This window comes from Ahaetulla prasina, chromosome 5 (assembly GCF_028640845.1).
Source record: "Ahaetulla prasina isolate Xishuangbanna chromosome 5, ASM2864084v1, whole genome shotgun sequence".
NCBI classification, from domain to species: Eukaryota; Metazoa; Chordata; class Lepidosauria; order Squamata; family Colubridae; genus Ahaetulla; species Ahaetulla prasina.
Window position 1 is genome coordinate 58,903,123 of NC_080543.1, and position 72,089 is coordinate 58,975,211.

Genomic DNA, 72,089 nt, shown 5'->3' on the forward strand with positions numbered 1-72,089 from the left:
AAATGTGGGGGGTGGAAAAATCTGCTGCATAGCATGCCCCGTGGAATGCCTCTAGGCTCCATGATCTCCCCACTCCTACTTAAAAATCTTCATGAAAACACTTGGTGAGGTTAATGAATAGCATAGAGTGAGTCATCATTACTATACTGATAATACTTGCATATCTGCATATCTTCACTCCAGACTGACCAAGTAATGCTGGGACATTCTGCCCAATGACCTGGAATTTGTAGGTATGCATATAAGGAAGACAGAATAGCTTTGGGTTTGGTGATTTTCTACCTTCTACTGCCCTAGCAAACTAAGTGCATGCTTCCTTGTCTCTAGGCTCCTGCTTGAACAAGTGGTAGGTATTACCAGGATAACAAGACCTAAGTTTAACTCACAGAATCATCTATTGTAATGTCCTTCCTGTTAAAGACTACTTCAGCTTTAATTGCAATAATACTAGAGCAACTAATAGATTTAAACTTAATGTCAACCGCTTTAATCTAGATTGCAGAAAATATGACTTCTGTAACAGAATCATCAGTGCTTGGAATACTTTACCTGACTCTGTGGTCTCTTCCCATAATCCTAAAAGCTTTAACCAAAAACTTCCTACTATTGACCTCACCCCATTCCTAAGAGGACCATAAGGGGCGTGCATAAGCGCACAAACGTGCCTACCGTTCCTGTCCTATTGTTTTTCTTTTCTTCTTCCTATATATATATATGCTTATACCTCCTTATATTTACTCATATATGTGTTTATATATTATATAATCTTTTTGTATGATACCTACATATATTGTTGTGACAAAATAAATAAAATAAATAAATAAAAAATAAAATAAATAAATTTTTTCACCAATTTAGGTTGTGCATCAGTTGGAGCCCTTTGTGGATAAACAATTACTGTTCATGGTAATTTATGCTTAGGTGAACTCCCATCTGGATCATTGCACTGTATCTATACAGGGCTACTTTTGAATTTTGAAAGCTACAGTTCATCCAGAATGTGGTGCCATCAACAATCACACCTGTGGTAAAGGTGTTACATATAATACCTTTGTTTTGTGAACTGCACTGACTTGCAATACACTTCTGGCAAGATGGCTTCCCAAATAAATTAAGATAGACAAAATTTGTTAGTATAGTTAATCCTTTAATTCTTAGGAACCAACCTATTGTTCCATATATGTTTTTCTGGAAATAGAGTAAGTGAAATTCACTTCTGAGTAAGCAAGTAGAGGAACTTCCTGTTCAGCTGCTGCCCTTACTTATTTCTGCATAGTCATGCATGGTGAAAGGTGTAGGTAACAGAGATCTTGGTTTAGTTTGGTAGTCTTTTTTTAACCTCTACCCTCTTGAACTTTGCCTGCATCAGATTTGAGACAGAGTCTTCAAAGTCATTCCCAGAATTAGGCTATAAAACATTCTCCATACCTGATGTAAACCTAAGGAAATAAACATAATGAATTCATCATCTGCATTTCTTGTTTGGCTGGACTTATATAAAGACTATTCCTTTAGGGCAGAGCATGTGTTGAGGGAGGGAGTAAAATGTCTGTGTGATGCTATGCAAGCCACAGAGACAAGTCATCTTTTGACAGGTACGTTCTTTTTATCGTAATTCAACTTCCACCCAGTGAACACCCAAGAGAATTGACTGCAGGGTGTGCTGTAAATCCCACAAATGGCAGATTTACTACAGTAATAATTATTTATGTAGTGGATTTCCTACATGTTCCAAACACTTCCTATTAGGAACCTGCTACAGATTTAGTCAAATCCTCCATCAAACTCAACCATTCTGGAGCCCATTCTATGATTCCATAAGTGGAACAGAATCCTTACAAATTTCTTGAATTAAGAATCTAATAGTACTTTATGAGCAATTTTCCACTTTCAGCAAAAGGGCACTCTTTACAGGTGCAAATTTCATGTTTTGCTTTTTGAGAATTTATTGAAAAGGGAGAAGCGTTCGCTTGATGGCTAGCAGGTCTAGCACATCTAATCAGGTTCAAGGTTCTCCAATGTCAGTAAATTTTGAATCAGTTATAGAAGCATAATTTATTTCTGTCTCAACACAGCTCCCCACACACACTAATTTTACTTTAAAAACGAAATATGAAGTAGCTTTGCACTATGATTTCTGCCTATATCCTTCTATAGGGAAGGTGGCATCCCCGCAGATAGAGACACATTTCATCCTATTCTTTTTAATAAGTTGAAGCAAGTTCTTATGCCTAGGCAAATGGGAATGTAAATCTAAACAGAACCAGGCCTTAATCAGGTAAATTCTGTTCAATCCAAGGGCAAATGGCTATTTCCTGAAACATTAAATCAACTCAAAACAAAAACTTGGGGTTGAAAGATATCTGCATATGTTTCAACAAATCTTTAGCAACTCCATAGTATGGGCAGCATTTTTATCCCATAAGCCAAAAGGTGTCCCATTATTTTATCTCCTTTCCTGCCTGTTAGGATAAGAAAGACAATAATTCTGTTTTTATACAGAAGCTGCTGAAGAAGAAAGGGAAAAATGTTTCTCTCTTTTTCCTATTTCGTAAAGGAATAGCTACTGCTTGGACAATTTGATAACTTTGTCCATTGAATCTGAACTGATGATCTTCAATGACTAGAATATCTCTATGTTTGAATGAAGCAGACCACATTAAAATAATGCTATTTGAGGAACCAATTGTCTTCAGTTGTTTCTGCCTGTCTGGTAGGTTGATTGCACCAATGGAACAATCAAGCAGAGTGGGTTTGCTCCAGCTCCCATCACTTAAGAGTTATCATCTTGTGGGACCCAGAAGATGTGCCTTCTCCATCACAGCACCTGTCCCCCCTCCAACCCAGAGATTCTCCCAGGCTTTGGCTCAGAGTGAAGGCTAACTCTCTGATGGGTGGATTTTCACTATTTTTTCTGGGACCGTTCATGATTCTTTCTTCTATTTTGTATTTTCTTTAATACCTAATTATAAACTGCCCAGAGCTTAGATTTGGGCATGAATGGGTGAATAAATTAATTAATGCTTCAATTATCCAAAAAAAACCTCCTCAAAGATGACAACATATACCAAGGGAATTTGGCACACTGAATGCAATTCAACTTATTTCTGAATAAACATTACATAGGTTTTGTAAGCCTTCACACTGCCCTTCTCAGACTTTTCAGTTTTTAGTAAGGAATAAGAACTAAAGATGCCTGTGTGAACATTTAAAAATAGGAACTTGTTGTTCTGTTGCCTTTATAATAAATTATCCCATATCTCTTGGGGCGGAGTGCATATTTTCTTTACATTAATTACAATGAGAGGTTTCCTTATACACGTCACTGATGTTTGAGAATAAAGCTGCCTCTGTGGAAACAAAATGAAACATTTCCTAAGCATGGTTCTCTTTCCCTATTTCAAATGAGTTGCACGTGCCTGGGATTTCTTCACTTCTGATTAAGTCATTACTCAGGACATTAATAAAGGTAATTTAGCGATTCAAATGTTTTTCAAATTTAATATACAAAAGTTTCATTAACTTCTGAGGCTGAAACAGCTGCTTTAAATGTGTCTACTACAAGAAGTCTGATGTCCTCATGAACCACAATATGGCACAGTGCCCACCAGTGGTGGGTTTCTACCGGTTCATCCTAGTTCAGGCGAACTGGTAGTGGCGGCGGTGGGAGGCTCCATCCACCCGCTTGGACGTTATCATGGAAGGTTCTGCGCATGCGCAGAAGTGCTGCGTGTGAGTGAAGCAAGCGCACATGTGCTCACAGTTCCAAACCAGTAGCGAAGGTAAGTGGAACCCACTACTGGCACCCACCACCTTTCAACCAATTGCCAGGGATGCTCCTGATTGTAGGAAAGCCAAGCATAATCTAGATCAGGGGTCTCCACCCTTGGTCCCTTTAAGACTTGTGGACTTCAACTCCCAGAGTCCCTCAGCCAGCAAAGCTGGCTGCGGAACTCTGGGAATTGAAGTCCACAAGTCTTAAAGGGACCAAGGTTGGAGTCCCCTGATCTAGAAAGCCTGTACAAGTTTCATCATATGAAAAAAAATCAGGATGGGATTGTTTTGAGTTTTTTTCACACTTTTTTTTTTATTTGAATTTATATCCCGCCCTTCTCCGAAGACTCAGGGCGGCTTACATTCTTCCCACTTCAGGATTCCACAGTCTCATCCCAAGTTTCCCTCTTTAATGTTTCCTTCCTTCCATTCTCAATTACTCTCTCATGCCTTTCCTACAGTCAGCTCTAAGTTCTTTTACTTATGCTGAGGGCTGAGGCATTTCAAGAAAAAAAGCAGATAAAATGTGGGTAAGTGGAGAAAAAACAAAAAGACAGAGGCAGGAGCTATGGTCAGATGGCATACATTTATGTGGTTAACTATGACTCTCCCAAGTTACTTAAGTTTCCCTGTTCACATAGCATCCTGAATTAGCCAGAGGTAAGTTTATGCAATTACTGAAATATAATTAGTTAGCTAATGATTCAAAGCACTGAATAAACTCAGACTGTAAAAGTGCTGAATGAAAATGAATAAAAATGAACAGTACATGTGGTTGAATAAGATAGGTATATTTCAGGACAAATTTGACGGGGGGCGGGGGGCGGTGGTTGGAAAGATATGGGCTTCTGCTTGAGAACCATAATTCACATTCAGAGCAAATTCTATTTCTTTTCTTATCTCTTTGTGTATTTTAGTGTATGAAGTACATGGCTTTGAATTGATAAAATCCATTGCAACAGAAATGTTGAGGTCTCATAATGCCACAGAACAATAATTTTGTAATGGCACCCATGATGCTTTCACAATGTTTTAAAATGTGCTCTCTTAGAACCCTGGAGAATTAAGGTTGATGGGTAAGGTTCTGCATTATATTGAGTTTAAATTTGTTCAATCATAACCAATATAAAAATGGTAACCTCACAGTAAGAATTATCTATTGCCAGTACAAGCTTTTGGTTAATACAATAATTCATGATAGTGACATACAGAAAAATATTTTTCATATAGTCTTGCAACAATGTCAGGTAAATAATGATGTTTTTAAAACTTTGGATTGTTTATACTTTCTTGCTATATTGAATGTATTTATAATTTTTTCCTATGTGGAAATATGTCAGTATTATCTTGCAATTTTTTGTTTCTAGGTCCTTTATTAATATTCCTTTGTTACTTCTTTCAGTTTGAAAAAAGGTTTATCCCCCTTTGGTCACTTAATAGGTCACTACTGCAAAGATGCTCCTTATCTGTGACCTTTCAGTTGGGCTAGTTCTGAACACTTAGACTGGTGCTCTTTGAAAAATCATTAAAGGTATGTAAAAATAAATAGCCCAGGAAAAAAGTTCTGGGGTCAGAGGAAAGGCAAGAGTAAAGCAGCTGAGACCAATCAGTAATTCAACTCTATCCTAAATTTGTGTTACAAGTGAATGGCACTAGGTCAGTGGTCTCCAACCTTGGCAACTTTAAGCCTGGCAGACTTCAACTCCCAGAATTCCCCAGCCAGCTGGCCAGTGGTGGGTTTCAAAATTTTTTACTACCGGTTCTGTGGGTGTGGCTTGGTGGGCATGGCATGGCTTGATGGGCGTGGCTTGGTGGGCATGGCAGGGGAAGGATACTGTAAAATCTCCATTCCCACCCCACTCCAGAGGAAGGATACTGTAAAATCTCCATTCCCACCCCAAACCAGGGGAAAGGTTACTGCAAAATCCCCATTTCTTCCCGATCAGCTTGGACTTGGGAGGCAGAGAATAGATGGGGGTGGGGCCAGTCAGAATTTTTACAACCGGTTCTCCGAACTAGTCAAAATTTTCACTACCGGTTCTCCAGAACTGGTCAGAACCGGCTGAAACACACCTCTGCAGCTGGAGGAGTTGAAGTCAAGGTTGGAGACCCCTGAACTAGGTAGTAGGCAATATCCCCCCCTTCCCCAATCAAGATCCTGAAAGCAATAAAAGCAAAGTAAAATTCAATAATGCAGTCATGGGTGGCAGAACTAGGAGCCCACAGCAAAACATGGTTCTTCTTTCTCATTTTAAATATTTTTTAAAAATACAAGTCTAGCATCTTTTAAAGAAACAAGCAGGCAGACTGTGTATATGAAGCCCTTATAAGTGTTGGTCAAGTGTAATTCAGGCAGCTGCCTCTGTGGTGGGTAAGTGTCCAGTTTTTCCTGGAGCCCCAGGCAAAGTGACGGGGGGGGCAATGAGAATGGGGCAGTGCTCACGCCTGACTAAGTCATCAGACACATTGTCAGTGAAGCTGCTGTATTGTAAGAACACTAATATTGTGATTAAGAGGAGGAAAAACATTACCTTAAAACTGGAAGGCTAAGTATGACATTAAGTTGCCCATTTATGAGTTCTGGGTGAGATTAAGGCAACATCAAGAGGATGTGATATAGCAGGGCTGTCAAACTCGCATCCCAGATGCATCATACACTGGCCATGCCCATGCCTGGTTTAGTGAAGGGGAAAAAAGTCCCGATACCCCACGCGATACCACCGTGATACCGCAAGTTTGACACCGCTGAGATATAGGAAAGCTGCTCCTACTAGATCATGTTACTGCTGGTTGGAAACACAACATACTGCTATATGTCAATAAAATATTTAAAAGCTAAAACAAAGTATGTATTACAGCAAAACGTAGAGTTGTACTAGGGTTATCCCTTTTTTCTTTAGTAAGAATTCTTGTTTTTAGAAAAGTTAATTTGAAATTTTAGCCCATATTTCATTTAAAACAAGGGTTGAATTTGCTGCAATTAATACAAGCATATAGCCCTGTTGACAAATAAGTAGGCAGCCCTAAGTTGTGTCAGGAATCAGGCAGTACAGCTTGCAATCACCTATTTCTAGCCACCTACGTGTGTAGCTCTCGGGCCTTTCCTGGCAAACAAGTCCTTTTGCTTGATTAAGCTGAGTCCACCATTGCTAAAGCAGGTGGATCTGGCTGCTGATAATATTATCTTTAGGTAAATGACTTTGATTGCCAACCTATGGCTATGTTTTTAAGGCTCAGCATTTTAGTCATCAGGTAGTTAATCGTTTGTTTTTAAAGTGAGAACTGTTCCTTATTACTTTTCACCGGGAAACATGAAACAGTTTACGAGTGTTCAAGCTTATCTTGAAATGCTATCTGATTTCAGTCTGAATTTTGAAAAAAAGCAAGGAAAATTGATTGTTTTCCTTTTTAAGGAAAGATCTTTATTTCTGCAATGCTATACTATGTACTTTTTTAAAAAAAATTATAAGCAGCCACATTATATCACATAGATTAAGTTAAACTTTCGAGAGCCTATGGGTTTACAATCAAGGTCATTTTGAGGATTCATTTTTTTTAATGTCTTTGATTTTTCTAATGGCTTACACATCCTCTAAAAATCAAAGAGGACTTGCATGTCTGTATGTTGACATTGTGTTGATACTATCATACATCTAGCAGAGTCAGATGGGTAAAGTGGTTGCTGCCCCTGACTTGTTCTTTGCTTTTTTCATGTGAATAAAACTTTATTTCTTAATAAATCTAATTGTATTTCAGATATAATGTATGTCAATTACATTCATTGATAGTTCAAACAAAACGATGTTATATATTCAAGACAATTCTATTATGAACACTTTTCTTTTAATGGATCATCCTACTACTTAAGTGCTTGGTATTATTTCAGCCTTCTGCTAGAAAATTGCAAATAAACTGTAAATCTGGATGAAAGAATAAGATGCAGGATATTCCTTAGAAACTGAGTGGTGCTATATTTAACTAACATGGTAAGTTCTTTCTCTTCATAACAGAATTTGAAGTCACTAATATTTTAAAAATTCTTGATAGAAATTTAACAGTCAGGAAGGATATATATTACTCTGGAGTAGTATTTAGCCAAACATCCATTTCAGTTGAGTGATTGGAAAAAAAGTCAACTAGATTACAGAAGACAATTTTTCATCTGGGTTACTACCACATTGGTATTTAATGCTACACAGTATACTTAATCCCAAAAACGACTGAAATAGTCTTGGAAACCATGCTGTGTGTGCTTTAAGAACCAGATATGCTGGAATACATGTATTTTATCTGCTTGAAATGTCCAGGGAATTAAGGAAATTAAGACTGTCTAATAATTCTGGTGTACAGTAATTCTGGTGTAAATCAGTATTTAGAAGTGCATTGGAACGTGAAATGTGCATTTCAACCACATGTTCTTCCTCATAAAATCCCTTCAGTGTCTCTTTATTGTATATATTTAGTGATGGTTAACCTTTTTGGTGCCAAGTGCCCAAAGTGTGCACATGCATGTGGAAATGCACACGTGTATGCCCGAACCCCCAAAATGCAATGTGAGTGCCCCCATGCATGCAAGTGTGCCTCGCTCCCCCTGCACATGTACCTTGACCCCTGCATATGCACCCCAGTCCCCTATGCCCTGTTTTGGGCGTGGAAAGTCTCCTGCACCAACTGCAGCCCCCTGCATGCACCCTGGCCCCCGCACATGCGCTCGTGCATCCCCTGCATGGGCCCCACCCCCCCGCACATGTGTAGCAGAGACCCAAAGACCAATTGGCCAGTGGGAGGTATGTGTGCATGCACAGTGGAGCTAGGGTGGGGTGATGGCTGGCATGACCACAAAGAATCTTTTCTGATCAGTACAGGTAGTCCTTGACTTATGACCACAATTGAGCCCAAATTTTTTGTTGCTAAATGAGGCATTTATGAAGTGAATTTTGCCCCATTTACAACCTTTCTTGCCACGTGAATCACTGCAGCTGTTGGTGACACGGAATTTAATTGAATTAGCGTTTCCATTGACTTTGCTTGACAGAAGGTCGCAAAAGGGGATCACATGATCCGGGACACTGCAACTGTCATAAATGTGAGTCAGTTGCCAAAAGTCTGAACTTTGATCACATGACCATGGGGATGCTGCAATAGTTGTAAGTATGAAAAACAGTCATAAGTCCCTATTTTCAGTGCCATCGTAACTTTAAACGGTCACTAACTGAACTGTTGTAAGTTGAAGACTACCTGTATCTCCATTTTGTGGTATTGCATGAATAAGTCTCTTTATTTTAGGCCTTTCCTGAATCTGCTACAAATCGATATAAATAAATGTCTTCATTTTTCAGAAATTTAAGAATGGGGAAAAATCCCTTCACTATCTACTTATCATGCATACCAGAACATATGTGCTACAGATTGGACAATGTAGGCTTCATAACTCAATTGTTTGAATAAATAGACTCTGGTCTGGTAACAGCATTTGTTTCCAGTACTTAAAGAGAACAGAAATCTTTTAGCTACCGCCTTTATTTTCTAACTGAGAGAGAACCCACCAACCTTCACAACTGAATTTTACCCTAGCTAATGATCAGCTTCTTCAGAATCCGGTGGGAGTGAAATAGCCAATGTTATAACTACCAAGATTGAAAGATACTGTATTTGAATCCCAAACCAAGACAGTATTTTCTATTTACCTCACATCACATCAAAAAGACTGAGAGACACAGCTGGGGCCAGCCATATCATTAGACCAGGTAGTGACTGCAGTTAATTAATTAATGTTCTTTCTGCAAGACATTCTGGGACCAGATGCAGGATCTAGTGAGTCTATTACCCAAAGATGCATTGAACCACTGGTTCCACCATCAGCTTTGAAATGAGCTTTAATTGCCTCTTTGGATCACTTCTGTCCATGGTTTAGGAAAACACAATCACTCAACCTCTGCCTTGATCTGAAAATTATCTAGGGACCTTTTAATGTTTAGTATTTGTTACACAAGGCTCTTTCCTTTGCCTAACAAATAACTTGCACTGTTTTTTCCTCCAAATTCACCATTTCCCTGTTAATATGAATGAATATTCATATGCTAATCTAAAGAACCACAAATTTATTGTTAAGTGTAATAAGAAAAACCATAATGAGAAACACAATCGGCTCTAAAGTACTCAGGCAAATGGTCTGTGGGTGACCACAATTATGCTTCTGTGTTGCTTGAAATAACTTGTCCAGTCATGCTTATATATATTTGTATGAGTGCAAAAGCTAAAATATAGTGAAAATACTTGAGGCAGAGACTGCATTAATCAAACACTTTATTGATGTCACATTAACCTTTACCAAAATATTAATATAAAATCCAAAGAACAGAACCTTTCTTACTATACATTGAAATTAACTATTTTTCAGAAATATAGACCATAGACCACCCCAGGTTCCATTGTAATTGGCAATCTGGTCTCAGAGAACAATTCAGAGCCATTCAAGTTAAATATTATTTATATACAACACACACACTCTTTTTTTTTTTTTAATTCAATTTCACTAAAAAACAATATTTAAACCATTTCAGTATCCTGACTTGCTTTCCACTTTTTTCCACAGAAAAAGACATTTATCTAATGAAAACTTCAAACCTGGTCTGAAAAGAAATATATACTAAATCGCCTCATCAAAGACCTCCTTTTTTATTGAACTGAGTGCCTCTCTGGCACTTCATGAAAATATGCTGTATAACCACCACTATATTTATTATACACATTTATGTGGATATTCTGATGTACTAATTTATTTTAACAGATTTGGGGGTGGGGTTTAAATTTTTTGTGAGTTTTTCCTTCAACTTTCTTTTAACATTTAAATGAAAAGGCAGAATATATTAAATAAAGTAAATAATTTACCTAAATGTTTGTTAATACCATTTTAAAAGAATCATTAATTTTTTATATTTTAAGTAAAAATGCATTAATTACATATCCACAAGGATCTGAGAATCTGAACACATGCAATTGTAAGCATATTTTATATTTAGATTGCAAAAGAAATATCACATTAAAACATTTCCAAACACCTCATGACTTAAATTTAAAGAGATTATTTAATAATTTAATTTTATAATTAGTGTGAATGTCTCCTTAGAGCATGCTTTACCTAAAATGTTCTGATATCATGACTTAATATCTTGTAATTTATAATTTTGCTATTCATTGATAAATTGGAATTGTATCAGTAAGAACCAGGCGTGCTGATAAATTTGGGCTTACATGATAAGTAGGGCAGCTCCACAATTAACATAACATAACATAACATAACATCAGAGTTGGAAGGGACCTTGGAGGCCTTCTAGTCCAACCCCCTGCCCAGGCAGGAAACCCTACACCATCTCAGTCAGATGGTTATCCAACATTTTCTTAAAAATTTCCAGTGTTGGAGCATTCACAACTTCTGAAGGCAAGTCGTTCCACTTATTAATTGTTCTAACTGTCAGGAAATTTCTCCTTAGTTCTAAGTTGCTTCTTTCTTTGATCAGTTTCCACCCATTGCTTCTTGTTCTACCCTCAGGTGCTTTGGAGAACAGCCCGACTCCTCTTCTTTGTGGCAGCCCCTGAGATATTGGAACACTGCTATCATGTCTCCCCTAGTCCTTCTTTTTGTTAAACTAGACATACCCAGTTCCTGCAACCGTTCTTCATATGTTTTATCCTCCAGTCCCCTAATCATCTTTGGTGCTCTTCTCTGCACTCTTTCTAGAGTCTCAACATCTTTTTTACATCGTGGCGACCAAAACTGGATGCAATATTCCAAGTGTGGCCTTACCAAGGCATTATAAAGTGGTACTAGCACTTCACGTGATCTTGATTCTATCCCTCTGTTTATGCAGCCCAGAACTGTGTTGGCTTTTTTAACAGCTGCTGCACACTGCTGGCTCATATCTAGATGGTTATCCACTAGGACTCCAAGATCCCTCTCACAGGTACTACTATTGAGCAAGGTACCACATATACGGTACTGGTGCATTTTGTTTTTGGCCTAAATGTAGAACCTTACTTTTTTCACTGTTGAATTTCATTTTGTTAGATAGCGCCCAATGTTCAAGTCTGTCAAGATCTTTCTGTAACTTGAGCCTATCTTCTGGAGTGTTAGCTATTCCTGCCAGCTTGGTGTCATCTGCAAATTTGTTGAGTTCCCCATCTATCCCTCGCCCAAGTCATTGATGAAGATGTTGAAGAGTACTGGGCCTAAAACAGAGCCTTGGGGTACTCCACTGCATACTTCCCTCCATGTGGATGTAGTTCCGTTGAGGACTACACGTTGAGTGCGGTTGGTCAGCCAGTTACGAATCCATCTGGTGGTGGTGCTGTCTAACCCACATTTTCTACTTTATCTAGTAGTAGGTTATGGTCTACTTTATCAAATGCTTTACTGAAGTCCAAGTAAATTATATCAACAGCATTCCTCTGGTCTACTAATTTTGTCATTTTGTCAAAGAATGCGATAAGATTAGTCTGGCATGATCTGTTTTGACAAACCCATGTTGGCTTTTGGTTATTACTTTGTTTGCTTCTAGGTGTTCGGTGATTCGTTGCTTGATTATCTTTTCCAGAATCTTCCCGGTATTGAGGTCAGACTGATAGGTCTGTAGTTTCCTGGATCTGTTTTTCCTTTTTGAAGATGGGAACTACATCAGCTCTTTTCCAGTCCTCTGGCAGCTCCCTGTGCTCCAGGATCTTTGAAAGATATAGTTCAGTGGTTCTGAGATCCGTCTGCCAGTTCCTTCAGAACCTTGGGGTGTAATCCATCCGGTCCTGGTGATTTGAACTCGTCTAGGGTAGACAGGTGTTCACTTACCATTTTCTTCCCTATTTTAACTTGTGTTTCTAATCTGTTTTTTGTAGTGCTGTTTTTGATAGGTTGGATTGTTTTTTCCTTTTGTGTAAAGACAGATGCAAAATATGAGTTAAGTAGATCTGCTTTCTCCCTGTTGTTTGTCATCTTCTTGCCACTTTCTCCCAGCAATGGGCCAATTGTTTCCTTGACTTTTTTCTTGTTTTTAACATGTTGGAAGAAGCTTTTTTTGTTATTTTTTACTTTTGTCGCTAGCCTTTGTTCATTGTGAGCCTTAGCTTTCCTCACTTCATCTTTACAGGCTCGGGCTATTTGCTGATATTCTGCCTTAGTTATTTGCCCCTCTTTCCACTTTTTATATTTGTCCTTTTTGTCTTTCAATTTGTCAGATAGTTCTTTATGCATCCATGCTGGTTTCTTTTGTGATCTACTATTGAAACAACAAACTACAGGTTTAAAATCATCCATCTACTTTGTATGATTAGCCAATGGTATTTGCTAGAATAAGCATAAATGTGCATTTAAATGGGAAAGCACACCCTGATTTTTAATTAACCAAGCTTTTACAACTCTGTTACTGAAGTTGTATTTTCTGCAGTCCAGTTTGGATCGGTTTACCATGGGTTTGTATCTATTGTATGTTCTTGTATTGTTTTGGTTGAAGCTGAAGTATTCATTGCCTAGTAGGATATTGTAGCAGATTATTTTATGTATTTTGCTTAGATCAGACCGAAGATGATAAAGTTCTAAGTTGTCTAAGCCCAAAATTTCGAGGCTGGTGGCATAAGGTATTTTGTTGCGAGCAGAGGAGTGCTTTCTTTTTTGAAATATCTCTGGACTCGTTCAATTGTATTAATGTCTGATATGCAGTGTGGGTTCCAGACACTGCATCCCTTTATCTTCTAGGCCACAAGAAAATTATAAGCAAGGACAATAGCAACAGGGAAAAGGAGGAATAGTAAGACAAGAAAGCTCTCAGTGCTGCCTTTTTTATACAGCACTATGTAGATGAAAAACACACATTGGAATATTACTTTCACCCAGAAAACTAGTATATCAAGAATAAGGTTATATACAATGCTTCTTAGTATGAACATTAAAAAGGGATAGTCTGTTTTTGAATCCAGCCCCTGCTTTATCGCACATTAACTGTCCATGCATATAAAGATAATATTTCTTTTCAGTTGACCCCATCTACTTCTTAGTGACATAGGGTTGCTTTTGGTCATTTTACTCAAACTGATTTAATAATAGAAGGGTGGTTCTTCCATTATTAAACATAAAGGTTTTGACCAGGAGAGAAAGTGGTTTATTCTTTTACCAGGCCCAGGCTTGACTAGAACAGGAGCAAAGGCATTGTCTTTCATCTAGGACAGGGCTCTCCAACCTTGGAAACTTTAAGCCTGGTGGACTTCAACTCCCAGAATCCCCAGCTGGCTAGGGAATTCTGGGAGTTGAAGACTGCCAGGCTTAAAGTTCCCAAGTTTGGAGAGCCCTGATCTAGGACATTGGGGCTTGCAATGTTGACAGTTGGCTAGGCTAGAACTGTTCCTCTCAAGTAGCTTTTCTATAGACATAATGTATCAAATGTTAGTAGCTCAGATTTTAATCAAATTATCCTTTTACTGTCTCAAAACTCTTTTTTTATTATTCTCCTGCCTGGAGAGCGTGTAAGTGTGTCACACAAGACTTCTGTCTACATTACAATTCTCAGTGAGGAGAAACAGAAATTTAGTTATTGTTGTAAACCTGAGACAGTTCATTCACCTCTTAGAAATTTGGCTGATTGCTCTTTTCCTGAGGGTTGAGAACGCCCAAGATAAAGTCATCTTATTAAGTATCATCATTGGTCATCTTTCATAGGAATCACCTTCTTATTAGCCTGTTAAAAGACACTAAATGGAATTCAGTCCACATAGGATTGTTTATTATGGCCCACATATTGGATGATGCATTTTAAAAGGTTGTGCAGATCAGCAGTGATTTTCTAAACAGCAGTAATTAAAACTGAAGAATGGCATAGTCAGTTTAATCACATACAATGGCCATGAAGTCAGCAACTGAACTAAATAACAATCTTCACCAACCTGTTGCCTACAGGTAATTTGAACTGGTAACTCCAAAATCCTTCTGAGCAACCTTTACATACTTCAGCTGGAGAAAGCAATTTTATGACATCATTGAAAGCAGAATTTTGAGACTGTTAAAGTAAAAAAAAAGATGAGTTTTCTGAGCTACACTTTTTAAGTACTAGAATTACTTATAAATAAGGTATGCTAATCAACAATTAACTTGGCTTCAATAGAATATTGTATTCAGGGCAAATTAGTAGTTACTTAATAGACTTTTGCAAAAATTTCCCATATAACATCATAGTTGCAGGATTATCATAAACATTATTGTACTATTCTCAAAATTCCATATCTCAATAAATATTTTAGGTGGGCCCTATTTTCAGACCAAATGAATATAGAACTATGGCTAATAAATAACTTATACTTTAGCACGTATTAAAGCTAAGAAATTTTCATACATAGCTTTGAAATTAAATGTAATTATGCAAAAAGAAAGGTTTAAGCATATATATGTATGCGTAATATACCCACACCCATATCTTCTCTCCTTGATGAGAACTGCATTTTTGAATTGTCACTGTAAATTTCTGAAAGATGTCTTTCAATTGTTTTGTCTTTTTTAAAGATTATTTTCAGAAATGCTTTGGAGAGGGAAGACTTTTGCCAATCAGAAGTGAATTTATATTTTTATAAATATTTATAAATATAATAAATTATTTAGAAACTAATATCTCAAACATAGTTTCCTGCAGTGAATGCAACTAAGATGGTTTATAATAAATAATAAAATGCTTTACTCTAAAAGTACAAGAAAGTATCAATAAATTTCTAATTGCTCCAGTAAACAAAAATTAAAATAAATTATTTTGTTTGCTTCAGCAATTTTATGACTCACTCAATCACTCAAATTATGATTCTGGGTGGCTGATATAAGATCAAAGCCACAAAACAAAATAATTGATAAACGTAATAACTGCAGGAAATACAGTGCAATATAATACAACCAAGATCAACCCATAATCATGTTACCATCCCCAAAACCATATCAGAACAAACTCATTTAACCTCTGAGTTAGCCCAATGCTCCAAGGAAAACTGGGTTTTTAACCATAGAGAAGGCTAGAAAGTTGGGGACATATAAATCTCAAAAGGACAAGTATGTGCTCTTCATAAACACAGGCACTGTGATAGAGAAAGCATATTTCTAGAGTTTGATTAGGTAGCATAGCATTGCATCATGGAGGTGACACAAAGCATGCTCATTCTATTGGATTTTATGGGATCAGCCAAAACAGAGATAGAAGGTCATACAAATACACTGGCCTTGTGCCCTTAAAGGCTTTATAGATGTACCTAGCACTTTGAATTGCACCCATAAGCCTATGCATGTTAAATGTTTAATTGGTGTTTGAGGTGGGGATATTTACCTAATCCAAAAACAAGTGAATACAAAAGATCTTGCAGGCATAAACTCCATAGATATGTTATTATGGAGAAGCTGTTTTCTTACCTCAGCTGAGTAAAGTGCCCCTAAAGACAACCATAATGAATAGTCTGGGGCAGCGGTCACCAACGGGTGGTCTCTGGACCACTGGTGGTCCGCGAGAAAATTTGGGTGGTTCACAGAAAAAATATTTGCATTTTTTATATTGCACTAAATCAGGGTCCTCAAACTATGGCCCTGGGCCGGATATGTGCAATGAACATTTGTGTTGCTGCAGTGTCTCCCCCTTCAGGGTCTTTTTGTGTGGGTCAGAGGGGGGCAGAAATTCCGACTTGGGGTCTGCTTCAACCTTCTGGTGTGGGGCTTTGGGTGAAGGTTGGAGGGAAGCGCCACTGGTGGCAAAGAGCCGGAGGGCCTTGTTCCAGTGGGACTGCATCATGGCCTGGAACTGGCTGCCATCTCAGCCCGCTGAGCCTCCAGGCACCGGTACTGGCCTTGTACTCTTGCAGGTCTTCCATCTGCTTGGAAAGCCTATGCTCATAGTCCTCAGTGAGGTGCTTCTACTGGTCCTCCTTCTTGGTCAGATCCAATTTGAACTGGTAACTCAAAATCCTTCTGAGCAACCTTTACATACTTCAGCTGGAGAAAGCAATTTTATGACTCACTCAATCACTCAAATTATGATTCTGGGTGGCTGATATAAGATCAAAGCCACAAAACAAAATAATTGATAAACGAATAACTGCAGGAAATACAGTGCAATATAATACAACCAAGATCAACCCATAATCATGTTACCATCCCCAAAACCATATCAGAACAAACTCATTTAACCTCTGAGTTAGCCCAATGCTCCAAGGAAAACTGGGTTTTTAACCATAGAGAAGGCTAGAAAGTTGGGGACATATAAATCTCAAAAGGACAAGTATGTGCTCTTCATAAACACAGGCACTGTGATAGAGAAAGCATATTTCTAGAGTTTGATTAGGTAGCATAGCATTGCATCATGGAGGTGACACAAAGCATGCTCATTCTATTGGATTTTATGGGATCAGCCAAAACAGAGATAGAAGGTCATACAAATACACTGGCCTTGTGCCCTTAAAGGCTTTATAGATGTACCTAGCACTTTGAATTGCACCCATAAGCCTATGCATGTTAAATGTTTAATTGGTGTTTGAGGTGGGGATATTTACCTAATCCAAAAACAAATGAATACAAAAGATCTTGCAGGCATAAACTCCATAGATATGTTATTATGGAGAAGCTGTTTTCTTACTCAGCTGAGTAAAGTGCCCCTAAAGACAACCATAATGAATAGTCTGGGGCAGCGGTCACCAACGGGTGGTCTGTGGACCACTGGTGGTCCGCGAGAAAATTTGGGTGGTTCACAGAAAAAATATTTGCATTTTTTATATTGCACTAAATCACGGTCCTCAAACTATGGCCCTGGGCGGATATGTGCAATGAACATTTGTGTTGCTGCAGTGTCTCCCTTCAGGGTCTTTTGTGTGGGTCAGAGGGGCAGAAATTCCGACTTGAGGTCTGCTTCAACCTTCTGGTGTGGGGCTTTGGGTGAAGGTTGGAGGAAGCGCCACTGGTGGCAAGAGCCGGAGGGCCTTGTTCCAGTGGGACTGCATCATGGCCTGGAACTGGCTGCCATCTCAGCCCGCTGAGCCTCCAGGCACCGGTACTGGCCTTGTGCCCTTAAAGGCTTTATAGATGTACCTAGCACTTTGAATTGCACCCATAAGCCTATGCATGTTAAATGTTTAATTGGTGTTTGAGGTGGGGATATTTACCTAATCCAAAAACAAATGAATACAAAAGATCTTGCAGGCATAAACTCCATAGATATGTTATTATGGAGAAGCTGTTTTCTTACTCAGCTGAGTAAAGTGCCCCTAAAGACAACCATAATGAATAGTCTGGGGCAGCGGTCACCAACGGGTGGTCTGTGGACCACTGGTGGTCCGCGAGAAAATTTGGGTGGTTCACAGAAAAAATATTTGCATTTTTTATATTGCACTAAATCACGGTCCTCAAACTATGGCCCTGGGCCGGATATGTGCAATGAACATTTGTGTTGCTGCAGTGTCTCCCCCTTCAGGGTCTTTTTGTGTGGGTCAGAGGGGGGCAGAAATTCCGACTTGAGGTCCGCTTCAACCTTCTGGTGTGGGGCTTTGGGTGAAGGTTGGAAGGAAGCGCCACTGGTGGCAAAGAGCCGGAGGGCCTTGTTCCAGTGGGACTGCATCATGGCCTGGAACTGGCTGCCATCTCAGCCCGCTGAGCCTCCAGGCACCGGTACTGGCCTTGTGCCCTTAAAGGCTTTATAGATGTACCTAGCACTTTGAATTGCACCCATAAGCCTATGCATGTTAAATGTTTAATTGGTGTTTGAGGTGGGGATATTTACCTAATCCAAAAACAAATGAATACAAAAGATCTTGCAGGCATAAACTCCATAGATATGTTATTATGGAGAAGCTGTTTTCTTACTCAGCTGAGTAAAGTGCCCCTAAAGACAACCATAATGAATAGTCTGGGGCAGCGGTCACTAACGGTGGTCTCTGGACCACTGGTGGTCCGAGAAAATTTGGGTGGTTCACAGAAAAAATATTTGCATTTTTTATATTGCACTAAATCACGGTCCTCAAACTATGGCCCTGGGCCGGATATGTGCAATGAACATTTGTGTTGCTGCAGTGTCTCCCCCTTCAGGGTCTTTTTGTGTGGGTCAGAGGGGGGCAGAAATTCCGACTTGGGGTCTGCTTCAACCTTCTGGTGTGGGGCTTTGGGTGAAGGTTGGAGGGAAGCGCCACTGGTGGCAAAGAGCCGGAGGGCCTTGTTCCAGTGGGACTGCATCATGGCCTGGAACTGGCTGCCATCTCAGCCCGCTGAGCCTCCAGGCACCGGTACTGGCCTTGTGCCCTTAAAGGCTTTATAGATGTACCTAGCACTTTGAATTGCACCCATAAGCCTATGCATGTTAAATGTTTAATTGGTGTTTGAGGTGGGGATATTTACCTAATCCAAAAACAAATGAATACAAAAGATCTTGCAGGCATAAACTCCATAGATATGTTATTATGGAGAAGCTGTTTTCTTACTCAGCTGAGTAAAGTGCCCCTAAAGACAACCATAATGAATAGTCTGGGGCAGCGGTCACTAACGGTGGTCTCTGGACCACTGGTGGTCCGAAAAATATTTGCATTTTTTATATTGCACTAAATCACGGTCCTCAAACTATGGCCCTGGGCCGGATATGTGCAATGAACATTTGTGTTGCTGCAGTGTCTCCCCCTTCAGGGTCTTTTTGTGTGGGTCAGAGGGGGGCAGAAATTCCGACTTGGGGTCTGCTTCAACCTTCTGGTGTGGGGCTTTGGGTGAAGGTTGGAGGAAGCGCCACTGGTGGCAAAGAGCCGGAGGGCCTTGTTCCAGTGGGACTGCATCATGGCCTGGAACTGGCTGCCATCTCAGCCCGCTGAGCCTCCAGGCACCGGTACTGGCCTTGTGCCCTTAAAGGCTTTATAGATGTACCTAGCACTTTGAATTGCACCCATAAGCCTATGCATGTTAAATGTTTAATTGGTGTTTGAGGTGGGGATATTTACCTAATCCAAAAACAAATGAATACAAAAGATCTTGCAGGCATAAACTCCATAGATATGTTATTATGGAGAAGCTGTTTTCTTACTCAGCTGAGTAAAGTGCCCCTAAAGACAACCATAATGAATAGTCTGGGGCAGCGGTCACTAACGGTGGTCTCTGGACCACTGGTGGTCCAAAAATTTCCCATATAACATCATAGTTGCAGGATTATCATAAACATTATTGTACTATTCTCAAAATTCCATATCTCAATAAATATTTTAGGTGGGCCCTATTTTCAGACCAAATGAATATAGAACTATGGCTAATAAATAACTTATACTTTAGCACGTATTAAAGCTAAGAAATTTTCATACATAGCTTTGAAATTAAATGTAATTATGCAAAAAGAAAGGTTTAAGCATATATATGTATGCGTAATATACCCACACCCATATCTTCTCTCCTTGATGAGAACTGCATTTTTGAATTGTCACTGTAAATTTCTGAAAGATGTCTTTCAATTGTTTTGTCTTTTTTAAAGATTATTTTCAGAAATGCTTTGGAGAGGGAAGACTTTTGCCAATCAGAAGTGAATTTATATTTATAAATATAATAAATTATTTAGAAACTAATATCTCAAACATAGTTTCCTGCAGTGAATGCAACTAAGATGGTTTATAATAAATAATAAAATGCTTTACTCTAAAAGTACAAGAAAGTATCAATAAATTTCTAATTGCTCCAGTAAACAAAAATTAAAATAAATTATTTTGTTTGCTTCAGCAATTTTATGGCTCACTCAGTCACTCAAATTATGATTCTGGGTGGCTGATATAAGATCAAAGCCACAAAACAAAATAATTGATAAACGTAATAACTGCAGGAAATACAGTGCAATATAATACAACCAAGATCAACCCATAATCATGTTACCATCCCCAAAACCATATCAGAACAAACTCATTTAACCTCTGAGTTAGCCCAATGCTCCAAGGAAAACTGGGTTTTTAACCATAGAGAAGGCTAGAAAGTTGGGGACATATAAATCTCAAAAGGACAAGTATGTGCTCTTCATAAACACAGGCACTGTGATAGAGAAAGCATATTTCTAGAGTTTGATTAGGTAGCATAGCATTGCATCATGGAGGTGACACAAAGCATGCTCATTCTATTGGATTTTATGGGATCAGCCAAAACAGAGATAGAAGGTCATACAAATACACTGGCCTTGTGCCCTTAAAGGCTTTATAGATGTAAGACTTTTGCCAATCAGAAGTGAATTTATATTTATAAATATTTATAAATATAATAAATTATTTAGAAACTAATATCTCAAACATAGTTTCCTGCAGTGAATGCAACTAAGATGGTTTATAATAAATAATAAAATGCTTTACTCTAAAAGTACAAGAAAGTATCAATAAATTTCTAATTGCTCCAGTAAACAAAAATTAAAATAAATTATTTTGTTTGCTTCAGCAATTTTATGACTCACTCAATCACTCAAATTATGATTCTGGGTGGCTGATATAAGATCAAAGCCACAAAACAAAATAATTGATAAACGTAATAACTGCAGGAAATACAGTGCAATATAATACAACCAAGATCAACCCATAATCATGTTACCATCCCCAAAACCATATCAGAACAAACTCATTTAACCTCTGAGTTAGCCCAATGCTCCAAGGAAAACTGGGTTTTTAACCATAGAGAAGGCTAGAAAGTTGGGGACATATAAATCTCAAAAGGACAAGTATGTGCTCTTCATAAACACAGGCACTGTGATAGAGAAAGCATATTTCTAGAGTTTGATTAGGTAGCATAGCATTGCATCATGGAGGTGACACAAAGCATGCTCATTCTATTGGATTTTATGGGATCAGCCAAAACAGAGATAGAAGGTCATACAAATACACTGGCCTTGTGCCCTTAAAGGCTTTATAGATGTACCTAGCACTTTGAATTGCACCCATAAGCCTATGCATGTTAAATGTTTAATTGGTGTTTGAGGTGGGGATATTTACCTAATCCAAAAACAAGTGAATACAAAAGATCTTGCAGGCATAAACTCCATAGATATGTTATTATGGAGAAGCTGTTTTCTTACCTCAGCTGAGTAAAGTGCCCCTAAAGACAACCATAATGAATAGTCTGGGGCAGCGGTCACCAACGGGTGGTGTCTGGACCACTGGTGGTCCGAGAAAATTTGGGTGGTTCACAGAAAAATATTTGCATTTTTTATATTGCACTAAATCAGGGTCCTCAAACTATGGCCCTGGGCCGGATATGTGCAATGAACATTTGTGTTGCTGCAGTGTCTCCCCCTTCAGGGTCTTTTTGTGTGGGTCAGAGGGGGGCAGAAATTCCGACTTGAGGTCCGCTTCAACCTTCTGGTGTGGGGCTTTGGGTGAAGGTTGGAAGGAAGCGCCACTGGTGGCAAAGAGCCGGAGGGCCTTGTTCCAGTGGGACTGCATCATGGCCTGGAACTGGCTGCCATCTCAGCCCGCTGAGCCTCCAGGCACCGGTACTGGCCTTGTACTCTTGCAGGTCTTCCATCTGCTTGGAAAGCCTATGCTCATAGTCCTCAGTGAGGTGCTTCTACTGGTCCTCCTTCTTGGTCAGATCCAATTTGAACTGAGCTGTTTTGCCAAGTCTTTCTCATAGTGGTTGCTTAGCTCCAACAACTGCTTCCTGTTGTGGCCCTAAGGAGGCCAGGCAGGGAGACGAGGAGTGGCGGGCAGGGGAGGGGCAAATAGAGGCCAGTGAGGCATGATGTGAGTGACATCGAGTTGGCCATGCCCACCCAGTCACATGACCACAGTCACGCCCACCCAGCCGGTCATTAGGCAGATCATATTAGTGATCCGCAGGATTTAAAATTATGAATTTAGTGGTCCCTAAGTTCCGAAAGGTTGGTGACCCCTGGTCTGGGGTATACAAAAACTCTGGTTCCAAGTGTTTGGAGATTTAAGCCATGAGTGCCATTATTTATGCTTGGAAATGGAACACTAACTTGTGCATTATGGAAGAAGTGTGTAGCTTCTACTGCAGATTATCAGTTACTTCTTCTACTCAAGCTGCTACTTTACAGACAAATCTGATGCAATAATAAAGAGAGGCAGGTTTCTTCCCCTAATCTGATACAGAATGGAATATGTTTTAGACCTAGACTTTACATTGTTTCATCATTCATGGGGGTGGGGGAAGGAATGGACAAAGCTACATTGGTTTTCAAACATCATCAAGTGGCAAAGAAATCCGAGCTCGGTAATTTAATGTAGAGTTTCTTACAAGAAGAGAGGGTGGTACTCTAGCACTACCTTACTGTCCAAGTATATTAGCAGAACTTTTAGTTTGAGTTGTCTTATGAAAGTACTCTGATTATTATTTAATATCTTTATTCTGACTGTAACGATATATTTCTCTTCTGTCTTTTGTATTTTTATTTGTTGATTAAATAAATAAGGCAAGTGCAAATCAATTTAAAACCAATAAGTCTTTTGGAAGTTCATAGAACTTTATAGATATCCACTAATCAGGAACATGATAGAGATATTATACTAATAATGAGTTCATTATATTCAAGGTACATGAAACAGAATCATGTATTTGCATATTTCATTGATCCTGTGATAAAAAGGATTATCTGGGGATTAGTTTGTGCTCAAAGGTGTCCTGAAGTTTAAAAGGTCAAAAAAGAAAATGCCTTCATTTAACTGGTTTTTATGATGTTTTCAAACTAGTATTTGTAAGGAAGGAAGAACTGGGGAAGATGTCCACTGAGCTTCTGTGAACCAGTTTATATAACTGAGTATCAATACAAAAAAAAAAAAATCCCTTCTCAGACCAGACAATCTCATACAAGGGTGAATAATGGAGACCTTCTTGGTGTGCTATGTAGTAAGAAAGGTTTTCATGAAGGACACAATTTGAGGCAGCAGCAACAGTGGTGGGCAAGTTGCCGAAATGGGAATAGTGTGTATTCATTTTTATACGTTGACTGTTGTAAGGCATCATTCAGTTCCAGGAATTGTAGATTGTAAAAATGATATGTGCTTTTGTGGTTTGGCACTCAGTCAGAGGTTCAACTCAGGCACTACAGCAAGCTGCCAACATCTGCAAATTATTACATGTTAAGAGAAGAAGGGCCTCTGGCTATAATGCTGACGTCATTAACTGGTTGCACCTACTGCTGAGTAACAGGGTGGAAATTTAGAGCTGGAGTACAGCCAAAACAGGTCACTGGGTTTGCTACCAAAGAAGCTTTTGTTATAATAACTGTGCTATTAACTGTGCTAAAAAACAAGTGAGGAGCACACTTTACAGTCTCATGCTGGAGTTGAATCCTAGCTATCATCCAGGGAATTGATCAGACTGAACGGGAAAACAGCAAGTTGCAATCCTACATATATTTATTTTAAAAAGTCATCCACCCTGAGCATTGTATAAATCCTGAATAAACATATACAGGATTGCTCTGTGAAGAAGAGAGCAGCAAGTGTTCAGCTACTGCATGGAACTGTGGCTTAACTATTGTTTGATGTGCTTTCTTGTCAAGAATAAGAACATTTTCTTTATGGAAGACACTTTCAGGAAGTTCTCTTTGTAATGTGTATTGAGGCAACAAGACACCGGTTTACCACAAAGTCTCATGATTGGCAAACCCTGGGCAGATGTTTGCTCAAGGAACGTTCCCTTAGCCAACACCTGTCTCTTAAGTAAGTTTAAAGGCATCTGATAACTAAGCTAGTGCTGCGAGGCAGCTACAAATATAGGTGGGAAAGAATCATTTGACAATAAGTCATAGAAAAGCAGCTAAATCCACTGGCTTTGGTTTATTTACTTTTGCTTTTTATTAATAAACTTTATTAGAATTTTGAAAACAATAAAAACTATCAAGAATTATTATTTAGAATGAAAAAGAAAAAAGAGAGTAAAGACAAAATCAAAATTCAAAGAAAAATGTAAATAAACAACTTTCAATTTTTTTACAGAAATATAAGTATAAATTTAAATTTATATCGTATTTTTTGGAGTGTAAAACACACTTCTTTCCACCCTAAAAGAGGTTGATAATTTGGGTGCATCTTATACTCTGAATGTAGCTTTTTCAAAGCTTTTTTTCAGCCCTAATGATCTTCCCCTCTTTGCCTGCTCCCTCTGACTCTCAGCTGTGCTTAGAAGCTTTTTTTCAGCCCTAACGAAGTGCTAGCGAGTGAAGCAATCTCTGTGCTATGCCTCCTTTTCTCATTGCTTCTCTCTCCAAAGATCAGCTGTGCTTTAGAAGCTGTTGTAGCAATAGATATGAAAACCAAGTCCACACTGGACTAACTAGATACACGTATTACAGAGGTGGGTTTCACATAATATTACCACCAGTTTGCCATGCACTAAAAATGTGAGTGTGCACTTTGCTCACATGCACAGCTTGTATGCATGCGCGTGGCTTAGAAAACATGGCTAAATAGGATGACATAGCGCCAGGGCAGGTGGGCAGGCCCACCCATGGGTTGCCACTACTGGTTCGTCCAAACCAGTCTGAATACCACCACTGACATATTAATTTAACTATGTATTTTGAGTGACTTAGTTTTCTGTGTTTCTTAAGTATTTTGGGATGAGAAACCAATCTGAAATTTTGAAAAGATGTTATGATGAAGTAATTGCCACAGTAACCATGACCGATGGGGAAATGAGGTAGCATTCCTTCCCATCTGTGACTTAGTTAAGGAGCGCATATACCAATATTGGGTTGCAGTCTTCCACCATTTTATTTTTTACACATTACCTAAGGGAAATCTCTTCAGTGTCCAGAGACAAGCTGAGAGAGGAGGGGGAGGGAGGGAGGGGAGGGGAGGCGAGGGGGAGGGGGAGAGAAAGGAAAGAAAGTTTACCACTCAATGTTGCTAGTTTCATAAAATATACTAAGTCACAACTATATTAAGCACAGTACCTAGTTGATGTAGAAAATATGGGGATGGTTAGGGTGGGCAAAGGTTCCCCTTTCTTTATTTTGAGGATTTAAATGTGATTGAATATAGCAACAGGTATTTCATTGGATATTGCAATATAATACCGTACGTTTCAGTGAGATAATCTGCATCCAGTACCATAATGATCAATCTGTGCTTCAACAGTATTGTGTGCTGGTCTCTGAATTAAATAACCTCATGAGGAAAATTGTGACAGAGCAACTATCATAGGTAGTATCTGCTGAATGAACTCCATATGTTTTTATTTTATTGTTTTAATCTCCCCTCATTTCTGTCACTGCAGATGAGTTTAAAACCAGCAATGAAATACCTAGAGAAGCTTTATTGTCATTGGAGATCTCTAGAACTGGTCCCAACTGTGCATCAAAAGGAACAGTTATCTCCCTGGTACACTGTAAGGACAGGGGAGGATTAGCTGACAGGGTGGGGTTAGTTTATGCAAGACTAGATCTAATTAACTAACTCCTCAGGATTGAGTAGGCCATTGACCTCTTTTGGTGTTTACATAAAATGCTGCCACACCATCACCCATTGACCCAGTTAGGCATGTCATAGAAATATATATTATATATATTTATATAAATATAAATTAATTAAATATATGTTTGATTTTATAAGGGCGGCACCTCAAATATCCAAGACTAACTCATGTGACTGCATAGTAGCTAAGCTTATATATGTCAAACTATACCAAAAACACACTGACAATATAATCTATCCTTGAAGAATGTCCAAATAAGCACCTTTTCTCTTCTTGGCTCTGTTGTTTCCGTTCAATGGAACTTTAAGGCCTAACTAACTTATATGGTAACTCTTAGCAATCAAATTCATTAAATTGATACATAAAGATTTTCTAGGGGAAAAAAACATTCAAGTCTTCAGACTCTGACGACAACTCTACTACCACTTTCAATAGATAATTAAGATCGCTAGTAGACTGGATGACAAGTTAGCAAGAGCATCTGTTTTCCTCAGCCTAGAAATCAGTATGGTGTAAGCTTTATCAAGTTGTTCATCAAGTTAGACATGATGAACAACTAGTATTCTAATTCCTCATTTTGGAAAGTCAGAGTTTTTGAGTCAGTGAGGCCATAATGGACCAAGAAAACCTAGAGGCACTAAACAAATGGCATCTTAGAGTCCTTCCTCTTGGATTAACCTTGTGTCATAGTTTAGCTTTCCAGATTCAACTGGAGATACCAATTGATTAAAAATGTTAGATTGAATAAAATTGAATTGAATACAATACAATTCTTTATTGGCCAAGTGTGATTGGACACACAAGGAATTTGTCTTTGCATATGCTCTCAATGTACATAAAAAGAAAAGATACATTTGTTAAGAATCATAAGGTACGACACTTAATGATGATCATAGGCAGTGGTGGGTTGTTACCGATTTGACCTGGATTGGGAGAACCGGTAGTGGTGGTGGTGGGAGGCTCTGACCACCTGCCCGGACACTTCTGCACATGCAAAGAAGCATCACATGGGAATCCTCCATGAGCGAACCAGTAGCAACGGGTTTTGAAACCCGCTCCTGGTCATAGAGTACAAATAAGCAATCAAATCATATTAGGAAACAATCAATATAAATCATAAGGATACAGCAACAAGTTACAGTCATACAGTCATAAGTGGGACAAGATGGGTAACAGGAATGAGAATAGCAATAATAATGCAGGCTTAATGAATAGTTTGACAGTGTTGAGTAATTATTTGTTTAGCAGAGTGATGGCGTTCGGGGGAAAAACTGTATTTCTTGTGTCTAGTTGTTCTGGTGTGCAATGCTCTATAGTGTCATTTTTAGGGTAGGAGTTGAAACAGTTTATGTCCAGGATGCAAGGGGTCTGTAAATATTTTCACAGCCCTCTTTTTGATTCGTGCAGTATACAGGTCCTCAATGGAAGATAGCTTGGTAGTAATTGTTTTTTCTGCAGTTCTAATTATCCTCTGAAGTCTGTGGAGGTGCAGATGACAGACTCAATAATTCCTCTGTAGAACTGTATCAGCAGCTCCTTGGGCAGTTTGAGCTTCCTGAGTTGGTGCAGAAAGAACATTCTTTGTTGTGCTTTTTTAATGACTTTTTGATGTTAGGTGTCCGTTTTAGGTCTTGAGATAACTGTGTTGTCAAGTATTGTAAGCGGTGGTAGTATGGAGGAGTTTCTCCTAAAGTCTACCACCATTTCTACAGTTTTGAGTGTGTTCAGTTCCAGACTGTTCCGGTAGCACCACGAGGCTAGTTGTTTAACCTCCCGTCTGTATGCAGATTCATTGTAGTCTCGAATGAGCCCCATCACTGTTGTATCATTTGCAAACTTCAGTAGTTTAACAGATGGATTGTTTGAGATGCAGTCATTGGTATCTAGAGAGAAGAGAAGTAGAAAGAGCACACATCTTTGTGGGGCCCCTGTGCTAATTGTACAGATATTTGATGTGATTCTTCTTAGCTTTACCTGCTGCTTCCTGTCTGTCAGGAAACTTATGATCCACTTACAAATGTGTTCAGGTACCGCTAGCTGGTTTAGTTTAGTTAGAAGAATGTCTGGAATGATGGTATTGAATGCTGAACTAAAGTCTACAAAGAGGACCCTTGCATAGATCTTTGGCGATTCAAGATGTTGTGGGATGTAGTGCAGAGCCATATTAACAGCATCATCTGTCAATCTATTTGCTTGGTATGCAAATTGTAGGGGGTCTAACAGCACATCTGAATAAAATAAACCTCAATTACCATTAACTGAGAGAAGATTGAGAGATAGTTATGGAGTGTTTCTGAGAAGTCAAAGTAATTATTTTATAGCAAAGGAATTTACTATACCTTTCCTCACGGCATTTTAAAGCCAAGTTTAAGCATGCATGAAAATAAGATAAAAATAACCATGATGGGATCTTCCCCTTCCATTCCCATCATGTTCAGATTGAATTTTAATTTTAATAATTATAATATAAAAATATTTACAGGAAATATAATCTTGGGCTAGGCAAAACCTACCACCTAGTGAATTACCGTACATCTTATTAGGAGATTCTAAGAGCATGAGTTCCATGCATGTCTGTGCCTAGAAGAAGGAAATGATCTCAGATAAGCAGTGTTTCAAATAAAGAGTAGCAAACCAAAGTAGAAGAGAGAGTAAATGTCTAATTGTCTATCTTCACATTTCTGCCCCCTTAAAGTTAGTAGGCCAGGAGGTCCTAAAGAATCAGGATCATTGACTTGCTCTTCCAACAATTGAGCTTAATTGAGTGAGTCAATTGACCCATTTTTAGTGTACTGGCAACATATTAATCCCCCCCAATACAGTTAAACATACAGGAAACAGTAACTACAAGTATTCAATATTGCTTGTGGACAACTTTTTGCTCTGATCACCTCTGTCCCCAAGTTCTTCACCAAGTTGCTAATAATAACCTGCAGTCTCTTTAGGCTTAGAGCTTGGGCAAATATACAGGTGCCCAAACCAGTGGTGGGATTCAGCCATTTTGGGAGAACTGGTTGTTAAATTGCTGGCTGGTCCCTCCCCTTCCCTTCCAGGACTTCCCACGTGCCCCATTTTGGCTCCCAGGAGGCTGCAGGGAGACCTACCAGGCCCAAAAATGGACGCAGGGGGTGGCCCATTTTTGCTCCCAGAGGGGTGTAGGAGGCCGAGTGCTGCCTGTCACACCCCCTGGCCATGCCCATCATGGCCATGGCCACCCAGCTGGTCCTTGGGGCAGAGAACCAGTTGTTAAATTATTTGAATCCCGCCACTGCCCCAAACCACTGCGCCCCCCCCCCCCATTCCATTTGGTGATTACCAATAATCAGTGGTCTGGTTCCTTTCAGGATGAGATGGGAAAAATATGAATCTCTATAAGCTTAACACATTTATCAACCAACAAGCCAAAACAAGCAAGCAAAATCCACAATCAACTTTCCACACTTGGGAGAAGATAAAAAGTCTCTGTCCATAAATGTAATGTAGCCTTGCCCAATGTTGTCCTTGGTCCTCCAAAATCATCATGCAACATCCAGGCATTGATAGGTTGTTCACTTTGGATTATATCATCCCAGGGCCTTGGTCCCCAGTGTAGCACCCAGGAGTGTTATTATCTTGGTAAGATAGTTCTTTCCTGTGCCTTTAAAAGTATTAGTTATGATCTTTCCAGTTATATTTCTAGAGCCCACATAGACTCTAGGCTGTTGTTTTTTTTAACTTAATAACTTTAAGAGATATGGACTTCAACTTCCAGAATTCTGGGAGTTAAAATCCACACATCTTAAATTTGCCAAATTTGAAAAACACTGTTCTCCAGCCAAAAATGGTAATGATTGTAGTTTAGTTCTCTGTTTCAAAGTGCCCACCTACTCAGATTAGTTGAGGTACGTTAAGCTAACAGGGATATCCTGGAAAGAACTCAGGGTAGTGCCAAGAAACTTCATCAATCTTCCTTTGGTAAGTGGATATTTTGTAATTGGCCAGTACTGTACCAAAAAAGTACCTGTTTTGTAAAAGTAATAAATACACAAAACTCCAAATATTGGCCAAAATAAATTGAGAATCCTGGACAGGGATCATGATGGCCTGTTTTCAGATTCCCTATATAGTTTATTGGGTGATTCTGGGTCACTCACTGTCCTATCCTAAACCTTAATTTCTCATTCAGGAGTATTGTATACTAACAGCAGTTATTTGAATGAAAATGAAAATCAAAATGCAGTTATAGAGTTTTTATACAACTTAATTTGTCCCCCTTTCATATATTTCTCTCATTGTAACTGCACAGATTTTAAGCTTTCCAAGACCAAATATTTCCAGTTTTCTGAGGTTCATAAAATGTTGTGTGTGTACCACAAGGTGCATTTAGAAACAGAAGCAAAACCTCTTGAGCTTTTCATAACTAGCTCACTATGTTTAAATATAGGAAGAATGATGTGTGGGAGTAGTTGTATTCTGGGTGTGGTTTTTCAACTTTCCAGCCAATTTAAACTGACCTTGAAACCACCTTCTCATGATATTAAAAGAACTAAACTGGATCATCCCCAAACAGGGTGTTTTGGCCATAAATGGGTTAGGAAGAGGGTGGAGATTTCCGAGGCCTCAAGTGAATTCAATAAAAGTCAAGCATAATAACAGTGACTTGAATCTTAGGTTTTAGTTGAGTCATTTTTACTAGTATTTATTTTCACTCTTAGAAAAGAAGACTGAGAGACAAAAAGGATAATAAGAAATGAGTTTTTATGCTGCTCTCAGTTGGGAGTAGACAATATTCACTTCAAATATTTACTCAACCTTCCCAAATTTCACACCATCCACAAATGTGGCAGTAACCTCTTCCTAAATTCCCAACCAGCTCCACTGGTTTTGTTCTGTAAATACCATGCAACATAAACCCCAAGATTTTTAAAGATCTAATTCCAGCTGTTTCTTGGTGTTTATACTTTGAATATAATATTTGGAAAGGATTGGATATTAAATTCTTTGAAGCTAAAGGTGTAATGATAAAGGGGTGTCTCAAATTTTATACTCAAAGGTTTTCATGCAGTATCATAAAATCTTGTTACACCAGTATCACAAAACATGCCATAATACAGAACAAATCTTTGAACAAGCTCTCAGTCAACAAGAATTTTGTAGTTGTTGTTAGTTGTGAAGTTGTGTCCGACCCATTGCGACCCCATGGACAACATTCCTCCAAGCCTTCCTGTCCTCTACCATCCTCTGGAGTCCATTTAAGCTCACACCTAATGCTTCAGTGACTCCATCTAGCCACCTCGTTCTCTGTCGTCCCATTCTTCTTTTGCCCTCAATCTTTCCCGCATTAGGCTCTTCTCCAGTGAGTCCTTCCTTCTCATTAGGTGGCCAAAGTATTTGAGTTTCATCTTCAGGATTTGGTCTTCTAAAGAGCAGTCAGGGTTGATCTCGTCTAGGGCTGACCGGTTTGATTGCTTTGCAGTCCAGGGCAACAAGAATTGATATTCCTTTAATTTGAACATCCTTCACCAGATCCAACATTGCATCAGCAGTCAATGATACTCAACTCTTTGTATGCTCAGCTTCATGGCAAAAGGATGCAACATATGAACACTTAAGCTTCTGCAGTCAAAAGGGGGGCAAATAAAGTTTTCCTTTTCTCTGATTCTGGACTTAGGGTTTCAGTTCACCATTTTAATTTTCAAAAAGTGTGCAGTATAGCATTGTTCCTCAGCACAGTGAAGGAATGCAAACTGATGAAGGCTAGGGCCAGAGGAAGAGGAAAGCAGAGCTTCCTCTGATTGAGTGGCTTCTCCAAGGGATTTTGCAGAAAAACACCTCTAGCAGAGCATTCTGTTTTCCATCTTTGTTCGTTGTGTTTCATTTTATTCACTGGTTTAACTTGCAGTGTTTTATGAACACTACTCAGATGTTTTAAAAACACTCCAGTAAATAACCAAAGTTTGCTTCCGCCCCCCGCCCCCCATGATACTCCCATGTCTATCTTATGGAGGTATCATAAAACATTCTTAAATCTTCCCTTTCAGTTTGCATTTCTTGAGTCATTAAATAGCTCTGTTCAGGTGTCTCAAGAATGAATCAAAGAAAAGGTGTTAATGGTTAAGGCAACAGTGGCATCAGAAGAAAAGTTACACTTATCTGCCTGGCAATTTTAACATCTTTGCTTTGATGTTTATAAAGCAGGGGTGGTTCCTGTTCCAACCGGATTGCCCGATCCGGTAGCGATGGGGGCAGGTGGTTCGGAGAACCAGTAGCAAAAATCCCTGCCCCGCCTCCATGCCCAGCTGAGCTGCGCGATCATCAGGGTTTGGTTTTTTTCACTTTTAAAAGCATTTTTTCTTCAGCCAAAATAATGCTTTTAAAAGTTAAAAAGAAAGCCTCTGATGATCGCGCAGCTCAGCTGGGATCATCAGAGGCTTTTAAAAGCACTTTTTACAACCTGTTCAGCTGAAGAGGTTGTAGAAAAAATGCTTTTAAAAGGCTCCTCTGGCGATCCCAGCTGAGTTGCCTGATCACCAGAGGCTTTTAAAAGCATTTTTTACAACCTCTTTGGCTGAAGAGGTTGTAGAAAAAATGCTTTTAAAAGTTAAAAAAAAAAAGTCGGCCACACCCACCCAGTCACATTACCCCCCCATGTCATATCGGGACTTTTGTCCCCTTCACTAAAGCAGGTGGGGGCGGAGCCAGCACATGACAAATCCAGCTCATGGGCCACAAGTTTGACACCCCTGTTATAGAGTAACAGAGTTGGAAGGGACCTTGGAAGTCTTCTAGTACAATTCCCTGCTCAGCAGGAACCCTATACCATTTCAGACAAAGGATTGTCCAAACTTTTCTTGAAAACTTTCAGTGTTGGAGCACCTGTAACTTCTGGATTACTTATTCTAGCTTTCAGGAAATTTCTCCTTAGTTCTAGGTTGCTTCTCTCCTTTATTAATTTCCATCCATTGCTTCTTGTCCTGCCCTCAGGTGCTTTGGAGAATAGGTTGACTCCCTCTTCTTTATGGCAAACCCTTAAATTTTGGAACACTACTATCACGTTTAGAATGACATGTTTATAATTCAGCCACTTATTTCAGGCAGTTGTTTATTTTCTTGATGCAACTGATAATCAAATGCTCATCAGATGCCACTGAGAAAAGCATAAACCTGTCTCACTTTTATCTGTCTAGTCAAAAACAGAATTATTATATTCAGATCTGATCCTTATATTGGAATGTATAAAGAGAGCAGCACAAGTACAGTATAGTGTCACTAAAATCAGTGGAATTTAAGATACCTATTTCTCTCTAGATTATAATAAGTTTAACTCAATATTCAAAAGGTTACCTACAGTTATGAGACTAGGGTGAACATTTGCAGCAGTGGTGGGTTTCAAATTTTTTTACTACCGGTTCTGTGGGTGTGGCTTGGTGGGTGTGGCATGGCTTGGTCGGTATGCCTTGGTGGGCATGGCAGGGGAAAGAAACTGTAAAATCCCCATTTCCTCCCAATCAGCTGGGACTTGGGAGGCAGGGAATAGATGGGGGCAGGGCTAGTCAGAATTTTTACTACCAGTTCTGCGAACTACTCAAAATTTCCGCTACCGGTTCTCCAGAACTGGTCAGAACCTGCTGAAACCCACCTCTGATTTGCAGACTGCTCAAAAAAAGGAAATATAGATTTGCCTAAGATTTGTATATCACCTTATAAACAGATATGACAATGTAGAGGGAATGAATATAATTTAAGTAAAATACTTTTTCAATGCCACCATCATCATAGGTATGCTTGGCAAGACTGGAAGAGAGAACCTTTTCAGTGACTGCTACAATTCCTGCCCAAAGTCACTCAATTTAGCTCTCTTTTCTTGCTGGAAAGCAAACCAAGAATTCTGACTGTTGAATTACAGAGGGGTTGTTCTAATTGTTTTGTTATTTGTAATTGTATTTTCAATACATTTTCATTATATTTTAATTTCATATTTACTTCCACTGTTGTTTTTTATCAACTGTTCTAGCACCATCTGTTGGCAGAAATGTAGGCAATAAACATATCTCATTTGAACAAAGAAGATTGTAACCCTGCCTGATGTGCACAGACTGCTATCCAAACGCTTTCTGATGAACAAATTTAGGGTCCTGCTCTTTTTTTTTAGCTCCTTTTTTAGTCATATTTGGTTGGACAGACTTTAAAATAGAGCAGGGGTGTCAAACTCGCGTCCTGCAGGCCAGATGCATCATGCGCTGGCCATGCTCATACCCAGTTTAGCAAAGGGGAAAAAAGTCACGGTACATCATGTGACGCTGCCGTGACAATGCAAGTTTTACACCCCTTCTGTAGAGACTACTTTCAGTTAAAGGACTTCTGTCTGACACTCCTTCAAACTGGCCTGATTTTTTAAATTCTAAATTTAAATTTTAAACTTTTAATGGTAATTTTATTGGGTATTTTAGATGGTCAATTGACGGTTTTAATTTGGCCTTTTATTGAATAAGCTTTTTAATTGTTATTTTAATATGTATATTAACTGTTTTAAATGAAGGCTGTACATCGCCCTGAGTCCTTCGGGAGAAGGGCGGTATAGAAGTTTGATAAATAAATAAATAAATAAAACAGAAAAATATTTTCTGTGTATTAGAAGAAATAACTGTCTAAATTGATTCTCCCACAGTAATGCTTCCTTGAACATTCATCACAGTACCCATGTTGTCTTTCTGCTCTAGGTTGTGAGCCTTTGGACTGAGTGCATCTTGTTTTGGTTTCATTCTGGAGCATTACTAATAGTTTTTGATAACTATAGAGTGAAGATCATGCAGGCTTACTGAAAAGGTTGGTCAAGATTGCTTTTAGTTTAAATTAAAAAATGACTCATAGCATTTCTTATTAAAATGGAATTATATTAAAGTACTAGTCACTGAACCATTAATTGGCCCTTCTTTGAGCCAACTCCCAATGAGTTCACTCACTCTTTTCACAATCTGATATTCTTGCTTGATAATTTTTAATGGCTTCCATTTCTCTTTGTTCATCTTCTTCTTTAGCTGATTTGGAGCACAGCATGAGCTGAATATGATTCTCCATATGTTATGGATTTCAACTTTTATCAGCTTCAGATATACACTGGTAATCAGTAATGAGTGTCCTTTGGGGCGTCTACTTTAGAATAACTGGAGGGCCGCTACAAATCATGAAAATTCTGAATTTAAAAAGCATTTATTTTTAACAATATTCTAAACTGAGCCACAGTTTCTTAGAAGTGCCCTACATATAAACAGTTCCCTTGGAATTAGCAAAATCAGACTAAGAAACAATGCAGCTATATGGATGCTGATGTTTAGGCACATTGCGCTCCACCCCATAACAGGTTTCTGACACAAGTGCTCCTTTGACTGACATCTTACACATCCTAATAAGCACTGTCAATTATCCTGGCTACATAAGGGGAAGAAGTAGCAGTCAACTTGTTCTTCTAGTTTAAAATTCCAGTTGAATAAGCACTTCCATAATGGAGGCACTATTCTTATGACTCAAAAAGATCATTATTGTTGTTACACCCATACATTTTAAACTGGATACAGAGATATTATCATCAGCCATAGGCATGTGCCAAGGATGGCACGATGAATAGGGAACATACATGGTTGATTATGAGGTGAAATTTATTAAAACACCATTCCAAACATATTTTATACATTTCTTTTAAATGCCCACTGGCAAAGAATGATTCAAAACCTTTTCAGATTGTAAGGGTCAAATTTTCAAAAGTAAACAAAAGGAATAGTTTAGCATCTTTGGAAATACGCTGTGCTTGAAACTCAAAAAGTATCTGCATATTTTCATTGCACCAGAAAGTATTCTCTTGACCAATATTTCTTATAACAGTGCTCAGAATTCAAACATCCAGGTCTAGGAAGGATTCAGAGGGTGTTTAGCCTCTGCTGAGTTAAAGAGCTATCCATCCTTGAATCAGCATAAAACAATTGTGTCTTAACATGAGCTATGCTTCCCCTTTGCTTCCGCTTGCATCTGTTCTGGAATGCAATTGTGAGCAAGCCAGCCATTTTACATAAGGATGCTTAGTTTTCTTAATCTCTTTCCAGCGCATTACCAGCCAGTGGGACAAACATCCACAACTTGTGGCCCTGCGTTAAGAATGGGGAGGATCTCGACTGAGTATGTCTAGGTTTTTTTTATCTAACTCTCACATCCCATTTGAGCATTTCCTGAGTTGTAAAAATGTTAAAACAAAGTAATATATGCAAAAATACCAACACAGAAATAGTCACAGAAAGGAAAAGCAGAATTTGCCATAATTGTGTAACAAGCTGGGTATTGTAAAATGGAATAACTTTAACTAATAAGATGCTGGATAGGAATAGGATGTCCCTGCTGTCAGAAACCCATTTAATTTGGAACCTTCTTTTCTTGGTGGTGAGTGCATTGGGCATAGTTTCTGGGCTCCATTCTCTCTGTCTTTTAAAGAACAACCAAGACTTCTTTTTTACCTGACTTGTTAATTATTTTGTGCATTAACCTTCAGTTATATTATTTACAATGTCTATGCTATCACATTGCTACATGGTAAAGCAATATGAACACCCCTGAAACTACTACCCACATTCCATGCTTTCTGCATTTTGGTGTAATGCTGAGATTTAAAAGGCACACTCACAAAAACCACCCTGGGTTTATAACCCTATTTTGGCTTCTGCCAACCTAGCAGTTCAAAAGCATATAAAAAATGCAAGTAGAAAAATAGGGACCACCTTGGTGGGAAGGTAACAGTGTTCTGTGTGCCTTCAGCATTTAGTCATGCCGGCCACATGACCACAGAATTGTCATCAGACGGTGCTGGCTCTTCAGCTTAGAAACGGAGATAAGCACCACCCCCTAGAGTCGGGAACGTCTAGAACGTATGTGCGAGGGGAATCTTTACCTTTACTTAATTTACACTGGAAGTCTGTGAAAATTGATAGAGCAAAAGGACTAGGAACAATGAGTCAAGGGACTACTGCCCCTGCCCCATTCCCAACATTTTTCTGAAGGTCTAAAACTTGGCAACTTTAAAATGTATGGATTTCAACACGCTGGCTAGGGAATTCTGGGAATAGAAGTCCATACATATTAAAATTGCCAAGTTTGAAAAACACTGGTGTGAAGGCTGACAAGATCTTATTTATTTATTAATTTTTGTCACAACAGTATACACAAACAATTGTCATAGATAAAACAACATGTCTTGAAGAAAATATATATATATATATATATATATATATATATATATATATATATATATATATATATATATATATATATGAGTAAAAAATATGCATCAACTGTATTAATTTGATATAATGAAGGGAACAATAGGACAGGAACGGTAGGCACTATTGTGCTCTTATGCATGCCCCTTATAGTCCTCTTAGGAATGGGGTCAATAGTAAACAGTTTTTGGTTGAAGATTTTGGGATTTTGAGTAGAGACTATGGAGTCAGGTAATGAGTTCCAAGCATTAACAACTCTGTTACAGAAGTCATATTTTCTGCAATCAAGTTTGAAGCGGTTGACATTTAGCTTGAATCTATTTTTGCTAATATTGCGATTGAAGCTGAAGTAGTCTTTTATAGGAAGGATATTGCAATAGATGATTTTGTGTGTTAAACACAGGTCATGTCGAAGTCGACGGAGTTGTAAATTTTCTAATCCCAGGATTTCAAGTCTGTTGATATAAGGTATTTTTTTGTTTTCGGAGGAGTGAAGAACTCTTCTAGTGAAATATTTCTGGACTCGTATTTCAGAAATTGTATTTATGTCAGAGATGTGGTATGGGTTCCAGACAGATGAGCTGTATTCAAGAATAGGTCTGGCAAATGTTTTGTATGCTCTAGTTAGTAGTGTATCTGATGTAAAAATAATGATGGTGCAATTAATCTTAGAATAGAAATAGAAAGAGGGGGATATATACCAGCCATACTATTTTGTCACCAAAAAACAAAACCCCACTTCCAGAAGTGAAGGGAAAAAGTTAAAATGTGCTATTCCAAAACCAGTGCAATGCTGGAAAGAGAGATAGTAGAAGGGAGAAATGGGTTTGAGATGAAACACTGATGGGCATAGTTGGAACAGCAAACACAGGAAATCTGAAAAGGGACTGTAACACACACACACACACACACACACACACACACACACACATTATCAATCAGTTTTAAAAATCTGGCAAAGCTCATTTCTATCATTTGCACACACATGTCAACAGTTCAGAAGTCATTTAAGAAGCACATGTGAAATTGGTCAAAGACAGCAGAAATGAGATCAGTTTAAATAACTTCTGCTTTTAATCAAAGTACTAAATGTTACAAGGTAACTATGCTTTATAAATTTGCTTCACACATAAAGTTCATTCTTTTTTCATTAATTTTAAAACTAATTAGGCTACGCCTCCATTATATCATGGCACACATAACATAACTATAGTCCTGTTTCTGTAATTTTAATTTACTCTTTGAATAAATACAAAAAACATTGAATAAACATTCTCTAGAACACTCTATTATGTTTATTTTTTTTAGTGTTGTATATTAAATACATTCCTTACAATGAAATATTTAATACTAATTAATTTCGTTTGCTGGAAAGAAGCAATTATCCTTAATTTTTACACTATATTTTGCTAGTTTCTTTTGGTAACATAACGCCACTTTGGACATATTATAGAAAGGGAAGCTATGAGTTTATTGTTGTATTTCATCATAATGTATATTTTGTAATGAATACAAAAGGATTTTGTATTCTTGAGGGGAAAATATGATTTCCAGACATAAAAAAATATACATCCCTCAGAGTGACATGCATGGGTCCCTATTTTGCATGTGAGGGTGAGGGTGAAAATGGAAATGAAAATGAAAGGAGTTTGCTAAGAGTGCAAAATGGCAATGGATTGCAATGCTACAAATGCCATGGATTATCAGGTTTTAGGATAGCCATTTAGGAAACCTGTTGAACATCAGGTTACAAATTGCAAGAATAAAGGAAAAAAGCATCAGTGAGGATGACCAAAAATGGACAAATTATTATTTACTACAGTCACACTCCTTGATTCAACATGCAGCGTACAGGGGGGGAAAACAGAATTAAAACATCTTTCTCCCCTTACCTTTCCTTGCTCAGTGAAATAAATTTGGATTAAAGTGTTCCTCTTATTACATTATGCCCGTTTTAAAGGATGGTTTATGTTTTTGTGTATGTGTGTGGAAGTGTTTCTTTAAAGATTTCCTATTTAACTTCTTTTCTTCTTCCAAGCTCTTATCTCCTTGTGCAGGTTTGATTTATGAAAACAAGAGAACAAAAATCAACAAACTATTTTAGCTGACTTTGAAAGGTAAATAAGGCTCAAAACTTCATTTGACTTTAACAAGGCATAGTTCCCACACTCTAAAAGCTGCAGCCATTGCAGGAAACCAGGAGTAGAAGGAGATAAGGAAATTGTTATGCCTTGACAAATTCCTTACTCTCCATATGTATGTGTTACATTTCCTCATAGTTTTAACTAGAAAGTGTTCCTCTCAGATTCAATTTAACATTGCAATCTGTATAAGAAAAGCACTTTCAAAAGGCAAACTAGTATTCAAGTTTTCTTCCTAACAAAGGAACAAAAATACTTCCAGAGCGAAAAGTATTGGTCCATTGTCACACAATTAAGAGTCTTGTGGCATTTTATGATGTTGTAGATTTATGAAGGCAGACAGTCTATCTAATCCTTGATTTTACTGTCAACTTATCCAGGTTTATAACAAGTCTTGAAATAAGCAATTATCCTTAATTTTACACTATATTTTGCTAGTTTCTTTTGGTAACATAACGCCACTTTGGACATATTATAGAAAGGGAAGCTATGAGTTTATTGTTGTATTTCATCATAATGTATATTTTGTAATGAATACAAAAGGATTTTGTATTCTTGAGGGGAAAATATGATTTCCAGACATAAAAAAATATACATCCCTCAGAGTGACATGCATGGGTCCCTATTTTGCATGTGAGGGTGAGGGTGAAAATGGAAATGAAAATGAAAGGAGTTTGCTAAGAGTGCAAAATGGCAATGGATTGCAATGCTACAAATGCCATGGATTATCAGGTTTTAGGATAGCCATTTAGGAAACCTGTTGAACATCAGGTTACAAATTGCAAGAATAAAGGAAAAAAGCATCAGTGAGGATGACCAAAAATGGACAAATTATTATTTACTACAGTCACACTCCTTGATTCAACATGCAGCGTACAGGGGGGGAAAACAGAATTAAAACATCTTTCTCCCCTTACCTTTCCTTGCTCAGTGAATTAAATTTGGATTAAAGTGTTCCTCTTATTACATTATGCCCGTTTTAAAGGATGGTTTATGTTTTTGTGTATGTGTGTGGAAGTGTTTCTTTAAAGATTTCCTATTTAACTTCTTTTCTTCTTCCAGGCTCTTATCTCCTTGTGCAGGTTTGATTTATGAAAACAAGAGAACAAAAATCAACAAACTATTTTAGCTGACTTTGAAAGGTAAATAAGGCTCAAAACTTCATTTGACTTTAACAAGGCATAGTTCCCACACTCTAAAAGCTGCAGCCATTGCAGGAAACCAGGAGTAGAAAGGAGATAAGGAAATTGTTATGCCTTGACAAATTCCTTACTCTCCATATGTATGTGTTACATTTCCTCATAGTTTTAACTAGAAAGTGTTCCTCTCAGATTCAATTTAACATTGCAGTCTGTATAAGAAAAGCACTTTCAAAAGGCAAACTAGTATTCAAGTTTTCTTCCTAACAAAGGAACAAAAATACTTCCAGAGCGAAAAGTATTGGTCCATTGTCACACAATTAAGAGTCTTGTGGCATTTTATGATGTTGTAGATTTATGAAGGCAGACAGTCTATCTAATCCTTGATTTTACTGTCAACATATCCAGGTTTATAACAAGTCTTGAAATAAGAGATTTTCACTTGCTTCAACTTGAATATTGGCCAAAATGTATAAAAAATTTGGCTTGAGAGAACATTATTTGAATGAAATCAGCTTTTTAAACTATACTAACTGTATTATATTAGTAATATTTTATCTTGTCATGCAGTAAGGAAGTTGATTTTTTGGGCATTCTTCAAGAATTCAAACAGAATCAAGAATCATGGGTGTCAGTCAGTTCACCACACTGCACATGCAGGATGTATCACATTGACTGGAGAAGGATATTAGCACATATGTCACTATGAACAGGCATACGGTCCAGACTAGCAGCTCCTTGAGTATTTAAAAGATCCCTCAAACTCTCACAAGTGAGGAGATATGGTACAAAGTAGAAAAAGTTGTAATGTATATATTTAGGTATCATTGAAATGAACCATTGTACTGTAATTTCCAGTCCATTAAACAATTATTTCTACTTCCAGGATAAATATACTACAAGCTCTTGGCCACTCAGATAATGTATGTATTATCTTATGGATTTGGGGTTTCCCACTTCATTTTCTCACTAAGAGTTCAAGGAGATACATGTAATTCTATTTTGCACAGGTTTTTTCCCCACACAAATCTTGTTACTAGGCTGAGCTGAGGCAGAATGCCTGGCTCAAAGTCACCCATTAAACTCTCTTGACTCAGAGAGGCTAAACCTGAGCTTCTCCAGTCATAGTCCAGCAATTTAATCATGACACCACCTTGACTCAATATTTCTCATGTTGCCATTCCTGTTTTATTTAATGCTTAACATAAATATTAAGTACCAACATATTTAAAACAGCATCTTTGTTATTGTTTTCTTCTGGTTTAGCTCATCCTTCTCCTCTCTGGTATCTTAAATGATTGTATTCTCCTATATGGAGATTGAGGGACACTGAATTAACTTTTTGGGGGTGTCACTGGAGGGGCCTGAAGGGGAGGCATCAAAAAGTTAATCATCTATACAACTCAAGCCCTGCCTCATTTTTTACATGTTTCATACAGACAATAGACGGAAGGGACTTCAATCCCATAGTCAAAGGCACCAACTTCTTCCATGCCCCTCTCCTCTTCCTCAGCTCCCAGGGATGTCTTGATCTTGGTCTGATGGCATAACCAGCTTTGTGATAGTTTGAAGGTTACTTTACACTAGATTATGGTTGCTGTAGCTATTATTTTTTGAATGAACCACACTTTCCTTGAATTTATATATAAGATTAAATGTTAAATGCCTGGGTTTCCTAATCTGAACCACACATAATCTGAAGCAAAAAGCAAACCAAATCTATTATGGCTTAGTGGGATGTCTTTGCAGCATTTTCTACAACTTGGGATCACATCAGATTATAAAGTCTTTTGCAAAAATTGCAAAGACATCCTTCAATTCATATGGCCCTTCATATGGCCCTTTTTCATGGGGAAGGTGGGGCTTGAATTGTGTAGATGATAATAAATGAAGGATGATGATGATGATGATGATGATGACGATGACGACGATGATGATGATATCTTTTTAGTCATGTCTGGGTAGATGAGGTATAGATGATAACTTTGCAATTTGCTTCAGCCAGGGTAAAAAATTCCAATTGCTCCATCATCTGACTTTTGAAGTTAATAATGTTGGCCTACATTTTCTACCTTGAAAGAACTGGATGCTGTTTTTCTAGAATCTAGGCTACACAAGATTAGATTATGCCTTAGTATTTCCACAAGGACATCAAATAGTTCCACCTGTAATTATTTCTATGAGCAATATTGTATAAGCACAAAAAAGGAGGTGCTGTAAAAAGCTGGTTGATCATTCGTCTTCAAGTAACTGGGATATACAAAACAACTTCTGATAATTCATGGTTTCAGATACACATACTGTGTATGCTTAGTTGGTATGTTCCACCCACTTTCCTAAACTGTCTGACTGCCTTCTGGTATGATAGGTAACCATAGGCTTAAATTGCTACTTGAAAAAGGTGTTTCTAAGTTATGTTTCTATGTATAGTATAATTAGTATATGAAGTTCTAGTAAATTCAATAGAATTTATATCCATATAAATGAATAGAGATTTGCACCTTTTTGAAGTCTTTCTCAGTTCCTTTGAAAAAAGATTTAAAAAATTAAAAATCTAAAAGAAAAGAAAAAATTATATCCTCCCTTTGACCCTCCTTGACAATAATCTGAGTATGACAATTAAACTGAAAAAAAGCTTTTATTGAAACAGCTTTTCTGAATGTAATTGCCATGAAAGAGCAGATAATTTCCATGGTACTGCAACTGGAGAATTAATGCACTGTTCTGTACATTTCTGATATCCCACAACTATTGAGTTCAGTGAGCTTTGTAGAAGAACCATTGATGTCCTTGTAACTGAACTTGGAACTTTATTTCTATTTAATGGAAGTAAGTAAGTAAGTAGGTCAGTCTTCCAAGCAGAAAAAATAAATTTAAGTTATCTGACATGCCAGCAGTTCTGTTACAAGAATTAGGCAGAAATGTATATACAAACTTTCAAATTTTTAGGTCCATAAAACTTTAAACCCCTAGATTTTCAAGAATAGGTTTCATCTCTTTCCCTTCTTGGAATAAAGGAATATAAGAAATAAACTAATCTTGTTATTTCAGGATAAATCGATTTCCAAATGCCAGTTGCTTAAATCTGAACTGGTTAATAATTCACAAAACAATTACAACTTTATTTTATGAAGTCAGAATAAAAGAAGGATGAGATTCTATTGAAAGATGCAGATTCTCTGGACAAGTACTAGTCTTTTAAGTTTAGTGAGTTTTATAGCTTCTGATACCCTTCATGTATAAACAAGAGGCATCAGGAAATACTCTTTGCAGATGCAAACCAAAAATGTTTGGTGTTCCTGGACTGCTGTCTACTTACAGAAAATAGAAGGGGTTTAGGCTAGAGTAGTAGATGAAATACAAATATCAGCATTTAACTTTGTGGTGTTTTGTTCTACACCATCTTCCACAAATAGAATCCTGCCTATTCTGAAGCATTTGAAATAATGTTTAGATAATGAAGTTTTACATAAGTAGTAATAGCACTTAGGTTTATATACTACTTCACAGTGCTTTACAGCCCTATCTAAGTGGTTTACAAAGTCAGCAAATTGCCCCCAACAATATTCCTCATTTTACTGACTTCAAAAGGATGGAAAGCTGAGTCAACCATATTCTCTTGCAATCTCCATGTCACTGATTATCATTTCTATCATGAATTATTTGAGGTCTCAAAACATATTTTGTGGCCACAATGTATACAGAACTTCAAAATGAGATATACATCTAATTTTACTGTATTTGTTTTTACATTTAAACTAATTCTAGGTAGCAAACCACTTTCCCATTTTACAGATACAGAAACCAAATACTGTAGTATAAATTCTCAAGAGTCACAGTATAAAGAACAAAAAGACAATGTCTGCAGTTTTAAGTTAATGTCTCAGAGTTGATTTGTAAACACAAATACACACCTGCGGACATACATGCACATGCACACACATGCACACACACACAGATACTGCAGACATCTTCCTTTGTCCTTTATGCAAATTTAACATCAGGAGTAAATATTCCTCTGTCTTCTGGTGTTATTTCATTTGCACATGCTTGGTACAATCTGTTTGATAGAGAAGCAAAAATATTGATTTACTATCATATTGGTCAATCTGTTCAATATTGTAAATGATTATAATTGTGGTTCTCTTTCTTTAATCTCTTAATACACGTGATATGAAATCAAAGAACATGATCACTTTTCTTCTTGCTTCTGAATGAATTGAATTTTAAGGAGTTTAGTATCCTAATTTTTCCTCTTGTACTATCTGAAGTACTTAATGAAACAAATGCTTATAGTTGCAGTTGCTTAAATTAATCTTTGTCAGATCAATGAAGCATGACTATCTGCTTAAGGTGGGCTAAAACATACTGATTATTTAAAAACAAAAAACCCTAAGATAGTAGGAAGCAATATGTTTCTCTGGATTTAGAATCCTCCTTTGATGACAATGCTATAGTAACAGACTCAATAGCAGGCAGAAGTGATGTTACACATTTGATTTGGTACCTGGATAAATTAGGAACATTTGCAAAATAGGTTGGTACTACAGTATTCAGTGGGACTGGAATCCTATCTTCCTCTTCTCAGTGATAAATAGGAGTCAGCCATTTGGCTGAATGGTTTTGGAATATGTTCCCCTTCTTTTGAAATAGAACCTGGTACTTCCTACATATTATTTATATTTGCTGTATTCCTCTTAGAATAGCATGTCTTCTCTAAATTTGTTAGAAACAAATTATCATTGATCACTGTAAATATATCTCTGAACAAAGCTCTGCATTGGCGACAGGAAGGGCATCCGTCCATTAAAACAATCTGCTAGCTCCATTCAGTTGCTCAGACTCCGCCCCGCAAGGGATTATGGGGTCGTTAAAAGAAGATGGTGACTGGTGGATCTGTTCATGGGAATGGATATTAATATCAGAATGGTTACACTATTTTCAAACATGTATAGTTCAGTGTATCTATTTTGTGTTAGTTTAATATAAATTTTTGCCTTCTAAACTTTTGCACACACGAGGGCACATGACCTTTTAACATGGTTACTAGTTGCTTCTCTATCCTAAAATATCTTGATAGGCATACTGACTTACTATCTTAATTGCCTTGCAAGTAACCCCTTGTGATTATAATAATGTAGACTGATTTAAAACCTTCTTCTGTCACCAACAAAATGTTCTTTATCTTTGGCTAAAAAAAAGAGCAAAGATTTTTTTTCTTTTTTCTCATTATGTGGAAATAGGAGAATTTTAACTTATCAGAGCTCCTTTGCTGGACCTAAACAATAGTCATGGTGCATCTTTAAAAGCAACTGCATCCACTAAAATAACCGTTCAGAACAAAATGAGTCCCATGGTTAGATATTCACAAGTTCAACCAACAAGTAAGTAATCCCAGAAATCAGCTGGATAGAAATTGAAACGTGTCACTCTAATCTTTTTCAGATGGATCAAGTTTAAGGCTATTCAAATGCAGGAGCTGGATAGAGCCCATTCTTCTTGCCGCTGTTCTTTACATTTAGATTAGTACTGAGTGCACAAACTCTATGTATATATTGACAGTATCTGTATAGGCTTTGTACACCTGATCCACTTCCCTAAGGATGAATGGAGCCTGATTACTTAAAGAAAGCACACAAGCAGACCATTTTTATGCATCTGCAAGCTTTCTGCACATGCAAGCGGGGGAGAGAATAACAGCTGGGATTCCCTCCCCCTCTTCACATGGAATACACTGTCCCAGTGTATTAACCGTCTTAAGTAACCGACTTGATGATGGCATAACTTCCTTCTGGCTTTATCCAAGAAAGCAAAGAAAGCATAGCTTTGTAATGGGCATGAATCCCTGTTTTAGACGTTTCATTTTGAACTGTTAAAGAATATTTCAAAATTTTTAAGAAGTCAGCATTATCAGGAGCCACGTTTGCTTGTTATAGTAATCATACACTCATAGTTTTATAATGCCTTACTGACTAAGCAATCGGTCAGTCAATAAAATACCATGAAATCTGACATTTTTTTATCATATCTATTATGGTAACCATCCTTAATAGATATAATAAAGCAATCTTTCTTGTTTAGCTATGCCAAATTCACAGCTTTTGAGTTAGACAAAATGTGTTTTGTGTTTCTCAAATAGAATACTCTTTCTAATAAATTGTAAGCAATTTTAAATGATCTTTCTTTGAATTTATGTTGTTCACCTGGATGAACATCAAGTGAGAGCTGTGCTGAAGGCTGTAAATTCCAACAAAGCTGCAGGTCCAGATGGGGTGCTGGAGAAAGTGGTAAAAACCTGTGCTGACCAATTTACAGGGGTCCTGATACTGATTTTTAACATCTCGCTGCAACAGGCTAGAGTCCCATCATGCTTGAAAGCAGCCGCAATTATCCCAGTTCCGAAAAAAGGAGCCATAAACAGTCTGAATGATTATAGACCCATTGCACTGACATCTATATTGATGAAGTGCTTTGAGAGACTGGTCCTTCAACACCTCAGGTCCTATCTTCGATCAAATTTTTATCAACACCAGTTTACTTACAAAAGCAACAGGTCAACAGGGGATGCCATCGCCACTGCTCTACATATTGCACTGAGCCTCCTTGAGAAATCTGGGAATTATGTCAGAATGCTTTTTATAGACTATAGCTCGGCCTTTAATACCATCTTACCAAGCATTCTCATTGAAAAGCTGACTCACCTGAATTTCCCTCCCCTCACTTGTGATTGGATCAAAGACTTCCTGACAGATCGTCCACAAACAGTGAGGGTTGGTACTTTTACATCTTCCACCCTGAAGCTCGGCACAGGCTCCCCTCAGGACTGTGTGCTCAGCCCCTACCTGTATTTGCTGTATACACATGACTGCATATCCTCTGATCCATCCAACATCATAATAAAGTTTGTAGATGACACAACAGTGCTGGGTCTCATAACTGAAGGGGACGAATCAGCATACAGGGAAGAAGTCCAGAAGGTGCTCAAAAAACAACTGACATCTAAATACTAGTAAGACAAAGGAGATGGTGCTAGATTTCCAGAAGCACAGAGAGGAACCTGCCCCACTGTATATCCAGGGGGGCTGTGTGGAGAGGATTTCCTCTTTTAAATTCTTGGGAGTGCTTATTAGTCAAGATCTCACCTGGAAAAACAACACGTCCCTGGTGATTGGCAAGGCCCAACAGAGACTTCATTTCCTTAGAGTCCTGTGAAAAAATCAGGTGGAACAATGGCTGATGACCTCTTTCTATCGGTCCACGATAGAAAATGTCCTCACATACTGCATTACAGTATGGTATGTTAGTTTAACTGCTGCAGACAGGAAGTCACTACAGAGAGTGACTTCAACACAAGAAACTATTGGTTGCCCTCTAATACCACTGGATGATATTACCAGGTCTCACTGCTTTAGCAGAGTAAGGAAGATACTCATAGATGATTCACACCCTGGTCAGTGTCTCTTTGCACTTCAACCATCAGGCAGAAGACATCAAAACATAGCTGAACAAATAGGTTTAAAAATAGTTTCTATCCTTGGGCTGTCAGACTCTTAAACACAACCACAATCTCTCCATGCACACGCAGAAACATATGACTAGTTTTTCTTTTTCTTTCTTTTTCTTTTTTTCCTCCTAATTACTTGCATAGGGATTATTCTTTATACTATTTATGTTGTTTGTATTTTTTGTCATGGATTGCACCAGTGAGGCTAAAACCAATTTCGTTGTATTCATGATGTACAATGACAATGAAGGCTATGCTATAAATAAATATTTTGATTTTTGTCATTCACATTTCATTCTGTTCCTCCTTTTGCATTCTTTCTTTAATGTTTCTATTCCACCATTTCTTTGATATTAGTGTAACTCTTATCCCACAGCGAGTTGTCTAATGATGAATTGACCATGGTGAGTTGTCCTGTGGCGAGTTGGCCATTGCAAGTTGGCCATGGTGAGTTGTCCTGCAGCGAGTTGGCCATGATGAATTGACTGCAGCGAGTTGTCCACAGCAAGATGGCCATGGCAAGTTTATTTATTTATTTTATTTTATTTATTTAGATTTAGAGGCCACCCAACTCCATAAAACTCAGGTTGACTTGCAGCATTAAAAAAAGTAAACAATAGAACAGAATAGATATGCCCCCCACCTAAGGTACTTGATCAAACAGGGTTCTGTGGGGGATTGGCATCCATCCTAAACCAAAGCCTAGAGAAACAGGTTTTCAAAAGTTTCTGTCCAGAGTAGCCGCTTAGTAGTATCTGTGTTCCAGTCACTATGCAAATAAATATTGAAGACACATAGTTTCAGCTTCAAAATAAAATCCAATATTGGATTGAAAGATCATTAAAGGCTCCAAACAACAGAAGATTTTAAGATTAATTTGCAGGTATTTATTTATAGATTTAGAGGCCACCCAACTCCATAAAACTCAGGTTGACTTGCAGCATTAAAAAAAGTACAATAGAACAGAATAGATATGCCCCCCACCTAAGGTACTTGATCAAACAGGGTTCTGTGGGGGATTGGCATCCATCCTAAACCAAAGCCTAGAGAAACAGGTTTTCAAAAGTTTCTGTCCAGAGTAGCCGCTTAGTAGTATCTGTGTTCCAGTCACTATGCAAATAAATATTGAAGACACATAGTTTCAGCTTCAAAATAAAATCCAATATTGGATTGAAAGATCATTAAAGGCTCCAAACAACAGAAGATTTTAAGATTAATTTGCAGGTATTTATTTATAGATTTAGAGGCCACCCAACTCCATAAAACTCAGGTTGACTTGCAGCATTAAAAAAAGTAAACAATAGAACAGAATAGATATGCCCCCCACCTAAGGTACTTGATCAAACAGGGTTCTGTGGGGGATTGGCATCCATCCTAAACCAAAGCCTAGAGAAACAGGTTTTCAAAAGTTTCTGTCCAGAGTAGCCGCTTAGTAGTATCTGTGTTCCAGTCACTATGCAAATAAATATTGAAGACACATAGTTTCAGCTTCAAAATAAAATCCAATATTGGATTGAAGGATCATTAAAGGCTCCAAACAACAGAAGATTTTAAGATTAATTCGCAGGTATTTATTTTATTTTATTTATTTTATTTATAGATTTAGAGGCCACCCAACTCCATAAAACTCAGGTTGACTTGCAGCATTAAAAAAAGTACAATAGAACAGAATAGATATGCCCCCCACCTAAGGTACTTGATCAAACAGGGTTCTGTGGGGGATTGGCATCCATCCTAAACCAAAGCCTAGAGAAACAGGTATTCAAAAGTTTCTGTCCAGAGTAGCCGCTTAGTAGTATCTGTGTTCCAGTCACTATGCAAATAAATATTGAAGACACATAGTTTCAGCTTCAAAATAAAATCCAATATTGGATTGAAAGATCATTAAAGGCTCCAAACAACAGAAGATTTTAAGATTAATTTGCAGGTATTTATTTTATTTTATTTTATTTTATTTTATTTTATTTTATTTTATTTTATTTATAGATTTAGAGGCCACCCAACTCCATAAAACTCAGGTTGACTTGCAGCATTAAAAAAAGTAAACAATAGAACAGAATAGATATGCCCCCCACCTAAGGTACTTGATCAAACAGGGTTCTGTGGGGGATTGGCATCCATCCTAAACCAAAGCCTAGAGAAACAGGTTTTCAAAAGTTTCTGTCCAGAGTAGCCGCTTAGTAGTATCTGTGTTCCAGTCACTATGCAAATAAATATTGAAGACACATAGTTTCAGCTTCAAAATAAAATCCAATATTGGATTGAAGGATCATTAAAGGCTCCAAACAACAGAAGATTTTAAGATTAATTCGCAGGTATTTATTTATATTCATTTAAAATAATTATATAGCCACCCACCTTAAAACAAACTATGGGCATCTCCCAATCAAAAATTAAAACAACATAAAAACCATATTAAAATTTTAAAAATCAAATACAATCAAAACAAACTTGGTACCAGATAAAGCTTCTAATATGCAGTCCCCTCAATCTTATCCCACCACTTGGGGGAAAAGCCAGGTCTTCAGTGTTTTACAGAAGCCTTGGTTTGTTTTATAGTTTTAGCTATTTGTTTTCAAGCAGTTAATTTATTTAGTTTGTTTTACAATAGTGATGACATCTTTTGTCTCCTCAATAATGCATAATGCAAAGCCATGAAGATGCATATAGGATCCCCGCTCCCCAGTCTGTCCAATGGTATCAGTTCAGGTTGCTGCTTCAAATTCAGCGACTGTCATTATTATCAAAAATGAGACCAAAAAATCAGGAACAGGTATTTTTTTTATTTTTTTATTTTTTATTTTATTTTCTCACAACAGTATACGTAAACATTGATATAAAACAACAACACATCATAAAAGAAAAACATATATATAAGCAAAAGTATGCAACAACTATATTAATTTGATATAATGAAAGGGAACAATTAGACAGGAACGGTAGGCACTTTTGTGCTCTTATGCACACCCCTTATAGTCCTCTTAGGAATGGAGTGAGGTCAATAGTAGACATTTTTTGGTTGAAGTTTTTGGGATTTTGAGTAGAAACTATAGAGTCAGGTAGTGAGTTCCAAGCGTTAACAACTCTGTTACAGAAGTCATATTTTCTGCAATCAAGGTTGAAGCGGTTGACATTAAGTTTGAATCTATTGTTTGCTCTTGTATTATTGCGATTGAAGCTGAAGTAGTCTTTTACAGGAAGGATATTGCAATAGATGATTCTGTGTGTTAAACACAGGTCTTGTCAGAGTCGGTGGAGTTTTAAGTTTTCTAATCCTAGGATTTCAAGTCTGGTGGTATAAGGTATTTTGTTGTTTTCAGAGGAGCGGAGAACTCTTCTTGTAAAATAATTCTGGATGCGTTCAATTGTATTAATGTCAGAGATGTATGGGTATGGGTTCCAGACAGGTGAGCTGTATTCAAGAATAGGTCTAGCAAATGTTTTGTATCCTCTGGTTAGTAGTGTAGAGTTTTTGGAAAAGAAGCTGCATAAAATTAGGTTTACAACTCTTAGAGCCTTTTTTGCTATGTAGTTGCAGTGGGCTTTGGCACTTAGGTCATTTGATATGAAAACTTCAAGGTCTTTAACAGGGTGGGGTTCATCTATAAGGTAATGTCCATCAAGCTTGTACTTATTGTTAGGGTTGTTTTTCCCAATATGTAAGACTGAGCATTTATTGAGATTTGGAGTTGCCAAGTTTTAGACCAATCGGATTTAAAGTCAAGGTCTTTTTGAAGGGTAGAAGTATTGTTGGTGGTGTTAAATAGTTTGACGTCATCAGCAAAGAGAACACAATAACTTGAGATGAGGTCACAGAGATCATTTATGTATAGTATGAAGAGCGTTGGTCCAAGAACGCTGCCTTGAGGAACGCCACTTTTGACAGGAACAGGATTTGATAGAGCGTTGCCAATTTTGACCACTTGTTGTCTGTTTGACAGGAAGGCATTTATCCAATTGTGAAGGGGTCCTGAAATGCTGTAGGATTTTAGTTTTAGGAGAAGTTTATCATGTACTACTGTCAAAAGCTTTGCAGAAGTCTATGTAGATTGCATCTATTGCTTTTCCTTGATCAAGGTTAATAGTCCATATGTTTTTGCAGTGGAGAAGTTGTAAGTTACATGATAATTTTTTTCTGAAACCAAATTGTTTATTAGAGAGTAGGTTGTTTGTTTCTAGGTGGAGTGTAATGGATTGGTTTATGATAGATTCCATTATTTTGCATGTGACGCAACATAGAGAGATAGGCCTGTAATTTTCAACTAGGCTGGGATCCCTTTTTTGAAAATAGGGATGAATGTGGCTAGTTTAATTTAACTAGTTTAATTTAACTAATTTAAGTTTAATTTAATTAATTAATTTAATTAAACTAGTTTAGTTTAACTGTGGCTTTGTTTAATGTTAATGTGAATGGATGGATAGATGGATGGATGGACAGACAGACAGACAGACAGACAGACAGAGATCTAGATAGTGGTCTGCTCTTACCACTTCCTAGAGCTGTAAGAGAATGACAAACCCAAGATCACCCAGCCGGCCTTGTGCCTAAGAATGACTAGAACTCACAGTCTCCCAGTTCCTAGCCTGGAACCTTACTTGGCTCTTTATTTTGGTATATACATTTATATTTGGGCATGTGTGTATGTGTGTGTGTGTCTGCACACACCAATGATAACAAGTTAAACAGCAAATAAGCCAAGATAGATAGATGGATGGATGGATGGATGGATGGATGGATGGATGGATGGATGGATAGATGATAGATAGATAGATAGATAGATAGATAGATAGATAGATAGATAGATAGATAGATAATACCAGTTTAGCAAAGGTTGCTTTTTTCTGCTCACACTAAGACAAAAACCATCCAAGACTGAAGACTTCAAAAGAAAACATTTCTCAGACAGCTAACTAAGGACTGGTTTGTTACACCATATAGTTTCACAAGAGTGGTGGAGGCTGGAATGAGGAAGTACTTGTCTCCGAGGATCCCTTAATCAAAGTGGCACACAAACAAATTCCCATTTCCAGTTAACTTTCTTATAACATTTGAGCAATCTTGTTCAATTCCTCCAGACATAAACACATTCCTAATGCCCATATAAATAATAAAACTGTTTCTAATGCAGAGCATAGCTCTCCATATTGGGGAGTCTGATCTCTCTGTACTTTACTAGCTTATTGCCTTTTATCTTTATAAGAGTCTGTGGCTTATACAAGAACACTCTTTAATTCCTTTTAAATTTAAACACTTTAGATATTAGCGTATTCAAGCTCAGAACCTACCTTTTTGTATCTCAAACTGAGCAAGTTATAACCCAGCAGCTCCTATTTTTTTTCCTGTTTAACAAGTAAAAGACAAGAAAAACTGATCCCTGCCCCAAGTCAAAGAAACATCCCAAGCAAGTTGTTACACCTATTTATCATGTAGGAATGCTTCACGTGTTTACCAGCATTTTCCTAATTTTGCCCCAAAGCAATGCAAAATTTTTATATTGGGAAATAAGTTTACACAGCAAATTGCTCGTAATGTCACACTGCGGATTTATTTAGTCATTTTATAGTACAGGTAGGCCTTGAATTACCATCACAATAGAACCAAAAATTTCTGTTGTTAATTGAGACATTTGTTAAGTAAGTTTTGCCCCATTTTATGATCTTTCCTGCCACAGTTGTTAAGTGAATCACTGCAATTGTTAAGTGAGTAACCTGGTTGTTAAATAAATCTGGCTTCCCCATTGACTTTGCTTGTCAGAAGGCTGCAAAAAGTAATTACATCAGCCTGGGACACTGCAGCCATCACAAATATGAACCAATTGCCAAACATCTGAATTTTGATCACGTCATCTTGGGATGCTGCAATGGTCGTGGGAAAAATGGTCATTAGTCATTTTTTCAGTGCCATTGTGACTTTGAACGGTCACTAAATGAACTGTTGTAAGTTGAGGACTACCTATGTACTCTTTAGTGGATGTTTATTATTTTTCCCAATCTTTTAACTTGGTTGTGTTCATATGTTCAGAAAACTATTTTAAAAAGGTAATAAAATCATGAACAAGATAGGATTGTACTTGCCCTTTCTGTCTGTTATTATATTTTCATATCTGGACAAGAGGATACAAAAAATACATTTAGAGTTGGACACCCTGAAATTATATCCACCCATTTTTAAAAACTGCCATTGTGCATATAGTAGCATAATCTCCTTTTTGCTCCTGGCAGAGATTTATGGCCCCACTAAGCAGATATTTTGCAGGGATGTGGTGGCTCAGTGGCTAAGATGCTGAGCTTGTCAATTGAAAGGTTGGCAGTTCGGCAGTTCGAATCCCTAGTGCCACATAATGGGGTGAGCTTCTGCCAACCTAGCAGTTTGAAAGCACATTAAAAAAAGCAAGTAGAAAAATAGGGACCACCTCTGGTGGGAAGGTAAAAGCGTTCCATGCGCCTTTGGCGTTTAGTCATGCCGGCCACATGACCACACAGATGTCTTTGGATAGCGAAGCTTTGAAACAGAGATGAGCACTGCCCCCTAGAGTCGGGAATGACTAGCACATATGTGCGAGGGGAACCTTTAACTTTTTAAGCAGATACTTCTGCTTACAATAGATATCATGGGAACTTCACTGCATGAGGTTTTTCCAAGATGATGAGATCAACAGGACCCCTTACATGCCTTTGCCTCTCATTGAAAAAGAAAAAGAGACAATAAACCCCAAAGTGGAGGATAACAATAAAATTGGAGCAATTGCAGCAAAATTTTATGCTGATAAGCCTGATTCAATGTCAGAAGGCAGAGCTTAGCAGAAATATCAGTCCTTGTTAAAGTCTTGTTCTTTTATTATTTTTTTCAAGCTTTTTGGAAAGGGGAAGCATCCCTCCAGGTTGACAGAGCTCAAAGTGGTTTGTTTGTCATGCTCTTTTTTTCACAGAAACAGTGGCAAAAGCTGAACCCATCAGCACCCAGCTGTCTGTCACATAATACAGGTATTCCTTGACTTATAACCATTCATTTAGTGACCATTCAAATTTACAACAGCACTGAAAAAAGACCTATGACTGTTTTTCACACTTATGAACATTGCAGCATCCCGAGGTTAACATGTTCAAAATTTGGATGCTTGGCAACCGATTCAGAATTATGATGGTTGCAGTATCCCAGAGTGATGTGATCACCTTTTACAACCTTCTGACAAGCAAAGTCAATGGGGAACCCATGTTTACTTAACAACCACGTTACTAAACTAACAACTGCAGTGATTCACTTAACAATGTGACAAAAGCTAGTAAAATGGGGCAAAACTCACTTAACAACAAAAATGTTGTCTCACTTAGCAACAAAAATGTTGAGCTCAATTGTGGTCGTCAGTCAAGGACTATGTGTAAAATGATACCAACATGCCACATATTGTATTCTACATAAGATAAAGAATAAAAGGCACTTTGACATGTGGAGTACTTTCCTTACTGATAGTTTACTTTATTTATTCTCCTGGTCAGCCAGAAACACCTAGACTGGAAAAATCAGATAACTCGGGCAGACAACTAAACCATCATCTTTCCTGCCATGTCTTGAGAGGCAGACAATCATTGATTCTGCTACTATAGTAGGACCTCTATTAAGATTTCAATAATTGCTTGAGTTATTGCCAGTAAACCGAAGTCCCATACAGTTGACAAAGTAGCCCTTGAACGGGTATAATCCTTTTTGGTAAAGGGTCCGATTTCTCTGACACTATTGAGATGGAGAGAATCTGCCTTAAAAGTGAGTGGTTGTTGTCCTCTACTTACTTTTTTCATCAACACTGCCTCTCAGATATTGGATAGTGAGGGAGTCCCTTAGGTCAGTGGTTGTAGAACCATAGATTTGTGTGACAGTAGCCCTGATCACCAAAAAAGCAACTGCATGTCAGGCAGGAGGAAAAGCACAATTAATAAAGAATGGAGCCATCATTCAAAGATGATGTAAGATTTCATCAACAATGGCTGGAAAACAAATTCAGAGAAGTTTTGCATGTCATGTGAAACTGATTTCACACAAATGCCTCTTACGTACAGCTGTAGATTGTCTACAGTGACTCATTCACTTTTAGAGGAAATTATTTTTCCAAAGACAGCAAGTTATGGGTTTTTTTGTTTTTGTTTTTTGCTAATGAGAAATTTCTCTTGGTTCCAAATTTCCTTTGCCTATGGTTAAATAAAATAATATGTAGAACAGTGTCAGAGATGTGTGTGTGTGTGCACATGGACAGCTTAATTTCTACTCAAGAGATCTACTTTGTACAGCTAGTTTTGGTGAACCAGCATTATTTACACCAGGTTTTTGTTATTGGTATTATATGTCATTTATAAAAAGAATTACAGCTTCTGTTACATTTATTCTTGAAATAACATAAATTGAATGGGAGGCACAGATAACCTTCAGGACTAAAAAAGGCAGCCCAATTCTATCACTATTTTCCTCAGAATCAGTGGATCAATAAAATTCACAGAAAGGCAACAGTTCTGACTTTGTAAGAATAAAATATAACTGTGTTAAACCTCTGGAACCTTTAAAACTCCTCTGTGTGTGTGTATGTGTGTGTGTGTAAAACTCTTCATAACCCGTCAAATAAGTTACTGTGCCCTATGGTATCCCTGTAGCTTTAGTGGTACAAAATAGGATCACCTATCAGTTGCCCAAAAGATTGTCCCTTTGCTTATCAAATCATGAGTAATATTCACCTCTGATAAAAGAAGTACTATCCATCTCAGCCAGAGAAACCTACAGAGAGTCTGCTTCATTCTCCGTACCAGAGAAGGGACTTCTGATAGATTGCACCTTCTGACCAACAATTACTACTCATAGTAATGATATAGCTTGTCTTGCTATGTGGAAATTGTAGGGAATTGTAACCCTGGTTGGAAAACCTTGCTTATTCTCCTAGCTTCATTCTAAGAGCTGCCTACTCTTATTTTTTTTTACTGGGTAAGTTGGAGAGGGGGAACATTCCCAGTGACCAATGAAGAGGGGAGCAGTGTTTGAATGATGGCACCAGGAGTTAATGTCTAATTCATACATTGGCTGAATGGTTTTGGAAGAACACTTGTTACTACAATCTAGGTCCCTATTCCACATGTTTTCCAAGTATATAATGAATGTGAAAATAGGCATTATATGGCACTAGAAAGGAGTATCAATGGCAGGAGCCTAACCATTTTTGGTAGCTGGGCACACTGGAATTTTGAGAATACACTGGAAACGACTCTTACAAATATCTTGCTGATTCATAGAACAGCTGCCATAAAAGACATTAATAGTTACAAAATGCTATTTAATCTACCTGTCACCCACTCTGACCTGCTCACACACACCCCATCTCTCTCACACACACCACACTCCAATGCCCCATATTTATGCTTCTTGTTTTACAGGAAATAAAATGTATCTAAGGCAGGACTAGAACTCACAGTCTCCTAGTTTCTGGCCTTTAACAGCAATGAAAAACTGCCTCTCCTTTGTAAAATATGCTCATGCACATTTCTTCTCAAAAGAAAGGAAAATTTATATGACCAGGATTCTATCCATTTTCTTATATGGAAATGAAAATTGGATAAGTGAACAGGAAGGCACTTAAGAAATGTCTGGATTAAAAAAAAAGATGAATGGGTCAAATAGGAATGAATGAGTTATGAATAATATAAAGTGTGTCACCATTATGAAAGAAGCATGCTGAAGTGGCTTTGCCACATGGAGAAAATTAATTATGAGTGAAAGGCAAAACAGATGTATGAAAAAAGAGTGAATGAACTGAGAAGGGGGAGATCAAGAAAGATTCAGTGGGTGGTACTGAGATCCTTACAAAAAAGAAAGGTGACAAGTTTAAAGAACAAAAGCCATTATATGAATTTATGTATAAGTTAAAAAATCACAGATGGTTCGCTAATATAGAAAACTATGATGATATGCAGTAAATATAAACTAGATTTAGCTACTAACTAGAGGAATAACAGTAAATAAACTACTTTGGCCTAGTCAAGGAGTTGTTCTGGTTCTTTGCACCTGACACACCAAGAAGCAAACTGGTAATCAATGTAGCTTCTGTAACTTTGGTATAGCAAAATGGGCTTCACTGCATTTTGCATTTATTGAAGTTTCTTTAGTTGTCTTCAAGAGAAGCTTCAAATGTGTTGTAGTAATCCAACCATGAAGCCTTAAAACTGGCTATATCTGCTAATGTGAGGTTACAGACAGGATACTCTATTGTGATCATTACACTTTTAATATAAAATATAAATAAAAGCATTAAAACAATAAACATACAATCTGCAGCTGTGCAATTTGAATAGGTGCTTGCCTATTTAATTTGCACAGCTTCACAGTTTGGCCAGCTATAATATGACTGCATATTCAACAGCATTTATTGATAATGATAAGATTATACCATACCTGTTCATGTATTAAAAATAATGGTTTAATTACTATAAATTATTATTTCACAATGCCTTGTTCAGCATAGAAAAGGTCCCATAAGGTAAAGAGTTTCCAGAATTTCATTATTTAGCAGGCTTGATCAGGCACATGGACCATCTTTCAGTGTATTTACTATACAGATTTATTGCTCAGATTTTTACCTTGTCACTGTCCAGAAACTCTTGGTAGCTTTATAAAATCAAATAAAAATCAATGTAATTATATAACCATAAACTCAACTCAACAAAAACTGCAAGTGACAAAATAGAAAATATGGGTGACATGATAAAAATCTCCAGAACAATTTTGTCTTCAAAAACTTCTGAAATGATAGCAAGAAGAATTCTAGCATGATGTCAGCCAGGAAGCCAGACCATGAAAAAACTAGTGCTTCATCATTTCTGTAGTCACCCTCTTCCAGTGCTCCCTAAAATGTGGGATTAGTAGCAGTTTCTCTCTGGTAAAAGTGATTGGGCTGGTCCTAACGTTGTGCGTTCATATGAAACCAATTTGTTGCAATGCACAGTATAGCTTGAAAGAATAAGAAAAACATGCAATGTTTGTTCATGCCCAACATTTGGGAGGGAAAATAGTTGTATTTTAAATGGAAAATCGCTCTCTACAACTATTGCATGTTTCTTTCCGCAATTTACCTTTTTTAAAAAAAGGAAACATTAATCTAATTGAGATTAGTAAATTACAGATAAGGAGTATAGTTTCTTGTTGGCAATTACAAACAATATTTTTAAAACATCCTTAATACAGGTAGACCTCGACTTACGACCACAATGAAGCCCAAAATTTCCATTGCTAAGTGAGAGTTAAGGGACTTTTGATGCATTTTGCGACCTTTCTTGTAACAATTGTTAAGTGAATCATGGCAGTTGATAAGTTAGTAACAGGATTGTTAAGTGAATCTGGCTTCCCCATTGACTGCTTGTTGGAAGGTCATAAAAGGGGATTGCATGACCCTGGGACACTGGAACCATCCTAAATATGAACCAGTTGCAAAGTGTCCAAATTTTAATCACATGAACCTTGGGATGCTACAATAGTCATGTGACAAAACAATCATAAATTGCTTTTTTCAGTGCTGTGAACAGTCACTAAATGAATGGTTGTAAGTTGAGAACTACCTTTATTAGCAACTGTAATACTTTTGTGAGCATCTACCAAGCAACTGAAGTCATATACAGCTCTGTGCTGGCAGGGTATCACAGCATGCTTAGCTTCAGCCAAAGGCTCAATGGAAACCAGACTGGATGGTCTCCAGCACCCACAAGACCAGCTTTCCAAAGGATCTGCAATTAATTAAAAATAAAGGTAAACTTTGAATAACCCTTTTACAGAACAAAATATGCACTTAAAAATAATAAAACATCAGTGAACAAACACAACACAACTGACTTCATGGCTTGTTTTGAGAAAGCCTTTAATGGTTTTAGCCATGAAGGAACGCCTTGTTCAAGGCACTTGCATGAATGTATTAAGTTCAGATTACAAAGTAGCACTTCCCATTTCTAATATACACAGTCCTGCTTTATCTAGAGCCAACCAACTATACAAAAGCCAGTAATAACATTAGGTTTTAAATGTGTATATATCTTGTTCAATTATGTTTTCAAAGAGTGCATTTACAAAAAATAGACATTCAGATATCATTTAATATTTAATATTAAGAAATGCTTTCCAGAAAAGCGATTATATTATTATATAATATTCCTTTTTCAATGGTTAGTTTGAGTGACTGAGTTGTGTAACTGACTTTTAATGCTCAAAGTTTTTTTTAATACTCAAGCTTTAAAGCAGAGATAGAGTAATCCTGAAGTTTTGTTCTAAAGGAAATCATCTAATGGCTCTATATTAACTGAAAACTAATGACTTTACTGAGTGGGTATTTTCTTTTTCCCAGGAGGCTGTTACTTTTTTATAGGATAATATTTCCAAGTCTTCCCATTCTGAATTGGTCACAGTATTCATTATTCTATGATATATTCTACAAATCTGACTGAGTAGGTTTCAGCTTCTGGAAGAACATGCATAAAAATCTTTTTGTGTGATTTTAATCTTGTGGTTGTCTATGTCTGGACATTAGAAGGTGTCAGGGAATTCCGCAGCCAGTATCCAAATGCAGTCAGAGACACTGATACAAACTTGTAGTTTTATATAAATAAATATATTTTACATTTATATTAACAGCAAACAAGATAGTCATGCACATCTCTACATCATGGTAAATCGTTAGGTAAATCACAGAACAGCATACAGAGCTTATAGAAGAAAAGGTGGGGGGAAGGGAAACTCCCCCTTTACATCCAGCAACCAATCATAACATAGATTGTCTCATGCGGAGCTTGCACTCCCCAACCAATCATCTACAACTGTGTGTTCTGGCCAACTATATACTTTACTGTTCCAGCTATTAAATTAAATATATTGATAGAAGGCATCCAAGGAAACCCTTTGTGGTTGGATTAGAATGGTCAAGAAAATGAACCCATACATACTAAGATCATAGTTCTATATTATTAATAAAACAATCAATAATAAAATAAATAAATGTTATACTCTAGAGTGTAGCCTGCCAAATTGCTCCAAAATTACCACTGAAGTATATTTCTTAATCTTTACAAGGCAAATAATTAGTAAATATGTTAGGAATTATCCTATGTAGCCATATTAACTTGATTTCAATTGAATTCATCAATTTAAATCAACATTTAATTTTTTTTTGTACTGACCCCATTCTTTGTCTTGCTCCTATCTGTGCTGGAGTACATAACTTCCTACACTGTGCAAAGGACGATCTTGACCTCCAGAAAGTAATACATTCAGTCAATCTAGGCCAAAAATATGACATTAAAGAAAGAGTTTTCAGGATTAGGCTGTATTAAATTCTGCCACATAAACACTAGGGAACATTTGAAAATACCATCAAGGCCTCTGAAATAAGAAACTCACATGGCCTGCTGTTACTGTTTAAAAATAATAACTTCCAATTTTATTGCTCCAAATCTCCCAGTTCTCAATTTTTCAATGGGCTTGTGAATTTGGTATGTCCTTTAAATGTGTTCCTATTTGATGAGATGGGTGATCTGATCAAAAGAAGCTGGAAAGGTGTTCTTTATTTTCAATTCTTCTATACAGCAAGCTCAGTGGTTTGTTAATTATTTAAGCAACATTCCTTGAGAATAGTCACATACCAATAGCACTTAGACTTACATACTGCTTTACAGTGCTTTACAACCCTGTCTAAGCGGTTAACAGAGTCAGCATATTGCCCCCAACAATTTGGGCCCAAATTTTACCCACCCCAGAAGGATGGAAGGCTAAGTCAACCTTGAGCCTGGTGAAATTTGAACTGCCAAATTGCAGTCAGCCAGCAGTTAGCAGAAGTAACCTGCAGTACTGCACTCCAACCACTGTGCCACCGTGGGTCATATGTGCACAATCAACACCTCAGAATTGCAATTTCAAGTGATGCCTTGCACAAACTGAAAAACAAACCAGTCTTGAAACAAACCCGTCGGGAGGGGGTCCAGCTCCTGCGTGTGCTCGCGGCGGTAAGTTAATAGGTTCGAAGGTCACGGGGGAGTTGTGTTCCGCCTGTTGAGGGTGGTCTTATTTGTACGGTAAGTGGGAGGGGCAGATATGACGGAAGTGGGGGCTCATATCGTTCTATGGGGGCGCGCGCTCGATGCTTGCAGGCGATCGCGCGCCCCGAGCCCTCAGACTTCTCCCGTTTCCCAGATGGTCAAGACCCTCAGAGCCCGGGCCTTCGGCTGATGCTGTGCAACGCACGGTCCATGGTCAATAAGGCCCCCCTAATTTATGATCTTATTCAGGGGGGTGCCGCGGACCTTATGGGCGTTACGGAGACCTGGTTGGGCGCAGAAGGGGGCGTGCCCCTTGTTCAAATGTGCCCACTGGGTTTCCGAGCATTCCATCAGCCGAGGGCCCAGGGTAGGGGTGGTGGGGTGGCGGTTGTGATTAGAGAGAGTCTGGAGCCGAGGGAGACCACTGTACCTCAGATTGCCGGGTGTGAATCCCACCTTGTGAGGTGGGGTCATAGATGTCAGATGGGCTTGTTTGTCACGTACCTGGCTCCTTGCGGCGTGACAGCAGCCCTGCCCGAGCTCCTGGAGGTGCTTGCTGAAGTGGCGGTGGAGACCCCCAGACTTATTGTCATGGGGGACTTTAACTTGCCATCGACCAGCATGTCATCTTCAGTTGCTCGGGAGTTCACGGCTTCCATGACGGCCTTGGACCTGACTCAAGTAGTTGATGGCCCTACTCACAGTGGGGGTGGCACACTGGATTTGATTTTCATCTCTGGTCAGTGGTTGAAGGATCTGGATTTAAGGGATTTAGTCATCGAACCTTTGTCATGGTCGGATCACTCTCTCCTTTGCCTGGACTTTCTGACCGCCACTCAACACCGCAGGGAGATGGAACCAATACGTTGGTTCCGTCCCAGGCACCTGATGGACCCAGAGAGGTTCCAGACGGAGCTTGGGCCGTTTCCTGAGGGTCTGGCTCACGGCACGGCCGAGGAACTTGTCGCGGCTTGGGAATGGGCCGCAGCGGGGGCCTTGGACCGTGTCGTGCCTTTGCGGCCTCTGACCCGGCGTAGGTCTCAACCAGCTCCCTGGTTCTCCAAGGAGCTGAGGGGGATGAAACGCCGGAGAAGACGCCTAGAGAGTTCCTGGAGGTCCAGTCGTTCGGAGGCTGATCGGACACTAGTTAGGTCCTATACTAGGACCTACCTAGTGGCAATGAGGGAAGCGAGACGTTGCTACGTCTCCTCCCTCATTGCGTCGGCAGATAACCGCCCGGCCGCCCTGTTTCGGGCTACTCGCTCTCTCCTTCAACAGGGAGAGCGGGATGACCCATTGCAGGGACGTGCTGAGGAGTTTAGTGGTTATCTATACGACAAAATCGTTCAGCTTCGGGACGGCCTGGACCAAAATTGGGTAGATCCAGGTGGGATGTCAGAGAGCCGTCTTGTTGAGACTATTTGGGATGAGTTTGACCCTGTGGCTCCCGAGGACATGGACAGGTTGCTGGGTAGGTTGAACGGCACCACATATTTACTGGACCCGTGTCCCTCCTGGTTGGTGCTGGCCGCACAGGAGGTGACACGAGGCTGGCTCCAGGGGATTACAAATGCTTCTTTGTTGGAGGGGGCCTTTCCGGCTGCCTTGAAGGAGGCGGTGGTGAGGCCTCTCCTCAAGAAGCCTTCCCTGGACCCAGCTGTTTTAGGTAATTATCATCCGGTCTCCAACCTTCACTTCGCGGCGAAGGTTGTAGAGAGTGTGGTGGCATGTCAGCTACCCCAGTACCTGGAGGAAACCGTCTATCTAGACCCATTCCAGTCCTGTTTTCGGCCCGGTTACAGCACTGAGACGGCTTTGGTCGCGTTGGTGGATGATCTCTGGAGGGCCAGGGATAGGGGTTATTCCTCTGCCTTGGTCCTATTAGACCTCTCAGTGGCTTTTGATACCATCGACCATGGTATCCTGCTGCACCAGTTGGAGGGATTGGGAGTGGGAGGCACCGTTCATCGGTGGTTCTCCTCCTATCTCTCCGATTGGTCGCAGACGGTGTTGACGGGGGGGCAGAGGTCGGCCCCGAGACGCCTTATTTGTGGGGTGCCTCAGGGGTTAATTCTCTCGCCCCTCTTGTTCAACATCTATATGAAGCCGCTGGGTGAGATCATCAGTGGTTTCGGTGTGAGGTACCAGCTGTACGCTGACGACACTCAGCTGTACTTTTCCACACCGGACCACCCCAACGAAGCCATCGAGGTGTTGTCCCGGTGTCTGGAAGCCGTACGGGTCTGGATGGGGAGAAACAGGCTCAAGCTCAATCCCTCCAAGATGGAGTGGCTGTGGATGCCGGCATCCCGGTACAGTCAGCTGCAGCTGCGGCTGACTGTTGGGGGCGAGTCATTGGCCCCAATGGAGAGGGTGCGCAACTTGGGCGTCCTCCTGGATGGACGGCTGTCTTTCGAAGACCATTTGACGGCCGTCTCCAGGAGAGCTTTCCACCAGGTTCGCCTGGTTCGCCAGTTGCGGCCCTTTCTAGACCGGGATGCCCTATGCACGGTCACTCATGCTCTTTTGACATCTCGTCTGGATTACTGCAATGCTCTCTACATGGGGCTCCCCTTGAGGAGCACCCAGAGACTCCAGGTAGTTCAGAATGCGGCTGCGCGGGTGATAGAGGGAGCTACGACGTAACACCTCTCCTGCGCAGACTGCACTGGCTGCCTGTGGCCTTCCGGGTGCGCTTCAAGGTTTTGGTAATGATCTTCAAAGCGCTCCATGGCATAGGGCCGGGCTACTTACGGGACCGTCTGCTGCCACCGAATGCCTCTCACCGACCCGTGCGCTCTCACAGAGAGGGACTCCTCAGGGTGCCGTCGGCCAGGCAGTGCCGACTGGCAACACCCAGGGGAAGGGCCTTTTCTGTGGGGGCCCCCACTCTCTGGAACGAGCTTCCCCCGGGTCTTCGCCAACTTCCTGACCTTCGAACCTTCTGCCGCGAGCTTAAGACACATATATTTATCTGCGCAGGACTGGACTAGAATTTTAAATTTTTAAATGTTTAAATTTTAAATCTGGTTTTAAATGGGTTTTATTATTTATATCTCTATTTTAAATATTCGGCCTATGTAATAAGTTTTTTAAATTAATGTTTTACCCTGTATATATATATATGTTTTTTTATATGGCTGTAAACCGCCCTGAGTCCCTAGGGAGATAGGGCGGTATAAAAGTGTGAATAATAAATAAATAAATAAATAAATAAATAAATAAATAAATAAATAAATAAATAAATAAATAAATAAATAAATAAATAAATAAATAAAACAATCCATTCTAAGCCTTGTCAATACAGCTATTCTATTCTATAATGCATTGAATATACAGTTCCTCACTAGGTCCAGATTCTGTTATCATTCTATTTAAATAAATGCACTCATTTCAATACCTGGTAAACAACCCTTTAATTTCATTCTCTTTATCTTTTGAAAGCATTGGGGAATTTTTCCCCCATGTTCAGTTTGCTCAGTAGTTTTCCATATTCAGAAACCAATACTTATTTGAAAGTATTTAAAAAGAAAAATCTGTCTCTTCAATTCCCCAAAGCTAGTAGGAAAATCCATTTTTTTATCATGCTTTTGCTCAGTAATTCTGGCATTGGCTTCTGTGGAAGATGAAGTTTTAGTGTTTGTTGTAAATTCCCCAGTTTGGCTATATACAAATAAGTCATAATTTACTGGCATTGGTAAGCTGCCAGGAAGAGGCATACACACCAATGCTTTTTTTTTTTTCAATGAAAGTGTATACTGCACAGTCCTATGTAATTTTTCAAGTAGTACCTAAACTTTAAAAGTAATCTTCTAAACTTTAGTTTTCTTCTGGCCATTCTGATCTCAACTTCTCAATCATTCACAAACTAAGAAAAAGAACAGTAGCAAGAACACAGGTATAGAAATTGGTATAAATAAGGGCATTTAGAAGCATAGTCATAGTTCGGGTGCTTAATTCTTAACTTTTGAGATGTATATGTATTGCTATGAACTTTAACAAAAATGTCATTGAGCTTTGCTTTCATTAATGTCATGCACTTTCTCATTCCTGTTCACAGTTGGTTCAGGACACGTAGTATAGCCATCCCCAACCTAGTCCCCTCTGGATGTGTTGGACTGACAACTTCTCAGAATTTTTAATTTGCATGGCTTTGACCTTAAGTTACCATTCCAGCATAGAAAACCCACCAAACTGAGGCATGATAGGCTAGATTAGATCCAGAGTTATTTTAAATTATACATTTTAATACTTGTTTAGAGTTATATTCTATATTTAGTTTTATGGTACTTATAGAATAGAATAGAATTCTTTATTGGCAAAGCATGATTGGATAGACGAGGAATTTGTCTTGGTGCATATGCTCTCAGTGTACATAAAAGAAAAGATACATTCATCAAGAATCATAAGGTACAACACTTAATGATATTCATAGGGAAACAGTCAATATAAATCTTAAGGATACCAGCAACAAGGTTACAGTCGTACAGTCATAAGTGGGAGGAGATGGGTAATAGGCAGGAGGAGAAAATTAATAGTAGTGCAGATTTAGTAATTAGTTTGACAGTGTTGAGGGAATTATTTCTTTAGCAGAGTGATGGCATTCAGGAAAAACTGTTCTTGTGTCTAGTTGTTCTGGTGTGCAGTGCTCTATAGCGTCGTTTTGAGGGTAGGAGTTGAAACAGTTTATGTCCAGGATGCAAGGGGTCTGTAAATATTTTATAGCCCTCTTTTTGACTCGTGCAGCATACAGATCCTCAGTGGAAGGCAGGTTGGTAGTAATTGTTAATTCTAATTATCCTCTAAAGTCTGTGTTTGTCTTGTTGGGTTTCAGAACCAAACCAGACAGTTATAGAGGTGCAGATGACAGACTCAATAATTCCTCTGTAGAACTGTATCAGCAGCTCCTTGGGCAGTTTGAGCTTCCTGAGTTGGCACAGAAAAAACATTTTGTTGTGCTTTTTTGATGACTTTTGGATGTTAGGTATCCATTTTAGGTCTTGAGATAGAACCTAGAAATTTCAAGGTCTCTACTGTTGTGACTCCAGCCCCCAAACCTGGCCCCATGCCCGAAAGTGACTCCGAGAGTGAGGGGGAAGGGCCAGTAAGGCTTACCTCGAGAGCACCAATTCTTTTGGCCCGGCTCAAGGAGCCAGAACCAGACCAGTCGGAGGACGTAATGAGGCCGTCATCCCCTGATTCCTCCCTTCCCCAGGCTACGCCTTCAGACCCAGCTGATAATAATAATAATAATCAAGCTTGGACTGACCCGCGCTTCAGAAGATTAGAGAGGCGGTGTCATTAAAGGGAAGGGTCACAGGATATATAAGAAGCTTTGGGACTGCTCTCATTCCATGGGAAGCAAAAATTAGCTGAACCGTTTCAAAGAGAGCTGAAAGTCTTACTCTGCGAGTCATTTGTTTGAACTTTGGCAGGCAGCTGCGATTTCTCTGCCAGAACTGATAAGAGCCGTGAATCCACTGGCTGAAGGCCAGCTCATTGTTCCGAGGTGGGGAAGGAGACAGAACATCTAGTGTTGATACTGTGTTGTCCAGTATTGTAAGAGGTGGTAGTATGGGAGAGTTTCTCCTACAGTCTACCACCATTTCTACAGTTTTGAGTGTGTTTGGTTCCAGACTGTTCTGGTTGCACCACGAGGTTAGTTGTTCAACCTCCTGTCTGTATGCGGATTCATTGTTGTCTTGAATGAGACCGATCACTGTTGTGTAATCTGCAAACTTCATTAGTTTAACAGATGGATCATTTGAGAAGCAGTCATTGGTATATAGAGAGAAGAGAAGTGGGGAGAGCACACATCCTTGTGGGGCCCCTGTGCTAATTGTACAGGTATCTGATGTGATTCTGCTAACTTCACCTGCTGATTCCTGTTTGTTAGGAAGCTTGTGAACCACTTACAAGTCTGTTCAGGTACCTGTAGCTGGTTTAGCTTAGTTAGAAGAATGTCTGGATTAATGGTGTTGAATGCTGAACTAAAGTCTACAAAGAGGACCCTTGCATAGGTGTTTGGAGATTCAAGATGTTGTAGGATGTAGTGCAGAGCAGGGGTGAAATGCTCTCAGTTCCCACCGGATTGCTTGATCCGGTAGCGATGGGGGCAGGTAGTTCGAAGAACCGGTAGCAAAAATCCCTCCCACCCCTGTCCCTGAAGCTCACAGTGGTGATATAGCTCCAAACAGCCTTAAATGACTGCCACGGTGCTTCAAAGGCCGCACTATAGCTGATCTGCGCTGTAGGCAGCTAGTAGACCGGTGCCTCTATTTTTAAAGAAGGTAGACTGGGGTCTTCCAAAAAAAGGCAATAGGTAGACCGGTGACTCTATTTTTAAAGTAGGTAGACCAGTGCGTTCCCAAGTTTTGTATACTTTATTATTTTTATTATTTATTATTATTGGCCATGCCCATTCAGTCACCTGACCACCAAGCCAATTAAGCCATGTCCACAGAACCAGTAGGGAAAATTTTTAGATTTCACCCCTGGTGCAGAGCCATATTAACAGCATCATCTGTTGATCTATTTGGTTGGTATGCAAATTTTAAGGGGTCTCACAGCGGATCTGTGATGGTTTTCAAGTGGGACAGCACTAGCCTTTCAAAGGTTATTAGAGGAACTGATCTGTAGTCATTCAGTTCCTTGATGGTGGGCTTCTTCGGCAGTGGGATGATAGTAGAGCATTTGAAGATAGCTCATAGCACATCTCTAGTGATTTATTGAAGATGCGGGTGAAGATGGGGGCCAATTGGTCAGCACAGACTTTTAAGCAAGAAGGAGTTATCTTGTCTAGGCCTGGAGCTTTTCCTGGCTTTTGTCTGTGAAATAGGTCTTGCACTTCCTTTTCTGTGATCACTAGGGATTGTGAACCCAATGGGATAGGGTCAGTTGTAGGAAGTTTGGCTGTTGTGGGTGTGTCTGAGATGTGGGTTGTGGAGATAGGTGGTTGTAGTTGCCTTTCAAACCTGCAGAAAAACACGTTCAGGTCATCTGCCAGTTGTTGATTTCCTTCAGCCTGGGAAGGAGGTTTGCCATAACCGGGGATATTTTTAAGAGTTTTCCACATGTTTGCTGGTTCATTTGTTGAGAACTTATTCTTTAGCTTTTCAGAGTAGCTTCTTTTTGCTGCTCTAATCTCTCTTGTTAATACATTTCTGGCCTGATTGTAAAGAATTTTATCATCTTTTCTGTAGGCTGCCTCTTTGGAACAACATAGCTGCATAAGTTAGCTGTGAACCAAGGTTTGTTGTTACTGTATATTCACAAGTTCCTGGTCGGTTCACATACAGTAGGTCTTCACAGAAGCTGACATATGATGTTACAGTATCTGTGAATTCATCTAAATCTGCAGAGGTACTTTTGAAAACATTCTAATCAGTGCAGTCAAGGTAGGCCTGTAGCTTTAACTTTGCCTCCTCAGTCCAGGTCTTCACTGATTTAATTATTGGTTTTGTGGTTTTAAGTCTTTGTCTGTAAGCAGGTACAAGGTAAATCATGCAATGATCAGAGTATCCCACAGCTGCTCATGGTAAGGACTGATAAGCATCTTTTAGTGTTGTATAGCAATCATCTAAAGTATTCTTGCCTCTAGTGGGACAATTGACATGCTGAAAGTATTTTGGTAGCTCTTTCCTTAAGTTTGCTTTGTTTAGTTCTCCCATAATAATGGCCAGTGAACTGGAGTATTTGGCCATTCAGCCTGCATAATCTGATCAGATAGAGTTCGTAATGCCTCATTTATACAGGCTTGTGGGGGGACATAAACAGCAATTACTAGAAATGAGGAGAATTCACGTGGACAATAAAATGGTTTACAGTTGATAAGTAAAGACTCTAAGTTTTCATCACAGAATTTATATATTATAGTTATATCCTGAAACCAGCTGCTGTTGATATATAAACATAAGCCTCATCCCTCCTTTTTACTTGATGATTCTGCAATTCTGTCTGCTCTATGTATCTGAAACCCTGGAACTTGCATGCTGTTTTCATCAATATCATCATGTAACCAGGTTTCAATAAAGTATAGGGCAGCTGCACTGTGAAAAACAGAGTTGCATCTGTTTAAAAGGAGTATTTCATCCATCTTGTTAGCAAATGAACATAAATTTGTCAGGAAGATTGAAGGCAGAGCAGTTCTATTTCCCCTATTCCTTAGCTTATTTAAAATTCCTGCCCTTTTACCTCATCTCTGTTTCCTCCATTTGGTTTTCTTGGTAATTCATAGCTTCGGGGAAATTGCTTCTTCCTGTGTTAGAATCTCCTCCGCGTTTGTAAAGACAGGGAGGTGAGATCACAGAAAGCTGCTCCTTAAAGAAATGTTGCTTAATTCTTAGCAGATGATCTCGTGAGCAAGAACTCCGTAGTGAGTCGCAGAGAATAATTAAAAATAAAGAAACCATTAGACAGCATTTCACCAAGGCAGCCTTCAGCGGTGCCATCTTGGATCATATTATATATTTTGAATAATAGCATAGCAAGCAACATGGAGCACTTCCTTCAATATAAAGTCATGTTTTCTTTAAATAAAAATTTTCAGGGAAACTTTATACAACAGATCTTACTTCCAAGTAAATGTCTACAAAATTGAAACCTAAATCTGTATCTGTTTACTGACTGAATAATCTTCCCTGCTGTGGAAAGCCAATATGAAAACATTCCTTCAGCCTTCTTTCAACATTTACAAAGAATTGCATGACTCACACATGTAAATATATCCTGTCTTCATATGGAAATGAGATAGGCTACTCTTGTATGGATTCCTTCTGGTAAAAGGGCTATTAGTGTATCCAACAAAATGCAAATTATAGTTACGGCAATTTTTTTTAAAGCACAATGTGCAGAGTTCATTTTAACTTTTCCAGATGTATTACTTTAGATGTCACAAAACAAATTTTCTTCCAGCTTTCTTCCAACTACAGTGGCTTTTAAGTAATGAGTCAAAAATGGTATGATTTGTGAGTATGAATAGCAGTTTTTAAATTGAGCATTCCTTTGAGACTACTCCTGTGACTGGAAAAAAAAACCCAAAACAACAACCAAGAATCCTGGGGTGATTTTCAAGAAGCATCATCCAACTTTTGGCCAGAATGGAATATGGAAAATTTTGGCCTGAATACCAAAGAATGATACTGACAATATGCACAGGTAATTGTAAAGCAATAGTCTCAATAAGCATTTAAATGTTATCTTGATTTGGCTTTCATTGATCACATGCACTGTAATTCAGATTTTAGGTTTTTTTCATTCTGGAGTAGTTTATTTCTAGACATCTGTGCTTCTTGAAAACTCTTGGTTAAAGCAGTATTCATGTTACATACAGAAGTATAAACAGGCTTTCAAAATTCTCCACTGTATTTCTGGACCAAACAATTGGTGGGTGTATGATTTCTCCAAAGTTTTTCAAAGAAATTCTCCAATCCAGATTTCAAGAGGAGGTCCCCATCATAGCAATGACAGCAGTACCACTATTGAAAAAGTCTGGTGTGTGTGTGTGTGGGCTGCGGGGATGGGAGGGGTGGGGTGGAGAGTTCCCTTATGGTATCTTCTCTTGGGATTTGAAGCCTGGGAAGCCAAGCAGGCTTCAGGCTGGTGAAAAGACATGTTGATTCAAGGAAAAACAGACCTTCACACAGCCTCCTTGGCCATCTTATAATTAAATTGTGCAAGAACCACAGTCTACCCCTGAGAATTTCTCTGAAAATCTCTTTTGCTTTGAAAGAATGTCCAAAGTAAATAAGCATTTTCCCCCAGATCAAACTGAATGAAAACCACGATGTAAAAAAGATGTTGAGACTCTAGAAAGAGTGC